General features: G+C 32.1%; 2 protein-coding genes and 1 non-coding gene across 3 annotated transcripts; 1 reads left to right on the forward strand and 2 right to left on the reverse strand.

The window, feature by feature from the left end:
* The first annotated feature begins 7,426 nt into the window (after positions 1–7,426).
* Positions 7,427–8,829, forward strand: LOC122609755 (NAC transcription factor 25-like). The gene is made up of 3 exons (XM_043782698.1): positions 7,427–7,625; positions 7,766–8,079; positions 8,254–8,829. The coding sequence occupies exons 1-3, from the start codon at positions 7,427–7,429 to the stop codon at positions 8,827–8,829; spliced, it is 1,089 nt and encodes a 362-aa protein (XP_043638633.1).
* Positions 8,830–15,040: 6,211 nt separating this feature from the next.
* LOC122609754 (PXMP2/4 family protein 1-like) lies at positions 15,041–18,113 on the reverse strand. The gene is made up of 7 exons (XM_043782697.1): positions 17,601–18,113; positions 16,624–16,764; positions 16,418–16,531; positions 16,106–16,279; positions 15,904–16,019; positions 15,733–15,814; positions 15,041–15,294 (listed from the first exon to the last, which is right to left on the reverse strand). The coding sequence occupies exons 1-7, from the start codon at positions 18,048–18,050 to the stop codon at positions 15,289–15,291; spliced, it is 1,083 nt and encodes a 360-aa protein (XP_043638632.1). The 5' UTR covers positions 18,051–18,113; the 3' UTR covers positions 15,041–15,288.
* Positions 18,114–21,820: 3,707 nt separating this feature from the next.
* On the reverse strand, positions 21,821–21,892 carry TRNAQ-CUG. The gene has a single exon. It is a non-coding gene; the product is annotated as a tRNA-Gln (tRNA).
* Between the last annotated feature and the right edge of the window lie 48,326 nt (positions 21,893–70,218).

A 70,218-nucleotide genomic window follows, 5' to 3' on the forward strand; every position in this document is an offset into this window, starting at 1 on the left:
GGTTTTACTGTTGAAGATGAGGATTATGGTTTGGCCAAAAATTTGATCAAATAGTTTACGTGAAACATAAGGTATAACTTATAAGTATGTGAAACAAATTAATTGACATGCATGTGTTTTAGCCACATGTGTTTAAGGAACATGCTTTCCTATATGTCACTTTGCCTGATTCTGTTTCATATATATGGTAGATAAGGGTGGTGGGTTACTCTAATTTTCTTGTGCCGCAAATCTTGTTTTTTTAGTATCTTGGAAATTAAAGGCATATTCGAGATTCATGCTGACCCTCTTTTCATTTACGTTTCCCCTCATTACAGTAACTAAATGTGTAAAATTTCCAAAGCCTTTCACATCAACAACTGGACCCGGCCTTATGTTTGTTTGTCGTTGATATACACTAGTACCAATTCGATACATGGGATCAAACGGTTCCTATTTATTGTGTCATATCGCTCAATTTTAGTAAGATGATGACGATCGATTAGTAGTTCTTTATATTGACTAACGTAACTAGTCTTAATGACCGTACAATGTACGGATTATATAACATATGATGATACAATTACACTTTTATAGATAATAGAAATATGTGGTTGTTAAATACATAAAATTTAGATACAGATCATTTCACATATTATATGAAACCCCATGAATTGTATAATATATTTGTTTAATTAGATGTTTAAAACTTAGCATATATATTAGTTGTTGTAACACCCCAAGATCTTGAGGTAAAAATAATTAACCCCTTTTCATAGTTTTGACATTAAATTAATTTTCTAGTATTTTATTTTTAGATATGGGGTTAATTTAGTTGAAACTTTAGCGGATAGCGGGTAAAATACCCACATTTGGAGAGATGGGTCGTGGCATCTTCAGGGAGTGCCAGCCACCCCTTTTGATTATGACTCATGCTTCCACCTTATTTCTTTCTTCCCCATCATTTCTTTCATGCAATTCTCTTCTTTCTTTTCAAAATCAAGCTAAAATCCTTCTAATTTAAGGACAAGAACATTCATAATAATCATCACCATCACATAATCTTCATTCAGGAAATTCAAAAGCTAGGGTTTGTAGGTTGGTGGTGGTAGCCGAAATTTGAAGGAAAAAGGGGAAGAATTTGTGGCTTAAAAACTCTAATCTAATATCTTCCTTTGTTGAGGTATTGATTTCCCCTAAATTTAGTTTCCTCTTTCCTTTGAAATTAGGGTTCATGGATGAACCAATTTGGGGGGTTTTTGCTAGAAAATGAATTATAGTTAATTTTTCTCAATTCCTTAGTTAACCTAGTTGGCATTGAGCAATGTGATGTGTTTGATTAAGAAATTGATAAGTTCATGTGAAAATCTTAGTTAATGAGAAAAAATGAATTTTTACTAGTTATTGAAACATGGATGAAAATGGTAGGTTGAACTACCCAATGTTGTTGTTAAAGATGAAAGTAGCTCAATGACAAATGGGTTGGGTTTTGGGTTTAGGAAGGCTAGTGATTGAAGTATGACTAGGTTGAGCTAGTCAAGTTGTGAATGTAAGCTTATGCACTTTTATGATATGATTATAGGTTGAAGATTGCTTGTGCTTATTTGTTTAGCATTATTGTCCCTTTTGCGGAGGAGGTGAGTATATTTGCATATCCTTATGTTTACGTTGGGTCAATTACCATGAGATGTGAATGTTCCAAGCATGGTAATTGATTTGGCATGAAGCCCATGTGGGGCATTGTTTTTGAGGCCTAAGAACCTCCGGGGCCTAAGAATCCCGATAGTTGATGTGATATGAGGCCTAAGAACCCCCGAGGCCTAAGAATCCCGATAGATATGATTGTTATGATTGTTTAACTTATATGGATCCATATATGTATTGTTTGTGTGCAAGGTGAATATGTAAATGTGACATGACGATGCCATAGGTTACATGTGAAAGTCCTTGTACTAAGCCCTCCTTCGTATTCGTAAATGTATGCAAGTATATTCACTAAGCCTTTGCTTATATTTTAGTTGTTCACACTTTTATAGGTAGTTCCGGAAGAAGGAACTAAGTGTGTGTTGATAAGCTTGAAGTTGTAGATATCTTTGAAGAACTTGAAGGTAATTAGGTCCTTCTCGAATGAATGACGATCTTTTGGTATAGAAGCTTAGACGTCCCACACCTCATGGCTCAGGGTACATCTTGGTTCGAGGTCATGTTTTGGTAATGTTTCTGTAAATGTCCAAGTTGTAAAGTCTTTGAAAAATGGTATTGTTGTTTATGGATGAAAATGTTGCCAAAACGGGTAAATGACCCGTTAGGGTTGTTCTCGGATTTGTGAAACATGTTATGTTGTAATTGTATTTGAAATGTGTCTACGTTGTTGTTGGAAACCTCTGAAATGTATTTTGAGAAGTTTGTTTTGAAATTTGAAAGTCGCAAGTTGTCATGGTCGAAATGAGTAATTAGGGTTGCTGTCAGGTGGCTCACTGCGGCGTAGTAGGGGTGACTTTGCCCACTGCGGCGCAGTGGTTTTCCACGGAAATAATGCTGGTTTCTCCCACTGCGGCGCAGTGGAAGGTATGTCGAACCCACTGCGGCGCAGTGGGGCATGTTTTTGCTCTGGCCGAGGATTTCCACTGCAGCGCAGTGGGGAGTTCTCGACCCACTACGGCGCAGTGGGGAGTTCTCGACCCACTGCGGCGCAGTGGGGGGTTTTTTTTTTTTTAAAAAAAAAAAAACTTGTATTTTCGGTTTATCGAGTCGTGTCCTTTCAGTTGTATTCTGTATTGATATATTAGTTGTTAACATTATTAATTTATCAAATGTAAATACTGAATGCTAAATCTATCAAGGCTAGATGATGTACGTAGTAGGCTTTTTTTTATACAATTTTTTTCAAAAAAAAATATATATTTAACTTTGATTATACAATTGATCGAATTCTGATGTTTACAAGGATTTTTTCAAAAAAACAATATCGTCAGTTATGGTTGTTAAGAACAATAAAATTAACACCTGGTTCATGAGGTTTACAATGATTTCGTGTGTTGTGATTTTATTTGTAAGGTTCAGTTTATTTAAGAATTAAATGTATCTTAAATATAGTTTGATTTCGATTATTAATAATAACAATGATTATTATAATTATATTCTGACTATAATAACTAATAACAACAATATTACAATTAGTTTGATTACAATAATAATATTATATAATATATTGACACAAAAATTAATTTGTATTAATTCTTTAACTTTTAGCTATATTTAATTTTGTTAGTAGATAGACATTATGCAATAAATAATTATTTATTTTTAAAGTCTAATTGATAATGGAAAACTAAAAGGTATAAATTAATTTAAACATGTGTTGATTTAATTAATTATAAAAAATGTAAGGTTGTGATTAGTCAATTAAGATTAGGTTAGTTGTTTTTTAGTATATATATGGGGATAATGATAAAGATATAAAAATATGTGTTAACAAAAAAAATACATTTTGATGTAGTAGTAACTAATGAAAAAAAACTATGCGGTAAGCTAGTGATATGCTTCTGCCTTCAGGAAAAGGATCTAATTAAAAGCCCGTCAAACATTCTCTAATTTATCGTTAAGAAAGAAAAATCTAAAGGCAACGGCGGTACTCGTCAGCATAGTCATAGTTCGAATGTTAAAATAGTGGTGCATCTCATCTAAAGGTGCTATGCTTCACTCTAATCACTTATTTATCTCTAGAATGTTGACTAACTTTTACATTTGACCTTATATGTCATCATGATGGAGGCCCACATGTCATGAACTTTGGAAAACATAGTGATAGCTAGAAATATTGGCATTACTATAGCTAGATATCAATTTGGTAACACTTTATATTTAGCTCAGTTAGCTGTAATATATTACGAGTAACAAATAGTTTGAATTTAGAATATAATTAACTGTTTGAATATATCTTTTTAAAGATCTTCTTAACAATATAAACATAACACATAATATAATACAGAAATAAAATTTCAAAATAAATTAATAAATTACATTTGATATAATGATATGTGTTATTACCATTTAAATTTATATGTTTGATATTTTTGAAAAAAAAATTATTCACGAATGACAAGAGATCTAGCATGTTTTTACAACAAGTGACTTACAAACGGAAACAAATCTCTTACCATTGCATGTGTTGAGTTTTTTTTTACTGTAATTGGTAACGGACGGTAAAATATTTGTCAAGAATAACAAATGTTCTCAAGTTCAAGCTCAGACATCCTAATTTGTTGTAGTGAAGATGAGTTATATATATATATATATATATATATATATATATATATATATATTCTAAATTGACAATCGGGTGTATATGTTTGGATCGCAAATTATCAAATTTTGCCACAAAAATATATTTGCACGTTTTAAAAAATGAAAAGAAACTATAGTGGTAGAGGAATCTTTTTTCGCTTGTAAATACGTACCTTAAAACTTCATGTATCGTCTCAAACGACATATCATATCCTTTCCAACGTCTTTAGTTTGATAGATATATAATAGCTAGCAAAAGTTGAATATAAAAATAATAATAATGAGTGGATTAAGATTAATGTAAAGATTAGAGATGATAAGACGGTGGCATGAAATAATGTCCCATAATATACTTACCAAATGTTTTAGTGAATAAGATGTTTTTAGATGTCATCAGCATAACAAAAGGCGACATATAATACGTGTTCAGACCGCCCATCTAACTGGACCCCACATAGCCTTGTCACCATCATACGTGTCAACTTCCCATTGCCTATTTTTCTGCTTCCCATACAAATGATAACTATACTCTATAATCTCCTTACTAATCTTCTTCCAAATTATCACCATGTTTTTTGACTTTTGTTACCGTTTTTCTTTTCTTCTAAGTATCTAACAAGTTAAGTATGCTATGGTAGATCAAATAACGAGAAATATTATGATTTTTCATTTTTTATTATTATTATCATTGGAAGATGCATAGTGAAAATCTAACTTGAAATCTAGGATAAATAAAGATCTCGAACTAGTAGTCTTCATGTACTTCATTTGTTGCTAGCTCCTTGTTAATTTTAATACATAAGTAATAGTTCATCTCGAACTACTAATTATCTAATGACACCTAAGCAAAATAAGTTTTAAGCCCATGGTTTTCAATTCATAGATTAATTATTAATTAATTTTCATTGTTGTTCAATGGTTGAACACCAGCTTTATATGTTGGAGGTCTCGAGTTCGAGACATAAGAAAAACATTTAGAAGGAATTTCATAAAAAGTCCTTCAGTGAAGCACGTTTGAGTCTTACAGAGGGGACAGAGTTTTATTCTAATTAAATGTCGTGCCTTCGGGCGGTTTAGTTGGGGTTTCCTCTTGACTAGGTATTGAGGGTGAGAATGCTCTCTAGCGCGGACACGATTAAGATAACGTAAGCTAGATCCCTTGTTGCGAGCAAATGATCCACACCTTTCAAAAAAAAATAACAAATTAGTCTGAATTCAAATGTCTTGTATATAAATTGGGAAAGAGATGTTTCATTCAAACGTTATCTCTTAATTAATCAGTTTGATAAAACTAAAGTTTGAATATACATGTTAAAGATAACTAGTGGACATAATACATGTTAAGTATAGTGCTTTTAGTTAAGAGTTTTTCTTCCTATTATGTATTTAGTTTTTCTTCTTATTAGGTATTTAGGTATTGAGACTATATAACACCATATATCATAACATTTAAGTTTTCCACAATATCACTAGTTAAGCCAAATACTACTCTTAATTTGGTTATTGACAATTTGACATGTAATTGGACTTGAATTGAATCAGCTAGCTACTTATTAAATTATGAAAGTTAATTAAAATTTTGCTCGGACTGATTGTAAACTTTAAACAAAGTTTTCTTTTTATATTAGACGGTAGGTGATTATAATACGGTTATACCCATGTTTGATATATACCATGGTCCGTATACGCATATAAAGATAAAGCTTATTGTACTTTCATGAACCCCTATATGTTTATTCTTCATTTCTAGTTTATTCTTCTTTCTCTTTCTCTACGGTCTATTAATCCCTTTGATTAATTGCATAGAGAATTTTAATTTTAATCTCTCTCTCTCACACACACATATATATATAAGGTGCAGGTGGCTAAGGTACAATAAGTGGTGCGAACAAGAAAGATATGTATGATGGCGCTGTTAAGTTGTGCAAACAAACGTCAGGAGAGAAGAAATGGTCATACGGTGACTGTTACACGATTCTGCAGAACCGAGTGTCGTTTTGGGAGGAGCACAAGCTAAAGGGACAGGAGGGGGAGTAGATTTGACTGCCGATGAGGATCCTCAGGGTAGTTCGGCTCCAGGAGGTGCAACTGTGGGTGGTTCGTCTGCGAGAGGTTCGAGGTCGGCTTTGAGTGCATTGTTTGGAGATGACCCTATTAGGAGACCACCAGGTCGCAATGTTAGCCGTCGGTTGTCAAGATCATCCGACACGATATTTGAACGATCATCAGGGTCGGAAGCGGCTCCTCGTATTGCTAACTTGGCTATACAACAATCTGAGGCGTTAGCACGAGCCGAGGTTCGAGATGCGATGAGGTTTTTAGCAAACCGATTCCAGTTGGTTTATCGAGGAAGGATCTAAAGGCTCATATGAAGTACCGAAAATATTTACAAGATGAGTTTGGGAGCCGATTTTATGCTGAAGCAGAAGCAGAGAGCAGCGATGAAGACGACGAGGAGTAGTTTTAGTTGCATGTTAAAATTTTTAATATTGTAGTAGTTTAATTTTAATTTTTATGAATTTAATGTAATTTAATTATTTATTAGGACCTAATGTACTATTTTTAATTATGTATTTTAGTTTGTTGTAATGTAATGTTGGTTGTTATTTTTATAAAATAAAAGTTTAATTAATATATGGAATAAAGTAAAATGGAATAAAAAAAGTTTAGGAAGAGATGAGGAAGAGGTCTTAATATTAAAGGTAGTTCTTAAATTGTAACATGCTGACGTGACATTTAGGAAGAGGTGAGTAAGAGACTCAGAAAGAGGCTTATTAAGAAGGGCCTTATTGACTTGTAACTGCTAGTAAATTATGAAATCATTTAAAATTTTGCTCGGACCGATCATTGTAAACTTTAAACAAAGTTTTCTTTTTATATTAAGGGTAAAAAAAACATTTAATTATATACGGTGATTATAAATACGGTTATACCCATGTTAGATACCATGGTCCGTATACGCATATAAAAGATGAAGCTTATTGTACTTTGATGAATGAACCCATATATGTTTATTCTTGTTTTCTAGTTTATTATTCTTCTTTCTCTTTCTCTACTGTACGTCTATTATTAATCCCTTTGATTAATTCTCTAGAGAATTTTAATCATATATACATATATTAAGCAGGCCGGTGGCTGAATCACTACTATTGATATATATATGGAGAGTAGTAGTCCGGATTCTTCATCTTTTTGTTGTTCAAAACAACAACCTCAGTTACCACCAGGCTTTCGGTTTCATCCTACAGATGAAGAATTAGTTGTTCACTATCTCAAGAAGAAAGCCGCCTCCGCTCCTTTACCCGTTTCCATCATCGCCGAAGTTGATTTATACAAGTTTGATCCTTGGGAGCTCCCTGGTACATACATATATACACTTGCATAGTTAATTTGTACAAAAAAAAAAAAAAGTTGGTAGTGTTTGTGTCACTATATATCATATATATGTAAAGTTTTTGAACATTTTGTTGTTGTTGTTTTGAACTATATATATATGTAGCTAAGGCGAGTTTTGGTGAGCAAGAATGGTACTTCTTTAGCCCGAGAGATAGGAAGTATCCGAATGGAGCTAGGCCGAACAGGGCGGCCACTTCTGGGTATTGGAAAGCCACTGGGACGGATAAGCCGGTGTTGACATCTGGCGGGACTCAAAAAGTTGGGGTGAAGAAAGCACTTGTGTTTTATGGAGGGAAGCCTCCAAAAGGATCCAAAACAAATTGGATTATGCATGAATATCGTCTTGTTGATAATAATAATAAGACTATCTCTAGACCCCCTGGTTGTGATCCTAACAATAAGAAAGGTTCTTTGAGGGTAAGTATATAGTAGCTAGTTAATTAATTAACTACTCAAATCTTATTATCATTAGTATTATATATGGAATTAATTAATTAAAGGCTATTGGTTAGTGTTTTTTGACTTTATGATGAATAGTTGTATGATTTTGATGTTTTTAATTTTTTTTTTTTTTTTTTTTTAATTGTGTAGTTGGATGATTGGGTGTTATGTCGAATCTACAAGAAGAATAATATGCAAAGGCCAGTGGATAGCGATGGAAATAATATTGATCATCATCACGCCATGACTGGAATGATGTTGGCATCTATACCGCAATCTATATCATCACTTGGTATGAATACTACTACTAGACCGATATCCGGAGTAGGGTTCAATGCAATGCTGGAGAATCATCATGATCATCACAACAACAACAACATCGTATTTGATACCATGATGACCTCATCAAACGACGACAACGTCAACAATATCACAACGACCTCAAATTTTCTTCCTACTAAAAGATCCCTCCCCGGTATGTTTTGGAATGAAGAAGCTGGTAATTCACCATACAATACCAAAAGGTTTCTCTCGGATAGCAATAGTAGTGATGTGCATAATTTAATGGTCACACGAACCACCGAAGAAAATGGTAGTTCGATTGCCAGTCTGTTGAGCCAGTTACCACAAAGTTCACAAATACATCAACAAGCAATGTTAGGATCGATGGGAGATGGCGTTTATCGACAAAGTTTTCAGTCACCTAGCATGAACTGGTATTCGTAAATCAGTTTTAATTTGTTGCACGCAGCCGGTATGAAAGAAGAAAAAACACCTAATCAAATTATAGCGATTGGTCTTATATGATAGTCATATATATAGTTGTATATGGTACATATATACTCAAATATATATATATATATATATGAAAGGTTTCAATAGAGAAACATGAAGTTAGATGCAACTTACATATCAATAGTGAAAGGGTCATCAATTAGCTAGTGATCACAGAAATATATATTTTCTGCTAGTTTTAGGTGATTATATATGTGATGTTCTATTTGTAGAGAGATATATGCAAATAATTATTTGTTTGGAAATCATACCTTTAATTTTAATTATACATGATTTACATATACTGAATTTGCGAAGTTATTGTTCATTTTTGTGTTTTGTGTTTATAATCGATCTGTTTAGATCGTGCTTTCATGCATTCGAAAGAGAAAAGAGAAAATCATGTTTATAACACAAAAATAAAATAAAAGGCCATCTATCTTTATTATGATCGCTTTCTTAATTTCCATTACTATAGAAACCCTAACGGGAAAAATAGGATCATAACTTTTTATTTTATGGCCTCCTAATCTTGTATATTATGCAAAAACTGATGTAACGTCCCTATATGAATAATTGTATGTATATCTCTAAATGTTAATGGTCACATATACCTTTTTTCTTTGAAAATTCATCATTACCATATGTGAATTTAAGTTGGTTTGTTATTTTCTTCAATCTAGCTTATTGCCATTTATTTATCTAACTAATTGGTTTTAATTATCAAGCTTAATTAAAGTCATATGTATGTCCTAAATTCAAAGATAACCATCATTTCATGTTGAACTTTGTTAATCAAAAAATTCCATTGTATATATGTCCACTCCAGCTCAATTAAATTAATTAACATAATATTCTGTTAAAATGCCGTTTAAAAATATATAAATAAATTAAATAAAAAATTCTGTTAGAAAGCTATTGTTTTTCCTTAAATTGCGTCAACAAAATAATATGGAGTTTTCAGTTTAGATCCTATGTATCGATGTTCATTAATGTTACATGTTAATACTATCATAGTTAATTCTAACTAGCACGTTACCCGCGCAATGCGGCGGTGGTCGTGACAATGCCGTTGTAGTGGGAGGCCGAGTGTTGGTGGTGGAGACGGCGTCGAGTGGTGTGGATAATTGATGTAATGGTTAATGAAAATATATTTGGTAGTGTAAATTAATCATTAATGTTATGGGGTAGTGTATGTTGAAATATTTTAAGGGGTGCTAAATGAAAATATTACATATATACAATACTTCCATAAATAAAAGGGACCAATTATTATATAATATAGTATAGATATTTTGCGTGTCGATTGTCGACTGATCTCGTTGCCATCAATAAAAAGCTAATACACTGCTAATTAATTAAGTTCCTTCTTACCTCTTTTGTCAAAACAATGCAAAAACACACACACATAATATCCTTATATATAAGCTAGCTAGGTAACTAGGTTAAGAATCAATCTTTTTATCGAAGGTATTAATTCGATAAAATTAAAGCCAGAAAGTCAACAATGGCTTAATTTATAATCTCTTGTTACAAGTTAATATATATAATTTATCCTAAATGAGCTTTAAATTTAAAGTTGAAGTTGATATATTTCTGAAAAAGGAAATGAAAAGTTGAAAGTGTGTGAACAATGCATATAAATATGTTTGTGTATGCATATGTTCTACTCGATCACTTTCAATCCTCAAACTAAAATTGTTAAAAGTGATCGGGGTTAAGGAATTAAGGCTATCTTCAATGAGGTGTCTTTGGGTGCCCTTAGCTTTTGGATATCCTTTAACGTTGAAGCTTGTTGAAAACTAAGGATTTTTTGAATCATGCCCTTACTTGTCCTTACCTCATATATTTTTGTTTTTAGTGGAGGTAAAATGATATGTAAAGATGTTTGTATGGTTAGAGATAAAATTATAAGATTTGAAGGATGTATAAGGATTTGTAAGGATATGATATGACAGTTTAAGGACACCTAAGGACGTCCTTAGCATTGTACATACTCAAATTTGTCATGTTATATTTTACACCAACCTTTGAAATATATAATAGTTAATTAATTCTTATATTATCTCTAACTTAATCTCTAGGGACCTAGCTAGCTAATCCTTCACAATCACATTATTAGTGAACCAAATTAAAGGATACTATTAAATATGAATTACAAATTTTAAATTTGAAAAGTATAGTGTTTAGATATTTTTAACAAAATTAATATTTAATTAGGCTGATGGACGAGTGTCACTTCACAATTTCAGCTGAAGGATCGACTTTCATCATGTTGTTTGTTTTTGATTGATTCATCTTCTAGCTGGTTTTACATTTACTTTTATAAGTGCACAAATGTGCATTTACAAAGGAAATCTAGAATATATCAATAATGCTATATGATAATCAATTTTCTTAATGTGAAGATATGAGTAATTTGACTAACATATCAAAATCAATTCAATTGTTGTGACATTTTTTAACATGAAGTTTAGAAATTTAGCACATAATCAATAACTGATCGATGCATAGTTGTTGATTTGATTAATTAGGAGTATATGGAAATTGGAGGAGCAATTTTTGTAATCCACTCGTTAGTATTTTGTTTTGTGTTTTCATTTGATAGTGAGTGGGACCATCATAATAAGGAACCATTATCTTAAAACCACATAAATTAAATCACACTTAATTGCATGTCTTTCCTTTATTAGTAAACATGACAAATCAACTTTGATACAATTCATATCATAAGTACCTTCTTTTAGTATAATGTGAATATGGACTTTAATATTTATCTTTAATGGAGGATTTGAAGCTCCTTTAACAACAATACCACAACAAATCGTCAACTACATCCAAGTAGATTTAAAAAAAAAAAAAAAATCATATTAGTTTTTGTATAATACGTACACGTATATGTTATACACATACGTGTATGTATAGAATATTCTAGGATTAGACGAATATGTACAATTATGAACTAATATCAAAATCTTATATATATTAGTGGCAATTAAGGAATGCATAAGCCTGCTTACTTCTTGTCATTTGAGGAAATTTTTTTAAACTTATGTTAATATCGATTAGCAATTACGTACTCAATTGCATGATTGAGACTTGTATAATAGTAACAATTTATCTCTTTAATTTTAAATCACAATGATATACATCAATGGCCAGTATATAGCTCATCAATCATAATTCATAAGCTAGCTACATAGAAAAGACGAGTAAACTATACATGAAGATTAGCTAGCTTAGCTAGAGTACGTGTCTTGAACCCGCCTAATGTTAACTGTAAATGTTGTTAATTAGCATGCACCATTTCAAAAAATTTAACCAGCTGGTTAATTGTTTTTTAGTATCGTCTTCAATTCAAGAACATATAAAGCATCTTTATACATGTTCTAATAACCCATTTCCATTGGAATAATAATATAGTACTCCGAAGATATTAGGCAATTAGGCTATGGCTTTGGGTTTGTCACAAATACATTCGTATCAAAGTTGTGGCGAGGGAAGAATAAAAGTTTGAAAAGTTTTTCTATTATGTACGTTTCATAATTACTTGTATTTTGTTAGTTAAAGTGAATTTTATTTGATTAAAAGTGAGGTTTATTTTATTTATTTTTTTTGTCATTCAACAGGTTTTAATTAGCAAAGAAAGCTAAGGAAGAAGTATTCACTGACCTATATATCAAAATGTTCGGATAAAACAATCAAATACGAGTATTTGTGTGTTTTCTATACTGCCTTTGTCAAAATTATAAACCGGTTTTTAAAACCAAACCGGTCAGGTCTTAATAATCGAGTGAATTGGTTGAATTAGTTCGGCTAGTCAACTTAATTATACTCTCATAAAAGTACTAAAAATTACTCGTATTACAATTCAGCAAAAGTACGATTATAATCCAATAAAAAATTATTTATTGAATTTTTATAATAACAAAATGAGTTAATTTCAAAAATCGCCCTTTTGGTTTTACCAAAAAATCACGTTTCATCCTTTAAACTTTAAAATGATACTGGTAGTCCTTTATACGCGGATAATGGTCACGTTTCGTCCTTTAGTCGATCGTATAAAGGACGAAATGTGACCATCATCTGTTAGATTAAAGGATGAAACGTGACCATCATCCGTTAGATTAAAGGACGAAACGTGACCATTATCCGCATATAAAGAGCTACCAGTGTCATTTTGAAAATTAAAGGATGAAACGTGATTTTTTGTTAAAACCACAAGGACGATTTGTGAAATTAACTCTAACAAAATATATAAATTTCAAAATCCATCAACAATCCAAAATAATTTTAAAAAAAAAGTAAAGTAAAGTAACTCCCAATGCCGGCCACCCAATCTGATGGAGGTTACACCGCCAATCTCAACCGGTTCTATTGAATATTAAAAACAAAGAGCTCATATCCTTTGTTTGTTTAGTGTGTTTTTTAGGCATCAGCTAGTATATCTTTCAAAGATGAACTTCATACATTAATGTTTATATATCATTAAATATCATATTTATTTCTTTGTAGTGTTTGTTTATTCCTTACAATTGAACTTATACAACATGAAAAGTATCTATCAAGATCATTTTAGGCTCCAACTCAAATGCGTATTCGTTTTATACATAAAGTAGAAGTCGCAAATTCATCATACAGCCGATGAAATCTTTGTGGACCAAAATACCATGGAGCATATTTGATGTGCAGTAACGATCATGTGAAATCTAGTATAACAATCAACTTTACATTCATCATCTTCTTGGAGATGATTTTTCATTTATTACTACTGTAGACTGTAGTTGGTATTCACATTTAACAATTTAAACCAATAGATAGTATAATAATCATATAACAATTTTTTTCCGAAACATAATAACTAAGTGTAATATAAAATTACAATATTATCTAAGAATCGCACTATTGTTTACAACCATTTTATAAATAGGTAAACGGATGACATTTGCTTATTCATGTTACTTGATCGAACTCACATATACGTGACCGAACCACGATATATCCATGATAACTTCCACACAATTCTCTAACTACCTCCAAAATGTCAGACCATTTGACCATCTTGACGGGGGTTCAACTAATTGAATTTATAGTTTATCAAATAGGGATTAGTATTTTTAGAATGTAAACAACTTTACACAAATAGTTATAGTATGTATCAAACTTCAATCACGTGTATTGTATGTAATAAACTTTCAAATCTTGTACGTTGTATGTATCCGAGTATATGTGGCAACCATATAAGTTGTCACTTGTTAAGTTTTGATTGGTTGAATACATACAATGCACAAGATTTGAAAGTTCATTACATACAATACACAAGATTGAAGTTCAATACACACTATAACAATTGGTGTAAAGTTGTTTACATTATGGGGTACTAATTCCTATCAAATACGCTACTATTTATTGAAGGCTTGAAGCATTAACGTGTGTCCAAAGATGAAGTCTTGTGTTTGAAAGTCAACATACAATGGCAAAGTCAAAGTCAACATTAGAATTTTGAAGAAACCAACCAACCAACCAAGAAAATGTCTTAGGCCAACCAAGAAGATACCATTCACCCACCTCTCCACATTAAAAAGTTGAACCTTTTTCATTTCGCCAAACCCATAAAACATCCTAGTTTTATTCATCATCACATATACCTTTCTTTTCTTTCTGAAAGAAATGATCATCAAAAAAGAAACCACCAGGCTACACCACCCTTCACCTGCAAAAGGGTCATCTTTTTCATCCAAAAAGTATCAAGATTTGCTAAACAATTCCGCCCATTCATTGTCACCAAGGATGATCAGTCGTTCGAACTCCATGAAGACGTCAATGGTTAGAAGAAATGGTACCCGTGAGATGGTGATAGCCAAGCGGCGGCGTGCTAGCAAAGAGATGGTTAGGAGGGCGTTGACTCCACCTGCTCGTAAACTTACCTGGAGATGGTTTGACTTTCGGCCAACACCAAGTCGGCTTTCTGTTATGTCCATGGCTATTTAGATATATGTATGTAGCCACTTCATACATTCAATCAAATTCAATTGTTTAAGATCACTTTTAAGTTTGTGATTACGCACCTCCCGTGGAATAACTATACTAGTGTTAAATTGTAAGGTTTACAGTATTCACAATATATATAAATATATGTAATACCTATATATAGCGAGTTAAATTTTCTATCAAAATTGAAAATAACTAGAAGAGATAGTAGGATGTACATATATATGCAGAGAAAGTTCTGCTCAAAAATGATATACAAGAAGATCACACATACGATCTACATGGCAGACTTTCAACTAGCACGCATTACCTTGTTTGCAGAACTTTTTGACTACTCTTGTGTCAAATGAAGATTTTAGTGACGAATAATGAAGAAACACTGTTCTGTTTCTTTTGTTCATTTCTGCGGTTTTCGGGTATCTACTCCTGATCACAAGAAAACCAAGAAAACCAAGAAAAATGTTAATGATCATTTGTGATGACAAAGCAATCACTATAGAATGTCGCCAAGTTTTTGTATTTCCCAAATTTTTCAATATATTTTTGTTTTTATTTTGTTTTGCATTTTTATATAAACCACATGAATTAGGGACTTCAATCAAAGTATGAAACACTAGGTAACAGTTTGTGCGTTGCCAGGGAAATGGTTAGGAAACAGCATGGGATACTCCAGTTAGGCCACATACATTCAAGTCAAAAGACTCACCCTCCCTGAGTAACCTGAACAAGGACACCTCACCTGAACTGTTTACGTTTTAGAAACGGTATTTTTAGTTAAAGTTGAACAAAGACTTCTGTAAGTTTCTATATAATATTATGAAATATAATAGTTCCACATACATTATATGTTTCACTTTTACATACCTCAGAAGACTCAAGATATGAAACTGGATTCGGGTCAGTTGGTATATCTGAAATCCTTGCTTCTGATTTCTCGTTCGATAAACTGTAAAAATGCTCAAGTGAATTTTGTGTGAACAAAAATATATAATAAAAAAATCAACCAGTGTGGTATAATATCAACAAGATACTTACGTTGAAAGTATTGTGACCCAAATGAGTTCAACACAATCAACCCACAAGAGTCTTTGTTCAATAGGTACGACACCATACGTTATAATGTGAGCAAATGGCCATAGCTTCCAACCAGCCTGTAGCAGGTTAAAAATATATACAAATAAGAACCACTTTATATGTCGATCATACTTTAATAACAAATAAGAGAACTTAAACGTACTGTCAACATGGGCCAAAACGTCGCTTTTAGTTCACTAAAAATGCTGAATGGTGATTCAAAACGTAAGAGTCCCACTGCTACAAAGTAAATGCTGTTCCATACTGCTGCCCACGCTGTTTGATCAAAGGCTACTTTAACGGGTACCACCCACCAATCTTGAAACGGGAAAAGTGCCTGAATAGAAGCAAGAATGTTATCGCTACTTTCATGAAGCCAACTCCAGAAGCAAAACAATAGAGGTAGTGGTTGTAACCGATCTACTTAAAGGAATGGGTTAAAAAGTTTAGAATCCATAAATATGAAAATTTTCACCTCACAAAAGTAGTAGTAATAATGAGAAAGTGATCCGTGTAGACTGAAGCCAACGAGGCCAGACCTAAACATGCGAGTTCGGTCAAACTCCAAGAGTGGTTTTCCTTCACAACACTGCATATTCAATGAATAAATCTGTTAGTATTTTGAGCTGGTCATCCAACTGTTAATGGAATCAACAGGTTAAAAAAAAAAAAACAACAAACCTGCGCAATCCAATCACCTATTGAATACACAACTCCACTTATCATCATCTTTGCCAAAAGTGGATTTTCTCTAAGAGCTTCTTCGTACGCACTCCAGTTGTGTTGAGGTGCATATCTAAGTATTTCATATATGGTCCATCCCTGTGAAATATATCACAAGTGTTATCTTATAGTTAAAGTATTCTTAAAAACCATATAACACAAATAACCAGGAACATTTCTAATACAATAAGGTATGTGAAACAGGACTAATACATGAATGAGATTCTTTTGAGTTGGACACAAGATGCACACAGATCAGTTATCAAGAATCGGTTCTAACTGTTTCAACCTAAGTTAGTTGACAATGTCTGTTCAACAATAAGTTGACGCACATATGGGTGTTTGGATGTGGTTTGAAACTGATCATTGCGACTTCAAATCTTCAAAGATCCGGTTTTAATTACTATATACTTGTATAAGTAGTTCCGTATGCCGGTATAAGTAAGGTAATTCTACATTCATCCCAAATATTCATTTTTCTATAAGCAACAACTCCTTCAACTCTCTCGATTATCTTGACTCTAAATAATCATAAAACAATTAACTTAAATACTCGATCATAATCAGTTTCTGCCAAATACCAAGTCTACGTTATGGCCACTCTAAATCAAATCTTTCTTATTCAAGATAATGTTTAAACTTTTATACAATCCTATTCTAAACCTCACCACTTTAGCACTACAAACATTAAAATCACCACAAACATTAAAATCACCATATATGATCGTATATCCAAAAGACTACCAAGTCAACAACAACAAAATTAACACATATACAATCCTGCTAGGGGCGGGTATGGATTGATTTGACAAATAGCAAGACTGCAGAATCACCTCAGAAAAGAGGATATATCCAAATAACTATCAAAATTAAATATATTTATAAATTGAATAAAAAAATAAATAAAGCTACTGTAAAATGACTGATAAACTTACATGCCAAGAATCATAATCAATAGTAAGCAGCTTGGTAATCCCAAAAGTACCAACAGCAAGAACAATAGTAGCATTAATAGTTCTATCCATTAACTTATCAAAATCTTCATTTTCAACTACCACAACTTGATTTCCATCCCCACTACTAAAACCACCTTCAAAACTTAGCCCACCAATCAATTGCAAATCTTGCTCACTACCATCAACACCACCCCTTTCAATTTCACTCACCAAGTTTCCAACTTGATGATCTGAAACGTCATCAATATTTATGGGCATCAATTTTTCATCATTGACCACCGCCTTGACGGCGCCGGCGCCGGCGCCGGTGACGGAGCTTTGTTTAATCAAAATTTTGGGTGTTTGTGAACTGAGTATTGTAAAAGATTTGAAATTTTTGATGGGTTTGGTTGTAGAAAGTAAATTGGTGCTCAGGGAAGCAGCAGCCATTTTTGATTTCTCAAGCTTTTTGGCCGGAATGTTAATGGGTCTGCTTTCTCCGGTTTGATTTATGTGTGGTTGGTGTGTTATATACTACTACTGTAGTTACTTGCTGACGTGTTTTTATTATCGTCTGGAATATGCACCTCATGAATCTTCTTATCTTTCGAGTATTGATTGGTCCACGTAGGCACTATGAATAACAGAGCGTTTTTTCTTTCAAATGCTAATTTCGTCATTATTATATCATAGGAATACTAATAATAACTGGTGTGGTATGGATTTTTCTATTGACTGGTTTTATCATCGACATAGAGAAATGTAAATATATATAATATAATAAAAATAAATGTTAGATATACATAAAACAAGACTACTAACCTTCATTTCTATATTACGTGGTTATCGTTATTACGCTAAATGTTATTTAATAATATCAGATTGTAATTTGATATTCGTATAAATAAAAACTCTAACAAGATATTCAACTTACAAAATAGAATAATATAATTATATGTATAGATAACACATAAAAAAATATTATTTTTTCATACTATAGATATGGTTAATTCGTACACATAGGTGGCTCAATGGTATTACGGGATTAGGTGATCGTTTTAGGCCCCCAAAATTTAAAGCCTCAATATTTTGTATATTAGACTTAATGTTTGGATTTTGGACTAAGTACCATTATATAATTTGCATTGCAGTAACATCGTTTTGATTTTTGCATATTTTTTTATTACTAGTAGTTCAATAACAAAAGTCGAACTATTTTATTTTTTAATTTAATTTATATGGTAATAAACTAGACCCTCAAATTGATCTCGTTTGAAGCCTCCAAAAACTTTAAGCCGCCACTGTTCGTACTTTGTATGGACAATATTGCATTAGTACTAATATTCATATAAATAAAGCCTTTTGTGTCTTCAGTTTTTTATTACGTGTGTCTTGTTATTATGTATTTGTGTGTCAGCAATCGGATCAAAACTTCAACTTTGTTAATCAATTACACGATGTGTAAGTTTTCTTCTATTAAAGTTAGTTATGTAGACAATAGTCTGAAAATATAATATATAACAATAAGGAAAATGTTAAAAGAAGTCCTTAGTGATTCACTTAAGGTGTATAAAAAGGTTGTAAATTTTCATATTAAATGTCAGCCCCTGAATTTTATGGTAATTGTACAACTAATTAATATATCATAACAAAAGCCTTAAGGGCTTTGTTTAGCAAAACCCTAATTTTAATATAAAATAGTTTGATAGATAAAAAGTTTATAAAAAATGAGGAAATTATATCTTCGAAATTTATGACTATGACACTGGGCCTTTATCATGGGCAAGTTGTAAGGCAGGCTGAATGACTAAACCATTAATCCTAGTGTTATTGGACCCACAGTATGTGCTTGAGATAATGCAACCAGACAAATATCTACATTTAAGTTTGTGGTATGAAAATTATTCACCACACTTTTATATTAATTATTATGATTATGACATGGTTGTGAAAATTCCATCCATTGATAAAGGTCTTTTATGTAAAAATACTTATATCAAATTGTCGTATAAGCGTTGGTATTAACAGACTACTTTCTTTTTGTATCCTTGCTACAAATTGTCTCCACCACAGTAAATTACTAATATAGTCAAGTCTAAGTGATTACTTATTGATGTGCGATACAAACAATTTTTGTTACAAGTCTTTGTTTACTTGACTCATTCATTCGTCTAAAGCTAAGCCGAATATTATTTAAGTTTGAATGTTGATAGTGTTGGCATGGAGCTAAGCTAGATCACCAATAGTGCACCGAAATGATGCCAGCGAGCCACTGACCTCGTTCACCTACGATTGAAATCATATGTGATTGAGAGTTGAGACTCCATACTCGGTAAACGGATCATAAAGCCTTAGTCATTTCAAGGATGTGCCTAATCTTACTATTACAGTTATAGCCTTATAGGATCAGCGATTCAGCTATTATGCTTCTTTAAAGATATGGGCTTTTTTGTTTGTTTTCTTTTCTTCCATTAAGCCTAAACAATTGTTCACAAACAAATGATATGTTATTACAATTATAGGATCAGCTCTTATGCCATGTAGGTCTCAAATTTATGAAACCCAAGATAAAACAGATTCAAACGGGTTATATATATTTGATATACATCAAACAAACGATTGATTCTGGTCTAAGTGGGGTGTTTGGGATTTGTTTTGACAATAATTGATTTTTTTTTCCCCGAACAAATTAATATAATCAAATAGAGGGTCACAGACGTAGAGGAAGGAGCAAATTTTTAAAATAAATGTAAAGAAAGAAGTAGTGTTTGCAAATAGCAGGTGGCCTCCTGCGGAGAGTGTTACTCGGTCGATATACCCCGATACAGCCATGTCGGATCGTGTATCGGCCAACTCATGATACGAGCTTGCCATACTCGATCTGAAAATCGTCAAGGTTCTAGACTCGGGTCAACTTAGTCAAGATTTGGTTGTATCGGTCAAGAATCGGTTGTATCGGTCAAGACTCGGCTGTGTCGGATCGGGCAACCAAAGTCAAACTTTTTATTTTTTTTAAAGCTTTTATTAATTATGTTATTGCTTCTAGGCAATTATGTTTAAGTTGAAAAATCATGTTATGATTAAGTTTGAAGTTTTTTATATATTTTTAATTTTTTCTTGCATATAATTTTAGAAACTGTTATTTTATACATTAAAAAACCCACTATTTACCGATCCGATTCTGATATAATTTTTAAAAATCCTGTCTTTCCCCCTCACCGATCCGCTCCCGATTCCCGAGTTTCACAACCTTGCGGATTTTGAAAAACGACCTTTTGAAATCATAAAAAAATATAAATCGCCTTTTAATTTAGGTTTCCGAAACACCTATCTTTATCTTTACTTTCTTTATCTTTATCTTAATCTTAATCTTTACTTCTATATAATGGAGGAAGCTCTTTTTTAAATCTCAAATTATAAATTTGAAGTACTTAAATTACTCTTATTCTTTATTCACTAATTTAAACATATCTACCTAATATACGTATAATACCCTTAAATTTCAACCACTTATTTTTTTCTCTCCTCAAATCTCAACCACTCAATTTTTTCAATCTCCTCCATAAATCATTTTATTCCTCTAATTCATTCAAAATCTTTTTTTCTCAAAAACTATATATCTATAAATTATTAAAATTATATGGGTGTTCTCAAAACTTCATGTTTTTTATTAAAGATGTCATTCGATATACTTTGGACGGATTTTTAAATTTACAGGAGGAGCTCGTACGGCTAAGACATTTGGTTATCACACTCTATGACTTATCGCTTCCTATGACCTATCACCTCCACCATCTCACTGCCATATTGTGCGGGTATTATGCTCGTAATTGATTATACATTTGCGACTTATAAACGTGATGATCGATATGTAAAAAGAGATCAGTATCAATTATCAAAAATCTTAAATAGCTTCTAAATACGAGGAGCTAGATTGTTGTTGTCTTCTTTTTGACAGTGGGATAGGTAAACTGTGAGTACTGAACTTTCACTTTTTTAGCTCTTTCTCTTTTAACACCATTATAATGATGTACTAATTAACTTTTAGTAAGAATGGGCTATTATAAGCTAAGCCCAAACTATATATTATTTAGAAACCCATAAGGCCTTAACAAAAGTAGTATATTTACCTATTTAGACATTTAGTTATTCTGTTTTTCAATAATTACTTCAGCATATAAGAAATAAGCAATAAAGAATGAAAAAAGGAAGATAGAAAGAGGTCCTACCGAGATTTGAACTCGGGTTACTGGATTCAGAGTCCAATGTCCTAACCACTAGACCATAGGACCACTCGTTCCAACTATTCTTTACAAATACTTTTAAGAGGATTAAACAATCTTAAGAAAGTAGCCACCATTTATCTGATTATAACATCTAATGAATGGATATTGATATGTTTAACTTTAACAATAATAACATCCCCTACATTCTGCAATTGTTACATTACACTAAATCAAAAGTACGTAAGTTTTTTGAAAAACCACAACCACTTATTTTATATACCTTAATTATAGCTTTTAAGGTGTATTTAACAAACTTTAAAATATTATCCATGAAGAAGAGGTATTACAAGTTTATATTTGATCAAACTAGATTATTATCCCGCGTAATACGAGGGTTATCATATATATGCATATAAGGGACCTTTGTTTCAAGAACTTTTAGTATAGATAGCACGATAACCGCACAATGCGGTAGTAGTGGTTGCGAAGAGAATAGTTGATCTCGGTTATATTAGCTATTGACGCCAACAATTTTTATAAGACTAAGGGTTTTGTGGTGTTGCGACGGGTGGTGATGGCGGCAAGTATTGGTAGTGATACTTTTATTATTCGTTTAATTAAATTTTTTATTTTACAATTACTTTATTATTTAATTACTTTATTATATAATTTATAATTTTTAATTATTAAATATTATTAAAAAGTTTCAAACATCATCTAATATATATTGTGTAAGTAGTGTGTTATCGATTCTTACACAAGAAACTTCATATTATGAAAATATCTATCTAAATAACATCTACAGGTTAGCAATATTTAGAGACATTAATAATTTGATAATCAACAAGAAAATTCGTTAAAAATCTATACTTCTTTAACATTGACTTAATGAATCTAAAAAGTTCATTCATTTATTTGTAAACTACATTATTGAATATTTAATAATCTTAATGTAAAAACTCAATTCAACAAAGTACGACATAAGATTTAATAATCGTATTTAAAATCAATAGCATGCAAATATTCATAAGTTTACAGGCATCTAAATGTCATTAAAGTATATTTTAGTCCATTTCAACATTTATATAATATATAATTTAGGTTAATCACTCATGAACCAATATATTTTTTCAATTATAATGATTGCATCATAAACTCTTTTTTTATTGAAATCGTTACCTAATGAACTTTCAAAATTTATACACAGGTGCAACATAAACTTTTTTATTGCACTGGTTTTTCATCAAACTTTCACAATTTGTTTAAAATTGATTGTGACTTTTTAAAATGTGTCACATATGGTCATTAGAAAATCATCAAATTCCGAATTGTCTAATGACCATATATGTACAAATATTGAGAGTTTAATACCCACATCTGAACAATTTTGATTGTTATATGGAAACCATTTCAATAAAAAGTTTGATGGTGCAATTGTGTACAAATGAAAAATTACATTGGTGCACCAGAAAATTTAAAAAGAATATATCAGGAGTGTTATTCTGTCTGGTTAATTGGGTTTCGAGTCATTTGGACTGAATAAGAATCCGAGCTATTTGGGTTAGGTTTTTTTCAGTTGGGTGAAGTTTCGAGTAACCAAATTTAACCCAAATTCAATTAAACTTCATTGTCAGGTTTAGATCACCCATGCCAATATATGTTTTCATGAAGTCACAAATTTTATTTTTATCAATATATAACTGGTAATCATGTCTTTGATATTATTGTCACGGTGCATTTCAAATGATTTTACAGTATCTACAGTTTGAAACGATTTTATAAATTCTAACTTGTTATTAATGTCCTGATAAACTTATAATGTGAATGCATAAAAAGACAATTAATGATGGATTACATGTTTAATAAGAGACTTCCGGTCTTCATACATGTCTTTTCGACCTTTAAATATTACCTTTTTTGTAGTGGTATATTTACATGAAAATTTTTGCTACTCGTTTAAATTGGGTTTAACTCGTACACAAATGTGTTATTCAGATCGCTCAAATCTTTATATGCTTAACCCATATACTAAACCAATATTTGGGTATGCGTTAACCCAAATAACCCATAAATTCCCAAATGAGGTGACCCGTATGACTAAAACCCATTTGGGTCAGGTCAATTATTAGATTATACGTATTTTGACACCCCTAATATATATATATATATATATATATATATATATATATATATATATATATATATTGATTAATCATCTAAAGTGTGAGAGTTAATAATGTTTTAGACCAAATAAAATATTCAAAATAACATCATCAATTTAGTCTAATGACACCCTCAAAGAACTATCTTTCTCTTAATATATTAAAATACAGTTGTTATAATAATTTATCGACCAATCATATATCTCGATTTCTTCAAGTCGATTTTTAATTTCAGTTTTGACTTTAATTTATATATATTTTTTTATTTTCCATCACCGATTTAAACTTTTTAACCAATAATTTTAATATAATAAATCAAAAATAATAGCTAGCATATATCCAATAAAATAATAAATAATATATATATTAATAGTACGTTCTATATTATATATACGAATTAATCAATTAATAAAATTGCAAATGGGTTGGTGACCCATTGACAAGGTCTTTGGCAAGGTTTTATTTTCATTTTAAGTGTCATATTTTGACATTTTTTAAGTCTTTCTCTTTTAACTTTGACCGTATGTATTTTTGTTTGTGTTGTATAACACTTAATATAAACTATAAAGTATATGAATTGATTGAGTTTTTAAACGTATGTCACACCCCACCTTAGGCGGAATCGTAGGATATGACGAAAATATATAGCAATAGCACATGGACTTTATAATAGAGTCATACTAAATGAAATTCAAATAAATGTAATTCCACAAACGGAAAGTCTAGGCAACACGCCTCAAATAGCAAAGAAGTAACAATATCAAATAGCGTTCAATGTTTCACATGCAATCTAGGAGTCCATGAAGGATCTTTTTATTGGTCTTCCTAAAGTCCATAAGCTCAATCTTCTTAAGCATTGTTATTACCTGAAAATGAATGCTCGAAAATGTCAACATAACGTTGGTGAGTTCGTAGGTTTAAAGGAATACAAATGAGTTTGCTGTGCATGATATATCAAGTTTTGGACAATAGTGTAAATATAAACATGTAGTAGCATACTAAATATTGATCAATGTCATCATAGTTATCCAACAACACAATCCCCATTACACCTGCCAACAACTCAATCATGCTTTAAATACCAACAACTACCAGCTGGAGTATAAAGTTGGTCGATAGTTTTCCAATAGTCTTCAATAGATATCAAAAGACATCTATTGCATCAAAGAAATCAATACAAGCAAGCTAACATACACATTTCATAATTACACGTATTTGTCCATGAAAACAAGTTTTGGCACAACTAGTAAAGAAATGAAAAGTGTTTTGAGCATCATTTTCCCCCAAAGAAATAATATAAAAAGGGGCCACGAAACTCACCTCAACAAACAAGTAGTTATGCAAATCCAACAAGGTCGCTAGAATCTACACAACATATAAATATGAACAAGTTACAATTATGGACATGGTCAAGAACCGTCCATTGTAACCCGTATTTGATGAAATACACATATGGCTACTTTCAAAATATTCACAACTGATTTGTCATATATTATTAAGTTACAAGTCACATAACTTAATATATAATATTTGTTTTAATGATTTAAGATTAAATTCTACAAGTTCATATTAACTGAAATTTTTGGTAACTTTATCTATTTTTTATTAGGATGAAACGAACGATTCAAGATTCCAAATCTTAACTACTGTTACCTTAGAGTGTTATATACTTACATGAATTTTTACATAATTTATTTGGCACGTTAACTATTTTTAAAATTTCAATGATTACAGACTAGTCAGAAAAATCACTGTTTGCGCACAGAAAAGTTTTATAAAAGTTAAGGGCCTTCGAATCTTCAAAAAATCCAATTTTTTTACTGTACAATCTTAACATCTCAAAAACGTTTCTGGAGAAAAATAATTTTCCAGTTCATAAAATCGACCAAGATATGACTATTTGAAGTCGACCAAAATCTGTTCGGAAAACTCAGCTTTACGCAGTTTTGTTATAAAATTCGTTTGACAACTTTAAACTTCATATTTTGACACGAAACTACTTCCACCAGAAAGTAGACTTCCTGAAATTAATTTTAGACACCAAAAACGTGACTTAACCATCTTCTATGACCAAGATACGACCTCTTAAAGTTAACAAACTGAATCTGTCCAGATTCTGAAATAACTCAAACTTACTGTTTTAAAGACTACTACAATAAAATACTTATATAAAAACTTTCAAATCCTTCCAACACCTATTTACATCTGTTATTATGATTTCCATGCCCTCATAATTGTATTTCTTTAATTACATTAATTATTATGCTACAATAAATACGTAAACTTTTAACATTAATATGATTTATACTTCAAGTTTTTGATTTAACCCTAAAAAAAACTCTTTCATTCATTATTATAAATTTGCCATAATATATATTCGTCAAATAGGTTACTTATAAATAAAGATTAATAAATAAAAAGATATGCTTATATATATATATATATATATATATATATATTCATAAATAAAAAGACTAATATATATGAAAAGAGAAGACAAGTGATTTTACCCCAAGATTGATGATCTTCTTCTTAGATACCTTGAAAAAAAAGAATAGAATATAATCTTTAAGAATTTATTATTAATTGTAATTTAAATCAAGATTCAATAGAATTATAATTAAACTTACCAAAGTTTGCTTTGACAATGAGATGATTAATAATAATAAAAAAAAATATTTGATGTTGTGATGTTTTGTTGGTTGGTCGACAAAAGAGAAAAAAGAATCAAAAAGGGTTTTGGTTTTTTATTTTATTTTATTTTTTTATTTAGGGTATAGTTATTATATATATATATAGAGAGAGATAAGTGTTTTAGTTAGTTTATGATTAGACTTAATGCATCATAAGAATTCTAATGGAATTAAAATTCCTTGCTCACCGTCAATTGTTGTAATATATATATGACCAAAATTTTTTTACTAAACATATGATATTTTACTATTACTATTACCATCTTACTACTTAGACTGATTATATATTATTTTTATAATTATTGATTTTGTTCACCACTAAATAGCGTATACTAATTTATCAATGTCTAGAAATAAATATGACTAACAACTACAAGTCTAGAAATTACGGGGATAGTTATAGTCATTTACGTTTAGGAAGATCAAATATCTCAATCCTAAACTATTGAAATTCAAGTAATAAAAATCCCATATTAGAAATGATCACCACATTTCTATGCTTGTTATACTATATAGGCATATTGACTAGTCAAGAAATTTGGAATGTAAGTTAGAGACTATAATAAATTACCAGTTTTGGTGACGGATGTCACACGTATTTTTCATTAATATAATTTTCATCGAATACTATATTATGATACAAACAAAAATATTAATGTTAAAGTTGAAAGAAAAAGACTTGAAAAATCGAAATAGGACACTTAATATGGGACAAATGAAATTCATACGTCTGATAATAAAAATAACTAAAAAATATATAATCAACATATACATGTTCATTAGATGACAATATTACCATTACTTTTTGTAGAGACGTTTTAAATGTATCTTTATAAAAGACTCCCTATTGTCGAACCTATGGTTTGTGGAAAAAACCTAGGTGCATCTCATAGTTAGTTAACTTCCAACGACTTTTAATAATATATGTGTGGATAAAGATTATTATGGATATTATACTTTTAAAAAATAAAAATGCAATAATATAAATTATTATTATTATTATTATATATAACTAGATTATTTTCCCGCGTAATACGCGAGATAAATATATTAATTTTTCATAATAACGTATTAATAGTGATTAATAAGACGCTAAAATATGATAATATTGTTATTCATAAAATTTTCAAGAGTATCTATATCTTTATATAATAATGATGTAAATTAATTAGAAATAATTCTTGCTGAAAAATGATAATAAATTTATAGTAAATCATATTTATATCAAATTAAATCATTACTAACTTTAAAATATTTATTTATCTATTAAAACAACCTTACATTAAAATGATGAAGGTAATTAAATATTTTACATGTCACATATAAGTGTTCATAATGAACATAGCACACAATTATAAAAGACTAAAATTATTTTATACGTCTAATGACAATTTTATCATCAGTTTTTTATAGATTTTTAACTTGTCTTTATCTTTAAAATTTCGGTATAAGTATTACGATAATAGTAATGGTAGGTTAGACCTGATATGACACATTCTAATGTTGTATTTAGCCTTTTTTTTTCTTATCAATACATTTAATTATTAAAAATTTAATATATTCAGTCAAATTTAATTTTTTTTTTCTTGTCACACCCCACATTAGGCGGAATCGTAGGATATGACGAAAAGATATAGTATAACACATGGAGTTTATAATAGAGTAATACTAAATGAAATCCAAATAAATGTGATTCCCATAAGCGGGATAAGGCTAGGCAACACGCCTCAAATAGTAAAAGAAAAATGTAACAAATAGCAGATAGAGTTTAATGATTTAAATGCAAACTAGGAGTCCATGAAGGATCCTTTTATTAGTCTTCCTAAAGTCCTTATGCTCAGTCTCCTTAAACATTGTTATTAACTGAAAATAAATGCTCGAAAATGTCAACATAATGTTGGTGAGTTCGTAAGTTTAAAGGAATACAAATGAGTTTGCCGTGCATGATATATTTGAGGTTTGGACAATAGTGTAAATATAAACATGTAGTAGCATACTAAATACTGATCAATGCCATCATAGTTATCCAACAACACAATCCCCATCACTCCTGCCAACAACTCAATCACACATTAAATACCAACAACTACCAGCTGGAGTATAAAGTTGGTCGATTTTATGAACTGGAAAATTATTTTTTTCCAGAAACATTTTTAAGATGTTAAGAGTGTACAGTAAAAATTTAGATTTTTTTGAAGCTTCGAAGGCCCTTAACTTTTATAAAACTTTTCTGCGCGCAAACAGTGAATTTTCTGACTAGTCTGTGATTATGGAATTTTTAAAAATAGTTAACGTGCCAAATAAATTAAGCAAAAATTCATGTAAGTATATAACACTCTAAGGTTACAGTGGTTAAGATTTGAAAGCTTGAATTGTTCGTTTCATCCTAATAAAAAAATAGATAAAGTTACCAAAAATTCCAGTGAATATGAACTTGTAGAAAACAATGATATTATCATTAAAACAAATACATTATATTAAGTTATGTGACTTGTAACTTAATAATACATGACAAATCAGTTGTGAATATTTTGAAAGTAGCCATATATGTATATCATCAAATGCGGGTTACAATAGACGGTTATTGACCATGTGCATAATTGTAACTTGTATATATATATGTTGTGTAGATTCTAGTGATCTTTTGGACTTTGCACAACTGCTTGCTGATTGAGGTGAGTTTCGTGACCTCTTTTTATATTATTTCTTTGGGGGAAAATGATGCTCAAAATATTTTTATTTCTTTACTAGCTGTGCCAAAACTAGTTTGTTTATTGGACATATACGTGTACTTATGAAATGTGTATGTTAGCTTGCTTGTGTTGATTTCTATGATGCAATAGATGTCTACTGATATCTATTGAAGACTATTGGATAACTATCGACCAACTTTATACTCCAGCTGGTAGTTGTTGGTATTTAATGTGTGATTGAATTGTTGGCAGGAGTGATGGGGATTGTGTTGTTGGATAACTATGATGACATTGATCAGTATTTAGTATGCTACTACATGTTTATATTTACATTATTGTCCAAACCTCATTTATCATGCACAACAAATTCATTTGTATTCCTATAAACCTACGAACTCACCAACATTATGTTGACATTTTCGAGCATTCATTTTCAAGTAATAACAATGCTTAAGGAGATTGAGCATAAGGACTTTAGGTGTAACACCCCGCTAAAGCGGAATATACGGGATGCACAGATAAGCACAAGCACGCACAGTACAAGTTCAAACACAGCCAATAACATAAGAAGATACTAAGTATCATAAGTTATTACAGAACCTGGGATATACCCCGAATAGTCAATAACAAGAAAAACAGAACAATTGTCTTCACGGACCCCAAGTCTTGAACTGAAATGAGCAAGAGGAAGTCTTCACAGCTACTGATCTTGAACGTATGAACAATCACCAAAGGAATGAGCTGAGAGAAGGAAGACTCCTATGCTAAAGGATCTAATAGCCTAGCCTGAAAAGCATGTAAGTTCAAAGGGTCAACTACGAAAGTAGTTGGTGAGATTCACATAAAGTACTGAATAGATATACATAATAACCACATGTATATTAAGAACAAGTTATGAGACCTGTACATAAGTCAGAAGTACTTTTATAATAGTAAGAATAGTTTAGGAACAGATAGTGCACTTTGTACGTATGTATAGAATTACTGCTAACCCGATTGGCCAATGATGAACAATAAGATACCAGTAAGCTCACACAGTCAGTAAGCTAAATATGATCTAGATCAGAACAAGTATAGATAATATGCATCCTCCAGAACTGTAGAGAATGAGGGTGGGCCTACCCTAACAACGCTGTCCATAATTACCTACGGTTCATTCCTTGAACTGTGGGATATGAATTGATAGCAGTAAAAGTAGAACTCGTACATAAATCAGTAAGTACATAATAGAGAACCTTTGTAGTAATATAAATGTATTCAAAATCCTGCCCATTCAAGATCTAAATACACTTTAGAGGATATTTCAGAATCATTTCATAAGCATTTCATAAGATCATAAAATAGTACGTAGAACAGTTCAAGAACATATATGTATTTATATACATATATAAGTACAAAATAGTTTTCATGCTTTTCAGTCCCCGATAAAGAACTTTGAACAAAATGTACGAAAAGGGGATAAGTGAACTCACAGTGATCTGGTACAGTACGGTTATTGAGCACAAAGAGCACGCACAGAGATAGATAGATTATATCTATCAAAATCCAAGCACACCTTGACAGAAACCTAAGTACACGTTGTTGGTCACATAATATGCACATATATTAGTCTTGGTGATTACTTAATCACAAAATGTCCTTGATGATCTGATGATTTGGGTCCTTTGAAGATCTTTGAACGTTTTGACTCAAAAGGGTTTAAATGAACTTTAAGCACATGTACTGGACTCGAACGGAACGTTTTAGAACTCACACATAAATACTTATTGTGTTAATGAGTTGAACTAGTCTTAAATAATGAACTTTTAGTCTTAAGAACTCAATTATTTGTTCATAGCACTCGTACTTTAATAATCAAGATTGAACATGTCTTTAGTGGACATAATTAAGGTGTGCACAATGAACGTTGATCTAGGTCGATTCAGGACCTAGCTTAGATGTTATCATATAGCCTTGAATGTACTTAATCGGAGATTAATTGAAGCAACGATTGGTTGGGTTGATTAATGATCAAGTACAAGATCAGGCCATTTTAGATTTAAGCATAAGAAATTATAGAACAATAAGGTCTAGGGTTTTGGTGTAAGATTTTTTCTAGCTTCAAGTTTAGAACCATGTTAATATTCTCCGAGCTCAAGACCGTTTCACATTTGTCATTTAGATCGTCCCTCTGTTGCACAACTTTAGATCGTCTCTCTGTTGTTCACCTTTGGATCGTTTTAGTGTGGCTCAATTAGATCGTTTTAGTGTGGCTCAATTAGATCGTTTTAGTGTGGCTCAATTAGATCATCCATCTGCTTAACCATTTAGGTCGTTTCACTTGCATAGCCTATTTAGATCGTTTTGGTTCAGGTCAATAAGATCGTTTCATGCTCACAAGTTTAGATCGTTTCACTTCTCATCAGTTTAGATCGTTCCTTAACTCAGCCATTTAGATTGTTCTAACTCATCCATTTATATCGTTTTACTGTCAAAGCTTTTAGATCGTTTTACCCAATTCGTAAACAAAACAAGATCGTTTTCAAAATAATAGTTGAGCAAAACCGATTCCAAGATCAGTTACCCAATAAACGAACCAACACATCACTACACCACACAAGACTGAACGAATCAAGAACCATGAACCAAAGAGGATGTCTAGGATAATTTTGAGGGATTTAGATCGTTTCTCAAGTCCTTCATTTAGATCGTTTCATGCTAGAAACGGGCTGAACACAGACCAATGTACAACCGATTGTCTAAATCGATTTTAGAACTAGTTGGAACCAAATACAAGCACATATAAACATATTAACATTATTTCATAACACCTTTTCAGATTTCAGGATCAAATTATCACATGAACACTTTGAACTTCAAGAACTAGTTATGTTCATATTTGAAAATGAGTTTTGTAAATTAAATCATGTTATGACCCAAATTTGTTCACCAAAATGATGTTAAACACATTTAGACACAAACCCATTGCTTATAAACATGATTTCTTAACAAAAATCGGACTAAATCATCAAGAACAAGAACATAAAAAGTACACTTTTGTTTTGATCAAATTCTCAAAAGATGTTGTTATTACCTGTGATTTGATTCTAGAAACATGTTTTGATCGTCACAAGGAACCCAAAAGTACAAGTGATTTTACTCAACCAACCCAAAATCAAGATGGTGATTTTTAGTGTGTGAAAATGGTGGTGGAGAGCCTGACTATGTGTTTTTAGTGAGAGAAAGGTGTTTGGAGGTGATGAATGAATAATGTGGTTTCTCCCACTACAATTTCCTATTTATACCTTTTCCAATTGGATGCACTAGGTATTTTCCAAGGGGCTATTTGTGAACATTTTGCACTAGAACAATTATGGACATGAACATTTATGAACCGAACTTTCATATTTTATCGAATTAATTCATATTCCGTCACATAATCAAGATTTAAGATCAACTTGACCTTCAAATAAGCACATATTTTAAGTCTAAGGTACGTCAAGAACTTAAATAGATTGGACTGTCTAGCCGTTCAGATGGCGAAAGTACGACTTAAGAAACTTAATTAGAATATTTATAAGGCGGTTGTTACATTAGGAAGACTAATAAAGAGATCCTTCATGGACTCCTAGTTGCATGTAATCATTAAACTCTATTTGCTATTTGTTACATCTTTTGTTATTTGAGGCGTGTTGCCTAGACTTATCCCGCTTGTGGGAATTACATTTATTTGGATTTCATTTAGTATAACTCTATTACAAATTTCATGTGCTATTGCTATATCTTTTCGTCATATCCTAAGATTCCGCCTAAGGTGGGGTGTGACATTTCTTAACTTAATAAATAAAGTCATCATCAATTAACTATTTTTACTTAGAACATATTGACTTTTTTTTTTATACATTTGGTCATTTAATACACTTAATATATAATGACTAAAAATGGAAACAGCATATGTTTATTTTCCAATTAGTAACTGCAATAATTATCAATTATCTATTTTTACTTAATATATATTAACGTTATCTATACATTTGACTATTTAATAGACTCAACATTCAACACTCAAATACTCAATGGCTAAAAATAAAAGCGGGCTCTCAAACTCAAATACGAAGAATATGGTTTTCCGCTTGATATAAGGAAAAAGTCATATATTTATTTTTTCAAATATGGAGGAGAAAACTAACTCAAGCCCATCTTAGGTTGAAGTTGAATATCATTTGACACATTTAAGATTTTGCTAAATATGACCCTAATGATTGTAGTTAAGGTATATTAATTTGTTTCCATTTAACATAGATTTCAAGGGTGAGTTTTTGATATAAAATATACAAATTTTTATATGCCACTTTTTTAAAAATTTAATCACATATAATATATGATAGCAAATAATTTAAAAAAGTTTAATTTATGTAAACATTATTTTATATTAGTGCTATCATTTTCTTATAAAATAAATTTCATTATTATAATTAAAAGTATTGATATAAAATTTCATCTATATTAAAAAATCCTTAAGGTTTTTCAACAATGACTTAATGATTTTAATAATATATTATTATTAGTAGTATATTTTTAATAATCTATACTATATTATAAAGCAAATCCATTTTTCAACTGTCAACAATGTACACATGATAGTACATGATGTACCATACGTCAATGTCTACAACTTTCTTTCTCCTTCATAAATTTTTTATTCATCTAATTATTTCAAAATCGTTTATCTCAAAAACTGTACACCGATAAATTATAAAAATTATATGGGTGTTCTTAAAATTTCATGCTTTTTCACTAGAGATGTCATTCGATATACTTTTGACGGATTTTTAAATCCGAGGGAGGAGCTCGTACTTTTAAGGCATTTGGCTATGACACTCTATAATATATAACCTTCTATGACCTATCACACTCTACGACCTATCATCCTCATCATCTCACCGTCGCAACGCGTGGGTACTTGCTTTCGTATATTATTATATTTTGGATATAATAAGGTTATGAATTAAGATATAGGTAAAGTATGTATAGGTAGCAAGATATTAGTTAACTATTTATATTATTATAATTATAATTATAATAATGATATGAGTTAACGTATTAATGATGATAGGTTTAAAAAAATGAAAAAAAAAACACTTGAGTTTCAATTTGCACTTACATTGGATATAATTTAAGAACAATCGATTCATTGAGGAATATAGATTTCAAAATGGAGTATGTTGGGCTGTATATTTTAGCTTTTAGGTAAGAATTCTATTTAAATTGGATACGGAATAAAAAGTTACTAAAACATATCAATTCACAATTGTAAAACTATAGGTAAGAATTATACTTAAATTGGATACGAACCAAAAAGCTATTAAAACATATCAATCCATAATTGTAAAACTAAATACATAAGGTTAATTATATAAAGTAGAAGGACTAATATCGTTTTTACTTAATAATAAATTTGGTAACAATACTATTATTTTCATCTAAGGGTTGTTATTAAAAATTGAAACTCATCTAACGGTTCCTATTTTTTCATAAAAGAATTTAGGACCTTGTTATATATATATACTAGATTAGATTATTGACCCGCCGAGTAGATATATATAATTAATAACATATTATTATTTCATGACAAAATATTATTTGATATATATAAAAAAATTAATAAATATTTGATTATATATACAAATATTTGGTTTTTATATAAGATGAGCTATTTGATGTTAAATCAGAAAAATCATATAAATATATATGTTTTTAACATATTATTTATTTTCAATATTATTTATTTTCAATTTCATATAGATAGAAAATATTGGTTTCATGTAATCAAATTTAAAGGTTAAGTTTCAAACTTAAAATTAAAATACAAAGTCAAACATTTATAATTTCATGGTATATATTTTTTTCATGTACACAAAAATATTAGAGCTATTTGAGTTGGTAAAAATTGAAATTAACTTGCTTAAACTTTTATTAGCCTTAAATTATATGTTTCAGTTGATATATGCATAACATAAAGTCAAAATTTACAAATTAATTTTATAGATAAATTTTACTCTTTTGAAACCTTTTCTAAAATTATATATATGTATTTTTATTTTGACTATCATACATTAATATATTTAAATAAGCAAAGTTATATCCTGTTTAAAATCCAAAGTAAAAAAACTGATGCTGTGTTTGATCAATTTTAAAGTCAATATGAATAATCATTTTGATCTAAACGTTGTAACTGTTATTCTAATAAATAATTTAATACTCTCTTATATATAAATGATGTCATCTTTCACTTAAGTTTAAATGATGACATCTTTCACTTAAGTTTGAGTTAAGTCGATTTTAAGCCTTTCATATCTATGAATTATATGAATTATTTTATTCAAATCCTCTCTTATTAACTATCATTCAAAATTTTATGATCTTTTAGTACTTTTTCATTATTATTATTTTAGTATAGTTTGCGACACATAGTTTATTTGAATTTATATTAAAAGAAGCATTTTATTGATTATTATTTTGAAAAACTTTACCGTTTGAATAATATGTGTATAAACATAAAATGTAAAAAAACTAAATACAAATGATAATAATAAATTGAAAAGAAATAATATATGATAATGATAATAATATGTTAATAAAATTAGTTTTTTTCTCTTAGTGAATATACATTAAAAATAGTTATTATCATTAGTTTATATATACTTTAAATTTTGAATAGTATATTCTAAATTGAATTTCAAGTAGGATTTTTGTTTTATTTTTTTATTTTCTATTTTTACTCATAAATTACACGTATGTCTGGAAATCAGGACTATCAAAAAATTCTTATTAATTCACCCTCATAAATGTGAGAATTTGTTTATATGTCCATTGTTAGTTAAACAACTCTTATTTAAATTTAAATTAATTGTTATTTTTATGTATACTTACATTATAGTTTTTAATGGTCTATAAGTATTAAAAATAGCATATATTATCTACTAGTTATAATATCTTCATTTTATATTACTCCTTCCATCCTAATTTAAATGTCCAAATTTGACTTTAAATTGGGACGAAGGAGTAAAAAATTACAGTCCAACGAACAAATTTAAAATTCTTAAGTACGAAAGGAGCGAATGAATCTCCCTCCCCATTATAATATTTTAATGACACAATATTAATATCTTATCTTATTTTTGTATATTTAATTATTAATTTTGTAAAACTTAAATAAGAAACCAACGTATTTGCTTTCCTTTTAGATTCTAATTTTTTTTTATATTTTTAACCTAAAAATAACGTAGATATATATATAGATTTCTTAATATAGTTATTATACATTAATATATTTAATTACATAAGGTTTTATTCTGTTTAAATAATAAAATAGAAGGACTAATATCGTGTAAACTTAAAGTAAATTTGGTAATGATACAATTATTTTGATCTAAGGGTTGTAATTTGAAATTTGGACTCATCTAATGGTCTTTGTTTCTCCATAAAAGAATTTAGTACCTTGTTATATATATATTGGTAGATTGGTAGATAATGTGAAATATGAATTTATGTGTTATTATTTCTAAAATTAAAATAAAATAGTAAATTACATGCATATATTTGTGAATCACGTTGGCATTAACATATGGTTACTAAAGATTATATCATATATTTATTTATTTATAAAAGTATATATGAATCACATAAAAAATAAACATGCTGCGCATGCATTAAGAATGAATCTTAATTTTGGAGATTTACTTAAAGAAAAATTAAATAAATAAAAGGGATAAATTTTGACTAATCATGTAAAATATAAGTATTAATATCGTCATTCTATAAAGATGAAAAAATTAAATTTGATTTAATGATTCTAAATTAAAGTTGGAACTCATCTAAGGGTTCTTATTTGTTTAGAAATAAATTTAGGACCTTGTTATATATATATTGATAGATAGATTTGATAGATATAGAAAATGCCTATAAAACAAGAATTTATGAGTTAGTACGTACCAGATCTCTACGTCTAAGTTATTGCTTATCAAGTCAAAGTTATATTACCACCGTCTCATTTTAAATATCTTAACTTTGATTATTTGAGTTTTTTTTTTTTCTAATTTTGACCTTAAAAAAATTTGTTTTTGGTACATAATAAGTGATGAAGTTATATCAATAAAAACATACATTTATAACCTAACTCATTTATATATTAATATCAAGCGTAGCGTAACACACACCAAATAAAATTTACAGTCAAAGTTTAAAGAAAAATACACAAAATGTTAAACTATGATATTTAAAATGGGATGGAGGGGTATAATTTTTCAAAAAATTAAACTAAAACAAAATTAGCAATTAACCTAAAACAAAACTAATTTCGTGGGAAATTTTATGTTTTGATGAACGTAAAACTATACTATTTAACTAGATTATAGACCCGTGTCCAACACTGGACACGAGACTTACGACATTATTAATATTAAATATTACTATATATTACTCATAAAAGCTTATAAGTTCAAAGTTGAAGATATAAGTAGATACTAAGTATTCAATTCAAATGTCAAGTATGTTAAGCTAATAGAAATAAAACTAATTTAATAAAAGAACATTGGAAACATATATCCTTCTTCATTATTTGAAAGTTTTCTATCATAGACGAAATTTGTTGTATTATTTTTTGTCTTCTCATCTTTGTCACATATTAACACCTTAAAGCCCGTTCTCGACAGGGGCGGTACCACATGGGGGGCAAAGGGGGCAAATGCCCCCCTCAAAATTTAGATTTTGTCATGCATTTTTAAATTTTTCATCGATTTAAAAAAATTTCTTATAGGTTTTTAACATTTTAACCACTTTTATATTTATATTTTACGGATTTTTAATTTTGCCCCATCTGTGATTTTTTTCTGATATCGCCTTTGGTTCTCGACTTAACTCGAGATACTGAAATGTACAATTGTTTGTTTGTGAAACCGGGCTTTGTAGATAGAAACCAATTTTAATAACATTGTAAAAATAATTATTTTAGTTATTTGTTTTATTTTAATTACATAAATTTATGTAAAAAACTAAATGATGACATCAGCGAGAGTCAATTTGATGAAATCAAACGATATGATTGGTCAATGAGTCATTAGTTCAACTGTATTTTAGTATATATTAAAATTAAAATTAAAATAGTACAATTACTATTAAAATCTTAATATATTTACATTAAATTTAATTTATTCTTAATTAATTAATTATATATATAAGATAGAACATATTATTGGATTTATATTAGTTATTATTTTATTAGATAAATATTAGCTATTATTCTATTGGATATATATTAGCTATTATTATTTATTTATTATATTAAATTTATCAGGTAAAAAGTGTAAATTTGTGATGGAAAATAAAAAAGTGTAAATTAAAGTCAAAATTGAAAACAATAGTCAACATTAAGAAATCGAGAGCTATGATTGGTCGATAAGTTATTAGAACAACTGTGTTTTAATATAATATCACATTTTCATATGTTATCATCTAATAAGAAATGATCATACGCGAAGATCAAAAGGTTTATTTTTTTAAACCATTTTTCTTATCGAATAAAATATAGTATTGTATTTTTAAATTTTAATTTATTTTTATTTTTATCTTTATATGTATTAAAAAACAACTGGGCTAATAATTTATTAACCAATCAGAAATCTCAATTTGATAAAATTAAGATTTGATGGTGTCATTCCTAATTAAAATATAAATTATGGACCTACATACAAATTATTATATACTAAAACAACTAATTTTTAAATAATGTTTTTTAATAAAACTAAAATAAAAAATACGTATTTTTGAATGCATATCATATGTTTCAAATTACATGATTGTTTTAGATATACACAAATAGAAACTTTGCTGCATCATTCAGCCTTGATATGATTTAGTATTTAGATATTTACATTTGAATATCTCAATTTCTTTTTAAGTATATTTTTATGTTTAACATATAACTATTTTTTTGTTCCATATATTAATTTTTATATTGATAATGTTGTAAACCCGTGTATTTGACATGAGTCTAAAATCTAGTTTTATACTGACAATGTGAGGTATAAATCACATATATAAAAGAAAAAAGAGAATGATACGGTTGGAAATGAAAGAAGAACAGATCATGTGTTTGGGAAATTGGAACCGAGCCAAATCTCAATCACTCTCCTCGGCCGATCCCAGCCAATCCTAGCCGAGTTCCCCAACCGATCCCAGCTGTGTTCTTCAACCGATCTCAGCCGAATTCCAACCGATCCTAGGACATTTCCTAGCAAGTGGCATCCTTTCCTTTCCAAAGCATCCAAGACCCTATCCTTTCCAAATCATCCAAGACACACACATGTATATATATATATACATAAATAATAATGAATAAAGAAAGGTCCCACAACCTTTGGCAAAAAAGAGAAAGGGACGTGGGTATGGGGTATTATGTTTTCCAGTCCACTTTCTTTGCTCACGTGAAAGCTTAGGAAGGCTTAGAAAGGAGTAAGCATTAGAAGATATTTGTCCTACCTTCCTAGTTAAACAAAGGTATGGATATGAAATATAATAGAACTCTTTGAATGTTCTATTCTTCGTACTAACAATTTGGATCTAGAGGCCAGCCCCATATCTGACAAGGCCCAAAATACAATATGCCCCAATTGTCAACCTATAAATACCCCATGATTGGATGTGATATGTCCATTTATATATACATTCTCATATCGTTTCTAAGTCGTTTTAAGTTTAATTATGTGTAAGTTACATGTATATTCGATGTTGTGATGGTATTGTTAGTTATTTCAGGTTTAGAACAAGGAAATTGGTTAGAAACGGCTTTTGGATGACTTAAAGATGCATTAGGATGGTTCGTTTACGAGTACGAGAAGGAATAAGTTGAAAATCACATGTTTTGCTAAAAAAATAGAGGGAGTGCGTCGCACCTGAACTTTGGTGCGTCGCATAGATTGATCAGGAGGATGGATAAAATTGAGCTTGAGCAAGGTGCGACACACCACACCTTGGCGCGTCGCATATCGGGCAGTTGAAGATTTTGGAAACAAGGTAGGTGCGCCGCACTTGAAGCTTGGTGTGTCGCACCTATAGGTCGGTTCAGCAAGGGTTTTTCGTAAACACTATAAAACAAGACCAAAACCCTCTCATTCGACATACTTTCGCTTCAGGTCGATTTTAGGGTTTCTTGAGGCACTTTTCAGCAGCTTTTACGTTCTCCAAGTTCTAAGGGTTGCTCGAGGGATTCAAGGCATTCAAACATTGATTTTCTTAGCTTTACATTGTCTTTCACACTTTGGTACAAGATGTTTACTCTTTCTTTTACTATTTGTGACTTATTTATGATTATGTCTAACGAAATAACTTCATCATCCACTGAGATGAAGTGACACAATGAATAATGGTTGCATAATTTTTTGAATTCAAGTTGACTGTTAAACGTTTTGTCATAATCTTAATGTTTTGAGTTCTTGTGCTCTTATTTATTGATTTGTTGATAATGTATGAATAATTTAGAGGTATCTAAGTTTAGGAGTACATTGTTCTAGTTAATTGGGTACAATTAATAGGTGTTGACTTGTGGTAACGAGTTAATAAACAACAATATATAATAGAATTCGAAGTGTTAACGGTTTGGTAAAATCGATAGAAAAGATTGTTTACAATAACAATACCAATTCGTCAATTTAGTAGGTCTTGATAGCGAAGGTGGTCACCGAAAGATTGGTTAATGGGTCGGATAGGGTAATAAGCTAAGATCGCTACTAGTGAGTTGTTTGTCCAACCTCGTTATAAATCAACATATTGAATTGGTTTTAATTTAAATGCAACCTAAATAAGTTGTGTCATGGAGTCGAAGTGGATGTTTTTTTAATCTTTATTGATATAAAACAATTCTCTTTTCGATAAATTCTTCGGTATTTCTAACCCTTTTTCAATAAACTAATTTTTCAAAAATTCAAGTGACGGGAGTCCAAAAATCCAACTTTTTCCTAACTACTAAAAACTCGCTTGCTCTTATTAGTCTCTGTAGAACGATCCTGGACTTACTTTGAACTATATTGTATACGGACGGGTCCACTGCCCAATTGTGTGTAGTAATCGGTACTAAATATTTCTAGATTTTAATTTAACTAGATTTTTACACATCAAGATGTCACGAGATTTCAATAGTCATTCATTAAAAAATTACTGATGAGCGTCCACTTTATGATAAAAACCTCTATCGAAAGGCTTCATTTCAATGTCTAAATGAGTTAATATTCTGAAACTATTGGTACTTAATGGAATCGTATGTTTATGCAGGTTCACAGAAGACGCGAGAGATGGTGAATGACATCAAGTAACTCAATAAGGAAGCCTATGAAGTTACAAGATACAAAGAAGTGATTCGGGAGCTAAACGAAGGAGTACGAGATCAAACAGAGGCAACCAGTGCCGTTGGCAAGTCACTGGCGCCGCTGGCAAGTCACGAGCGCCGCTCCTCACCAACCAGCGCCGCTGGACCTAGGAAGCCCAAACCCAGCGCCGCTGGGAGGCCCAGTTCAGCAACCGACTTAAATCACTATTTAAGCCGAACTAACCCTCAAAACCCTTAGAGAGAGCCGATTCAGCAGTCCTAGCCGCCCACTATCAACCTTAGTTCATAGTTGCAGATTTCTAGAAGGTTTTGGAGCTTCTAACGCCTTCCGATCTTCATTCGCGGTTTAGATTTACTTTTCTATTTTACTTTTAGATGGTAAACAATAACTTTCATCTTTTCAGACTTTGTTATTCCTTTAATAATGTTAGGCTAGTAGGCTGAATACTTGTTTGGATCAATGTGATAATGTAGACGATTATTGTTTTACTTTGTTTGTTAGAATCTGTTGGAATGTGTTTTACTAGTTCTTTATATTATTATCGGTTCTATATCTGCATGTATTTATTTAATTCTGATGATCGATCTATAATCATACACTAGGATTAATATATAAGGATGAAAAACACTAGTCGGTCTATAACTAGATGTAAAAGGTGATTCACTTGTAACCGAGGAATCAAGAACCATAGTAATTAGGATGAATAGAACATGATGTTTAGCAATGTCAGATGCGATCCTTTGACTTGGAAACGAGCATTGTGGTCACCGGAGATAATTACTATTTGGTCATGGCTTAAGAGCCGGGTAATTTAAAGATTAATTAGTAACACAAACTTTAGGTCATTAATGCCTAAACAATGAATCTAACGAAAATTTTTTTATAGGTTAGCGCGAGTCTAACGACAGCACTAGTAATTAGGCAAAGTGAATCTAACGAGAATCTAAGCCGTGATTAAGTTTCCAACAGTCTAGCAAACGGGTAGGATAGTATTTGGTCGTACCATGAGATCGGAGATGCCAAACAAGTATTTTAATTTAATTACTGTTATTTTCTTTTTCAAACTATTTTCAGACTGAGCCTCTCACTGAATAAACGGTTGCGGCTTTTATTTACTTTTAATTGCATTAGTATAATAGGAAATCGTGACAACCCCACAACCGCTAGAATTAGACATATTACTAGATTAGGTAAAGCAACACGTCCCTGCGAACGACTCTGTTCTTATCACTAATTTATACTCGTACTACATCTGATCAGGTCCCTATCTGTTAAGGTCTGTATTATTTTGGTATTAACTTGTACAACTTTCATAAATTTAAACACTAAACAAAAACGACCATCAATTACACACCCATTCAATTCTCTCAATCAATCATCATCAATATCATTCAACATTCAATATTCCCCAAAGATCTATACATCTCTCTGGGAAAACCATTATTCATTTTAGATTCGCGAATAATTTAGTAGGTTTGCACTACTTAGTAGGAGATTCAGATTATAATGGTTTTCATGGTTAATTCCCTTTTGTAATTGAGCCCAACAATCCATGCTCAAACATATACTATTACATATAACTATAATTATAATTATAATGAATTTAGTACTTTAAGTCAAAGTGTTTTTGTAACATCCCAAAACTTTTTGAAGGAGGAAATGACACCATTGTCACCAGAAAGATTGCTCTTAACAAGAAGTATGAATCCTTCTTTGCTCTTCCCAATGAAAGTTTAACTAGTACTTACACCAGATTTACTGGCCTAATTAATCAACTTAGAGGCTTGGGAGTGGAGAAGGTAAGACCTTGCACAGCCATACTCTTGCTTCCCTTTATGGAGCCTTCAGATTCACTGAAGATAATGATGCTGCAAGAATATTGGCTGAGCAAGATGCTTTAAACCATGCTCAGAGTTCCAAGGTTGCCAACCTTACTGGGCAACCTTGTACTGCTTTTATGTCTGCTGAGAATGTCTAGTTACATTCTATGAAGGAGATGTTAACCAATTTACTGAACTCTGGCCTAACCACTAATCTAAGTAATGGTTGTGAGGAAACTGACGATGATGATCTGGCAGCCATGATTGCTAAAACCTTTAACAGGTTCAAGCATAAATCTAATCGATTTAATGGGTCCAATAATGCTTCCAGTTCAAAATATCTGGATAAGGCCAATCTTATCAGCTACAAATGTGGTAAGAAAGGTCATTTCATGAAGGAGTGCAGATCTAGTCAGATGAACAACCAAACTGGTCCTGTTGTCCTAAATTTTGTTAAAACTGATGATTATAAGGCCAAATACAAGAAACTTAAGGCCCAAATTGCTCTCATGTCTCTTGAACAAGAAAAAGAGAAAGAAAAGAACAAGTGCATGATGGCTTAAACTGAAGGGAAATGGGAACTCTCTGATGATTCATTTGATGATGAAGAAGAGATTAGAGATGTGTGTTTCATGGCATTAGAAAATCAACAACCAGTGGTGAAAGATGATGTTGTTTCTGGAAGATGGGTAGACATCATTTTAAAGAAGGTAAGAGATTATGATGTTGAATTGGATATAGAATTAAAACTGGATATTGTTGAATCATTAAATGACGACCTGTTATTTGTTGAAACTATGAGAACTGACTGTGAAAAATACTTGGAAACTGTTTTAATTGAGTTTAACAACATGAAAGGTCAAATTAATGATTTGCAAAGTGTCTAGTTGGCTCTCAAGGAGTCAGATTTGAAAAATGAGGCATTGGAAAGAGATAACCAAAAACTAAAATTTGATCTTGAAAAAGAACACATGGTTATTAATTCTTGGGTACAAGCATCTGGTAAAAATTATGACGCTTTTTTCAAAAACCATTGATGCTCAAAAAACTGCCTGGAAATCTGGTGATCTTCAGATGGCAGCTGTTTTGCCCACAATTCACCAGATGCCAGAATAAGTTAGAGTTGAGACTCCTTATGACTCCTCTAACATTGCCAAATCTGAATCCATTGAGACCACCCCTGTTGAGGTCAAAATTGGAGCCAAGAAGGCTAAAGCTCCAGTTAAAAGGGAAACTGGTGATAATCCTTTACCTCAAAAGTCCAAAGAGCCCAAAACTCCAAAGACTCAAAATTTTGCTAAACCCAAGTCCAAGGTCCATCAGCCTGAAGAAAACAACTTTTTGTTAAAACTGGAGAGTCAAATCCAAAATTTGCCAGGCAAGTACAAAGTTGTACTGCCAGAATAAAAAATTTGGAAGGAGCTTCGTCTTCCTCAGTTGAAAAACAAGTTGTTAAAACTCCTCCATTGAAGCAAAAGCAAAAACAAAATCAATCTGCTCAAAAAGGAGCAAAATCTGGAATAAAAAAGGAGGATGTTATTGTTTCCATCAAACCAATTGTTTTTACTCCTGAAGCTGGAAATAATCCTCCAGTTCCAACCCAAGTAAATCTGCTGAGACTTCTCTCTCAAGAGAAGTCTGGTGGACCCATCAAGAAAAGATGGGTTCACAAAAATAACTAATTATCTACTTGGGTGTGCAGGGCGATCGAAAGAAGAATATCTGGTATCTGGACAGCGCTGCTGGCCGGACTATGACCGGATGTAAGTCCCTGCTGGAAGAGTTCACTGTCCAAGATGGACCGGCAGTGACATTTGGTAATGATGAAAGTGGAAAAACTGAAGGATATGGTGTAGTTGACAATGGGCAGGTCCAGTTCACAAAAGTTGCATTTTTTAATGGTTTGAAATATAACCTGATAAGTGTCAGTCAGCTTTGTGATGATGGATATAAGGTTCTGTTCGATATTGCTCAAGGCACCATATTTAACAAGGATTGGAAAGTGGTAATGATTGCACCAAGGAAAGGGAATGTGTACATAATGGACATGGAATCAGCTCCAAAAGAGCATTGTTTCTATGCTAAGGCAGATGAGGACACCAACTGGCTGTGGCATAAAAGGTTATCCCACCTCAATTTCAAAAATATCAATAAGTTGTCAAGAAAACAACTGGTGGATGGGATACCTTTAATTTCCTTTAAAAAGGAGAAGCCATGTCCAGGGTGTGAGATGGGCAAAAAGAAAAGAGCCAGTTTCAAGACCAGGCAAAACTTCAGTATCACTAAACCTCTTCACATGCTTCATATGGATCTTTTTGGTCCAGTGAATGTTCAAACTAAAGCTGGTAAAAGGTACACTTTAGTTGTTGTTGATGAATACACCAGGTATTGTTGGGTGGTATTTATCAGATCAAAAAGTGATGCACCTGGTGAAATTATCTCTCTTATCAAGAGAATTGAGCTCAAGTATACTAAGAAAGTTTGTCAGTTGCAAAGTGATAATGGAACTGAATTCATCAACAAAGAATTGGAATCATTTTGCACTGACACTGGCATTTCTTAGAACTTCTCATCAGCTCGTTCTCCAGAGCAAAATGGTGTGGTTGAAAGAAAGAATTGCACATTAATTGAAGCTGCCAGAAGTATGTTATCTGAATCTGGTCTTCCCACCTGTTTTTGGGCTAAAGCTGTGGCAACTGCTCGCCATACCCAAAATCGGTCAGTTTATGTCAAGAGACATAGGAAGACTGCCTATGAAGTCCTCAGGAATCGCAAACCAAATATTGGATATTTCCATGTATTTGGTTGTCCAGTGTTTATCTTAAACGATTCCAGTTAGTTGGGAAAATTCGATGCAAAGGCTGATGAGGGTGTTTTCGTGGGGTATTCAGATATTAGAAAAGCCTATAGAGTTTATAATTATAGACTCCAAAAGGTACATGAGACAATTCATGTCACATTCGATGAATCTAATGAAGCAATCAATAAAAGACCTAGCCTTGATTTATCTTCAGTTGTCCCAGTTGATTTTGGTGTATCTGATCAAGTTCATCAATCAGTCAATACCCCAAGAGATGTTTCCAGTCACCAGGACTTGGAACCAGTTATACTAAGAAAAAGCTCCTGTGACACTTCATTCTATCCCTCCATCAGTTTCAATATACCACAGAAATTGGTGATTGAATCAGATGTTCGTGCCACAACAACGTCAGAACCAGATCAGACTTCTCCAATTCCTCAAAATATGCCTTTATTTGAAGATAATCATGTCAACACACTAGTTGACACTGATGAAGAAGTTGAAGTAGTTTAGGCTGATCCTTCTTCAGTTGCCACAACTGTTGAAGATCGTCAGGTGTCTTGCACTGATGTTGTACAAAATCAACCTAGTCAATACACTAAATGGACAGTTGCTCATCCCATTGAGCAAATTATTGGAAATCCAGATAGTGGGGTTCAGACTAGAAGAGCCACAAGTGAACAATGCTTGAACGTCACCTTCTTATCACTGATTGAACCGAAGAAGATTGACGAGGCTTTGGCAGATCCAAGCTGGGTTGAGGCTATGCAAGAAAAACTCAACCAGTTCGAAAGGAACAATGTTTGGGAACTTGTTCCTTGTCCTCCAGGGTTAAAGAACGAACCCATTGGAACGAGGTGGGTCTACCGAAATAAGATGGATGAAGATGGCAATGTTGTCAGGAACAAAGCAAGATTAGTTGCCAAGGGCTATTGTCAAGCAGAAGGTGTTGATTTTGATGAAACTTTTGCTCCAGTTGCAAGACTTGAAGCCATTAGAATTTTCTTGGCTTATGCTGCTCATTTGCAATTTAAAGTCTTCCATATAGATGTCAAAAGTGCGTTCCTAAATGGAACTTTGGAAGAAGAAATGTATGTTCAGCAAACACCAGGGTTCTTGAATGAAAAGCATCCTCACTGGGTATACAGACTTAACAAAGCATTGTATGGTCTTCGTCAAGCCCCAAGAGCCTGGTATGACACACTGACCAAACATCTTACCAAAAATGGTTTTGAAAGAGGTGCAATTGATAGTACCTTGTTCATCTTAAAAGAAAAAGGTAATATCTTGCTGGTACAAATTTATGTTGATGACATTATTTTTGGCTCGACTGATGATGCAATGTGTGAGAAATTTTCAAAAATCATGCCAAAAGAATACGAAATGAGTTTAATGGGAGAATTAACATTTTTCTTAGGCTTACAAATTAAACAAACCATGGAAGGTATTTTTATTAACCAAGAAAAATATGTCAGAGATTTGTTAAGAAAATACAAATATGATTCAATCCCATCTAAAAACACACCCATTGCAGCACCCTTAAATTTGGATTCTGACCCAACTGGAAAACCAATGGATCAAAAAGAGTATCGAGGAATGGTTGGTTCACTGATGTATTTAACTGCCAGTCGGCCAGATATAATGTTTGCAACATGTTTATGTGCCAGATTTCAAGCTAACCCAAAAGAATCACATTTGCATGCTGTTAAGCGCATCTTTAGGTACCTGAAAGGGTGTCCTAGCCTTGGTCTTTGGTATCCCAAAGGCTCAGGGTTAGATCTGATGGGTTATTCAGATTCAGATTATGCAGGTTGTAAGATTGATAGAAAGCCTACAACTGGAGGTTGTCACTTCCTAGGGGGAAAACTGGTGAGTTGGACCAGCAAGAAGCAGACTTCGGTCTCAATGTCAACTGCTGAGGCAGAATACATTTCTGCGGCCAGTTGCTGTGCCCAGATTCTTTGGATCAAAAACCAGTTGCTCGACTATGGTATGAAATATACCAAAACCCCAATCTTTTGTGACAACACCAGTGCAATTGCAATATCTCACAACCCGGTGATGCACTCCAAGACAATTCATATTGACATCAGGTATCATTTTATTCGAGATCATGTTATGAAAGGGGATATTGAAATTCATTTCATTCCCACTGACAAACAATTGGCTGATGTGTTTACAACACCTCTTGATGAAAAGACTTTTAAACATCTCATCAACGAATTGGGAATGTTAAATCCTTGAATTGGATTCTTCATTCTAGGGGGAATAGACTCAAAATGTTTTTATGATCAAAACTTATTTTTGTTCAAAATGCATCTGGAGAATTCTCCAGGTGAAACTGACTAAAATTTGTTTCTTTTATTGTTTAAAATTTTGCAACTGGAAAATCTTTCCAGTTGAAACTGGCACCGGACACTCTCCAGTGTACATGTTTGGTCTTATCTCAAACTGGTGGTCAACCAAATCATCATAAAGGTAAGTATACTTGGTCAATACTTGTGACACGTGATGGTACTCGAGTGTCTAAACCCACTCCCAACCATCACTTGACGTGTCAAAACCATTTTGATAAAAGGAATGCATGTGGGGATTGTTGCAGGTGGTGGGCGCGTGGGAATACCAGCCGTCGTAGCATTTAATGCTTGATGAGATGGTATTAATTATTTTTGAATTTCAAATTTTCTAAAAATCTTTTAAAACACGATTTTGAAAATTTGGGGATTAAAAATCTTTTCGTAGGGTATTATTATATTACATATATATACCCCCACCCAAACATTTCTCTCATTTACTTCGCACATTCATTCCCTTCATTTACTCTTCCAATCATACAAAATTCGAGATCCCTTTCTCTCTTTCTTCTTTAAGTCCAAAACCCTAAATCCTAAATCAATTTCACTTTCACAATCTGATCAAATGGCACCTAAATCTTCTTCATCTTCTTCCTCTCGTACTCGTGATGTGAACTTACTCACTGTTGAGTATTTTCCATCTGATAACGTTCACCATGCTGTCGGGGCCCCCATGAACTCCAAAATAATTAAATTAAATCCAAACAACCCCATAGCATCTCTTCAAGGGCAACAGGCGGCTGATACTCTAATTGGGAAAATCTAATCCTTCTTCAAGGATTCTCCACTCAGCGATGCCTTTTCCTTGAACCCACACAAGATGTACCATGATTACTTGTGTGAGTTCTGGTACACGGCTTCTAACTCGCCTGACTGCTCATCCATCTCTTTCACCTTAAAGGATGGGTCAGTCCCGTGTACCATCACCACTGAAACTTTGAGGGATACCCTTAACCTCAATTACTGGAGAACTGATGAACGTCCAGTGGTGATCCCCAGTAATATAAACTTCCGCCAGGTCTTTCTTGACATGGGCAATAATGAGGTCTTGGAAGGTGGAGTATTGAGAACTAAGGGGTCAATAACGATGAGAGGGCTTTCACCCTCTTGGAAATATTTCATGGTTCATCTGGTGGAGAGTTTAGGAAGGAGTTCTGGTGGTTTGGACCAGATAAACTCCTTCCAGGCAGAAATAGCATATTGCCTTTGGTATGGACTGAGAGTAGACTTCGCGAGCATCCTCTTCAGAAGCCTTGTCTTCAAGTTGAAAGGTAATAGGGGTCCATGTATCCCCTTCTCTCGATTTTTATCTCTTTGTTTCAAATTAATTCTGGGCAGAGACGAATATAAAAACACACAGTCTCTTTACTCTGTGCCAGAATTACTGAGAAATCTGGACAACCTTGTATCCACTGCTAACGAGGTCCAGATTCCTCCGAGAATGATACTGGTATTCTCTAAAACTGATGCACCAATACCAGGTGAGTCAGAAAGACAACCGGGCGGGCCTCAAAATAATGAGGGACCCACCAATTCGTCTGCTGGTAATGTGACAATTGCCGAACCTGGGCAACAGTCTAACCCCACCAGCTCCAGTGTGTCAGTCCAACCTCTCACCCACCCTGGAGACCTCCCAATAGGTCTTCAGGCTGCTCCAAAGGCACAAAGGTCAAAAACCCGTCGTAAGAAAAGGTCAGAACGTGCCACTGACATTAGTGCCCCAACTAGCCCTTCAGATGCTTCCCAACAAGTACCTGGAGAAAGTCAAAGGGAACAACCGCAAGCAACCACTCTCGAAACTTCTTTAGGAGAGAGTGGTGAAGTTATTACTGGGTCAGCCCAACCCAGAGTAGAGTCCGTGTCAGCACTAGAGTCCGTGTCAGCACTTAACTTGCAGAGCCAAACTTTTGACACATTTGCACGAACTGACGAAGTCTCTGTCCAGTCACAGCTGGAGACCGAGGTTCTAGATTCTACGACCAATGATACCACGACTGAGGAAAGAGCAGTTGTGGTTGAGGCACAAGTGACCTCTTTTCAGGAAGTAATTCCGACAACTGGTGAAACCTTTGAGGAAACTCAAACTGGTCATTAGGAGCCTGAACAATCTGTTCAGCCACCCCTATCATTTATGAATCTAGGCATATTTGAGGGTGAAATTCAGCTTGAGTCCTCGGACTCTTCTGAAACTGAATCTGATCAGGAAATGGCTGATGCATCTGTACATGATCAGCTCCCTTCCTTTTCTGATCAACCCCTAGATCGCCAAGTTTCAATTTCACCTCCTTTACCAGAAAGCTTACAAGAACCTCCTATATTCGCCTCTCGCCATCTACTATCTTCCATGGGTATGCCTAGAAATAGACACATGCTAACACCACCGTCGCCGTCGTTCACACCTGAGCATTCTCAGCATGAACGACAACTTGAATTTCTTCCTATCATTTCTCCAACAACTCCTCTTCATTCAACTGCTGCTACTACAACTGGTGAACCATCATTTATCTTACCTTCTCCAGTTGTACCTGTAGCCCTTCAAGCAGGTCTACTGACATCTTCCCCTCCGTCACTGGATAGTCAATTTGCTGCCTTTCAATCCGATCTCTCAAACCTTCTTACGAGGGTGGATGAGATTCAAAAGGCACTTGATAAAAATGCTAAGTCCCTCTCCAGGTACCAGAAGGAGCATATCACAAATGTTAGAGTGGTTGACCTGGGGATCAATAAATTTTCTGCTAATGAGGACTTAGTGTTTGGCAAGCTCAATGAGTTAGTGCAGTCCTCCAATCAACTGGCAACATCGTTAAGGGAGGCATTTGCATTAACCCAAACTGGTGTCACATCTTCCATCACCAACTTACTAACTAATACTGTCAGATCTTCAGAGGTGAATGTGAAGGAACTTGAAAGACAGGTTAAGTTGCTCTTTGAAAAACCTGGTCTTAATGTGACTGAGCTTGGTAACCAGTTGGTCAGAAGATTGAAGACACCTTGGCTGCCAGAGAACAAGTATTTTTGGAAAAGGTGATATCTGAGATCACCAAGACTGCAGCGCCCCAGGTTGATCTCACTCCCATAACATCTGAGATTGATCGGTTGAGGTGCAGTCTTCATACTCTGGCCAGCAAGGTATCTGAACACTCTACTGCTCTAACCAATCTGACAACTGAAGCTGGTAGAAACAAGAATGAAGAGTTAAAGACTTTGTGGAAGGAAGTTCTTCATGAGATGGTTCCCTCTAGTCTCTCGCCAGATGATACGAAGCTTTTAACTGACATACAAAAGAGTCAAGTGCACACCTTTGAAAATGTTATGACTCAATCTAAGGAAATCAATCATCTGTGGAGGACTATGAGGTTGGTTTGTGGGACTTTCAAGCAGTGTAAAGATATGCAGTCGTGGCAGCCTCTAGCCAATTTGCCTTCAAGCCCTTTAGATTTTGATAGTATTCGTAAGGGGCTAGATGCTGCCAAGGGGGAAAGATCTGTGCATACTTCTTCTAATGCCCTTGTAGTTCCCAAAACTACTGGGAAAGAGCTGGTAGCTGCCACCAGTACTGAAGGTGGGCATATTGATGATATTGTGCTAAAGGGGAAGGTTGATAAAGGAAAGGCTATGGCCACTGATGAATCTGACAAGCTGGCCACTGATGCACCATTATTAGAAACTGGCAACATTGACCAGTTGCCTCCAGTCACTGAAAGTGAAAGTCAGAAGCTAGCAAGGATTAGGTATCTGGTTAAGGAAAGAAAGAAACAAATGAAGATTAATCAAGAAGAATCTAGGAAATCTTTCCCACTCACCCTTGTTGATGCAACTGACACACAACTCCTTGGCATACAACTGGTGGAATACAAGAAAATAAAAGAAGATGCAAGGATTGTGAAATGTGTGAATGAAATGCTGGAGGTTGAACTGGACAAACACTATCAAGATGATGAGGCCAAACTTGATGCTGGTTGTCTAAATGTATCAGTGGAGAAGGCTAAGGAAATAAGGTCAGAAGGGATTTTGAAAAGGACTGAACAAGTAAAGAAGATTGTAAGCCAAGTATTGAATCCACCCAAGGTCAAAGGAAAGAAACATAAGACTAAGGCATTGCCCAAAGATGCCAATCTAAGGACTTGGGTGGAACCTTCTGAACCAACCAATGATGACATTCGAGCAGCCACTCAGAAGCTAAGCATGAGCCAGATCAAGCTGACAAATGAATCTGAGGCTCGAACATATTTGCAAGATGTGCTGCGTCGAAGGCATAACAAGGGCAAAATTCAAGATGTGCAAGTTTCAATCAAGCCAGGTGCCAGATATTATGTGGTTAAGGTACAATACTTTGGTGGACCAACTCGAACGACTGAAAATCCTGATATTCATCAGTATGGTCATTCTGAACATATGGAGATGTTGGATATTTTGGCCAAGAGGCAACACAAGAACAAGTTTGAGAAAGGCTGGGAGTATATATTGCAGAACCTGATCAAGTTCAAAGAAAATGTTGAAGAAAGATTGGGATTTGATCAGGAAGACAAGCAGCCGATCTCATCAGTTGCCAAGAAAAGGAAAATTGGCGAAGGGCCACATTTTTAAATTTTCCTTTGTCTATCTACTTGTAATTTTATTTTACTTTCTTGTAACTGATGTAAAATTGTTGTATATACGAGTTGTCAGATTGTAACCCACAAGTAGATAGTGATAAAATCTAAAAACATCTAAAATTGAACCCAAGGCATTTGATGATCTATAAAAATGCATTGGAAAATTAATAGGTTTTATCAAACTCAAGTATTTCAAACTTACACTTTTATAGAAACAAGTTTGAAAATACTTGACAATATTTCAGGACAATTAGGGGGAATTTGTTAGGTCCAGTTTTGGCTATAAACTGGAGCTCTCCAGCTGCATCTGGAGAGCATGATGAATTGTCCGAAATATTAGAAGTCCAGTTGCATTGTACAGTTTAAGCAACTGATGACTTCCTCCAGTTAAGATCTGAAGACTTAAATCTGAAGACCTTCCAGTTGAAGTCAAAGACAACAAATGGAAGAAAGGAAATGGCAATGGTAGCGAAGCCCAGTTGACATTTCACCAGATCAATCAACTGGAGATCCTTCAGTGTAAATGCCTTTACAAAGCTTTACACTGATTACGAGGAGGACCTTTTACACTACATCCTTTTAACCGGACAATAATCTTGTCTATGGATAAAAGTGCAAAGATGTAGAGTGGTTGAATAAAGTAACCTTTTGTCTTACTTTATTTAGCACACACAAAAGATTATATACTAATACTTTTGTGTGCTGTCAACCATATTTGTACTTCGAAGTTGAGATCCCAATGCTCATACCTCGACTATAAATAGAGGTCCTTGCCCAAGCATTTCAACAACTTTGCAAACACATAAATTCTGCAATATTGGTGAACTTGTGCAATATTCTCTCAATCGCAAAAAGGAACATTTCACAACTTTAAGTGTTTCGATTGTTAGGAGAATTTCCAAGTATAGATCAATTGTATTTCATAGGTTGTTAGGATATTTACATCTTTGTATTATCTTGGTTCCGCAACAACCTTGTATTTTATTTAACAATCAATAAATAAAATACACTTGAAAAATACATATTGTCTCATCGATATAAATACTTGTCAATTATATCTATTGCATTGTATTTACTTATTTACATTGTCACCTTAATAAGTAAACCTCCAGATTACCTGGTACACAATTACTCTAAACTGGTCACGTCCAGATTAAGTGATTGTGTTGCAAAGTACACTCACCATTGACATAGAGGTGTCTTCAACACCCATCTAGAAATAGTTGGGACTTACACACAAGAAAAGTAGTTTTCTATAATTAACCTCTTAATCGGATTATCTTATATGTGTTGGGTTTTCCGGGTTATGCAGGAGGTTATGTGGGAATGTATGCATGTTGAAATGATTTATGTTGATATGATGATGTTTAAAGTAGAAGTAAGTATTTGCATATGAAGTATGATGCTTATAATAACGTTGCCATAATATGTTTAAGATATGTGTTGTTGATAATGTCGTTGATATGCCTTAATCTTGGTATGTAATGTCTTGTATGTGGGACTTAAGTATGATATGTCTAGTTCACTAGATACACGTGGGAATTGCTATGAGTTGTGCATGTTAGTGGGATTAAATCCAAAGTAGACGTGAGACTAATTAGGTAACGATTGTACCTAATGTTAAAGTGAAATGTGAGAGGTGGGAAACCGTTATAACCTTAGTGTTAGTGCGTAAAAAGTAAGAAAGATATAAATACGTGGGAAATGCTATAGCTTAATATGTGAGATTGACGTGGGAAGTGTTAAGCTTAACTTGTGCTAGTTGTAAAATGTAACACCCCGAGCTAGGGCTCGAAATATTACGGAAATCACATAGCACAAGGAGGGATTATCGTAGGCAACTAAATGAAAATAATGAATTCGGTGAATCCATAACAAGTCAAATATTCATATAATGCACAAGGAGCAAATGACCATCAAAGTTTACAAAAGAGAATTCTAGAGATGGCTATCGATCCTAAGCGTTAATCAAAAGTGGGCGAATGAATCCTTGATCCATGAAGTCCATGCCCGAGTCCAAAAGCTACACAAGATCATGCATCACGTCCTTGGTTCACCTGATTACCTGAAAAGTGTACTAACAAGTCAACACGGGGTTGGTGAGCTCGTAGTGGTGGTCCAAGAGGAACCACCGACAATAACCACATATCATAAAGCAAGAACAATTCATCGCATACAAGTAATCTTACACGTCATCCAACAAATGCATCACAACATAATATGCGTAAAAGAATGACAAATGCAATGCCAATGCCATGACGCGAATGATAAGCATGCCAAACCAAAATACGTATGATATGTATGGCCATCATGCCATCTATGCAACGATACTCACATGTCATCACCATGACCAATGTGGCATCTCAAAAACATCGGTGTATATACGTCTATATACCCGGGGTCATGAACGTCTCATCATCAACCAAATCATTTCAAAGGCGAGACCATCACAAATGCGATTCCAACAACCATCAATCCAAATCAAATCCATTTAACCAAACTATACGCACATTCACTTAAGAGGGCTTGTTTTCAAGGAGTCCTTGATGTTTGTATACAGGGTGTACCAGCGGCCAACCCTCCACATCTCAAACCCCTTGAAAACGAAGGCGACTTCCATGAATGTACATCTATCCTAATATAAAATTCTCAATACCAACACACACATAACAATTCAATTCATCCATCAATCGACATTAAATCAACAAACAACTAAACTTAACAAGTAAACACGCAATGTACACTTTTCAGCCCGAATCTCAATAGAGTATGGGGGATACGAACTCACCATGATTGGAAAAAGGAGTTAAGATCATGCTAAGATGAGATTATAAGTGATTAATGTGCTCCACGCGTCCACAACCTAATAATGTATACAAAACGTGCATCATTCATCAAGACAACTTTCTAACTAGGTTTTAGCTTTGGTTTATGGCTTTGAAAGACTCTCGAGAATCAGCATGGTCATTAAATAGGTCATAAAATAGTTTGAAATCCATATGAAGTCGTCCCAAGGTCACCTCATTCTCAACCATAAGTTATACCCTTATATAGTTTATGTTAATGTCTAGTTTTAGGTTCAAAATGACTCGTGACTTTGAACAGCTCGTCTGCAGCATACAGAGCACCAATAAAGTCATAAAAGGACATTATGGAAAGGTCGGGACGAGCCTAGGACATTAGAAAAGAAGCTAGGAAAGTATTTTGGCTGGAGGGATCCTAATGCGTCGCATCAAGGAAACTGCGTCGCAGTTTCAGATTCCGTGGTTTTAACTGCTTCGCAGTACGTTTCTGATGCGTCACAGCCCAACCAGTTCAGCCCACTGCGTCGTAGCCTGGCCACTGCGTCGCACTCCAGCCCAGATCAGTTCAGCAACAGATTTTTGAGCTCATACACCCAAAACACAACTAAAACCCATACTATGACCTTCAATTCGACTAGAAAAAGCTTGAAACTTGTTTTAAAGCATACTTAAACTTTATTACACCTACTTACACTTAACCCATACCAAAATTTCGACCCACAGCATCAAAATCACTTCCAAATCATTTCAACCCAAACCAAAACCCTAGTATAACCCTAAATCGTTTTAATGCATTTTCGGACTCAAATTCGACCAAGGCTCACGGGTTTAGCTTAAGAATACATTTATAAATCTACAATGATGAATTTAAGATGAATTTGACTTACCAAATAACCTTCCAAAAGTCAAATCCAAGTTTGACCCAAAAGAGTGAGTTTCCTTGCACTATAAACTCCAAATTCAAGATATGAAGAAGATTTCACAAGGGAGGGGATGTTTCTATGATTAATCTAACCCACTAACCTTATTTGATGCAAGAATTTCATGAGAGGGAGAAGGATAAGTGTTTGTGTGTGTTTTTCTTGCAAGAGAGTTAGAGAGTGAGTGGATAGAATGAATGGGGGGTGGGTATTCTTATGGGTCATGGGTCATGGTTTAAGTCCATGGGTTGACCCAATTGAATCACTAACTAAATGTTTACCGACTCGTATCGTCTAGTTTCACATTAACAAACACGTGGTCACACGACCCGATAAGCATAACTAGTCTTAAATTTCACAACTTCACTTAATCTCGTTATTTCATTAATATCGTTAATCACATTACATAAATAGTCAAACGGGTCAAAAGTCACGGATGTTACATAAAACTAGTGCGTACGTGGTCGCTTGAGTGGCTCCTTACGGCATAGTTACGTGAGACTAGTATTTCCGGGTGGAGTGACTAACCAACAATGTTAAAAGCATAACGGGATACTATGGAAATGACATTGCCTTTCCGAAAAGTTAAGATGTGGGAAATCGTGCTAGTTGTAAAGCTAGTGCGTAATGTGTAAGTCGTGAGAATAAGTTGATTAAGATAAGATGTAAAGACGTGATTTGTGGGAATAAGTTGATCAAGATGATAATAAGATATGTTGATAAGTATGATATATCTTTGGATATGCACAGTTAGGAGTAAATATTCTACATGTGCTATGCGTATATGTGTGATATGTTTATGTGAGATATGTAAGACGTGTCATGATTAAGTTGTATGTATATGTTGATATGACATGAAATGTGTTGGGATGTGGGAAAAAGTAAAGATGGGATTATCTTACGATGTTTGTAGATAATATGTAATGTGATCATATTTTGATATATAAAATACGAAAAAGTTTTATGAAAGTAAAATGAAGAACGTTTTGTTAAAATGTGTGTATCTTACTTAACTAATTTATTAGCTAACACTTGCTTGTATGAAAATGTTGTGTCCTTCAGGATAAACAGCTATAAGCAAGTGAAGTGCATGGATTGTGAGATAGGTAGAAGAATAAAGGAATATTAGCATTAGTTTCTCGATACTTAGACTTCCCCGTTAGCCATTGACTTATTAATGACTTATGTTTTATGTATTGATGTACTGCATTTATTTTGGTGCCATAACTTGGATTTATCATTTATTGTTGTGACGATACGATTTAGTAGCACCAAATTTTATGAAAGGTACAATCTGTTACGGATGGGGCAGTTTTATATGTACGTTTTCTGCAAAGTTTGAACGCCGTTAGGCAAAGCTTTTGTAAATACAGGTTTTTAAAATGACGGGTGTTACAGCTTTACATAAATTGGTAATCACTGGACATATATCATTAAAAATTAGCATTGTACTCGCGCGTTACAACAGATATAGTTAAGATCGCAAAATCATCTAATGTATACCTATTTTTTCCCTGAATGGAGCATGTTTAAATCGTAATGTTATACATATACTAATAAGGGGTGAGTTATGTGTGTTCAAGTGATGGGTTGTGTGTTCTAGGGATAGGGAATAAGGAGTCTATAAGTGTAATTTCACCATGTGTAACTTTCAATATTTAGGAGAGAGCGTGTGTTATCTACCAATATATATATATAACAAAGTCCAAATTCATTATTAAACAAATAGGAACACTTATATGAGTTTCATTTTTGATTTAGAACCATTAGATCAAATTTAATTATTTCATCTTTATAAAATGACGATATTAATACTCATACTTTATATAATTAATCAAAATAACCCCTAACGTGTTATGTACACATAGATTTGTACATGATCATCAATAAAGACTTAATATTGATTGTTATAGACTATGTCTGCGCAACGTGGTGGAAGTGGGGTAGTGATGGCAGAGGTGGTGGTGGTAATGGTGGTGGGGGCGGCAGTGGGAACGACAGTGGGACGACGGCGGCGCGGCGATGGTGGTAAAAGTAAATATAATCGATGTTCAAGGTGGTAGTGTAGTCATTTTAAGTGTTGAAGTATCTATATTGTAAATTATTTCATTAAGGGTATTATAGGTATATTAGATGGAGATGTTTAAATTAGTGAATAAAAAAAAGAGATATTTTTTGTTTTTCAAAGACAGAAAGTTAAAGGGAAAAGAGTGATTTGTTTTATTAGATAGTATAGAATTATAAATGAGGTTGATTATTATAAAACAACTATTGAAGTAAAACAGATAAGATATGATCTTAACCATTAGATCATGATAAACCAATGCACAAATATTCAGATTGTATCATTATATATATATTGATGCATAGAGATTTTTATTATACACGACGATTTTCAATGAAAAAACAAAGATTATTCTATTTGTTTAACTATAATACTTGTTTCATTCTTACAGTTCTAAAATTACAATAGGCATACCTACAATAAAAATATAAGAAAATCTTAAATTATTTTATGATTAAACAAGGACCATTAAATGATCTTTATATTTTATTTCTAAATAGTAAATAATATCAATATTTTTCAATATATATATATATATATATATATATATATATAAATATTATAGTAAAACAATACATTTTATTTCACTGAAAATCACCGTGCATCATGAAAATCATTGTAAATCAATTGCTTCGTGAATCTTCGTTCATCATTTTAACCATGGTGTAAGGATCAAGATGTTGTGCTATTTGTTTTATTTTAATACTTGTTTTATAATACCTAACTCATATATATATATATATATATATATATATATATATATATATATATATAACTTTACACAATTATTATTATTATTATTATTATTATTATTATTATTATTATATAAATATAACATATCTTACTAACTATATACGGTACAAAAAATTTTTGAATAATAATATTATCATGTTTCAAAATGTCTTATTTATATATTAATTACTCCTTCCGTCCCATTTTAATTGTCCAATTTTGATTGGTTAAGTCTTTTTCTTTCGAGTTTGACCTTTAATATTTTTGTTTGTGTTATATATAAGTTGATAAAAGTTATATCAATGAAAAGTTCATGTAAAACTCAATCAAAGTTAGTTTGGCCCTTATGGCAGATATCTCCTAATTATTTGACGTGATATATTGATGTAATTGTTGTAATATTTTGGTGTCTTTCGATCTTTCACTGAAAGTCACCTTGTAATAAAGTTAATTTGTTGTTCAAAAAAAAAACTCAATCAATTCATATATGTTATATCAAGTGTTATATATCAAAAACAAAAATATTTACGGTCAAAGTCGAAAGAAAAAGACTCAAAAAGTTAAAATGAGACACTTAATATGGGACGGAGAGAGTACTAATTATAAATCGTTAATATGTATATCTCGCGTATTACGCGGGAAAATAATCTAGTTGTTTTTATAAAGCAATATAGATATAGATAGATAAAGTTATACGTACACCTCATGACGGTTCGATAAAGTGCATTATATTTTGAATTTTTGATGCAATTAGCGCCGTTAGAGATGATATATATCTTGGTGTATTTAAGGACTACACTAAATTAAATTGCTTAAATAATAGGAGTATAGAATAAATATACGAGTATTAACTTAGATACGAATTCATAAACTTGACGTTGACGTGATCTAGAATTAAATGAAGAATGTTGCTTTTAAATTATTTTTTATCTATAATTATAAATGAGAAATTTATTAGCTTGAAGCTTAATTGACGGATCATATTCTACAGAATTTGTCGGTCACCTTTGTGCATATAGTAACGACTCATTTTCGCTTTCAAAACATTAAAATCGATCTCTTCATTCCTTTTTCTTTTCCCCTATGTAACTTTCTAATAAGCCATTCCAGAATTCCAAAAATTTTTAAAAAATAAAAAATCTAGTTTCTAATATGTGGGCATGTATCTTTCATATTACTGACTTTTAGACTCGTGTCAATTACGTGAGATTTACGACATTATCAATATAAAAATTACGCGAGATTTACGACATTATCAATATAAAAATTAGTACATGAAAAAAAAAATACTCATACGTTAACATGTAAATATATACTTAAAAAATAATTGAGATATTTAAATGTAAACATTAAATGCTAAATCATATCAAGGCTGTATGGTGTAACATGGTTTCTTTTATACAATATTTCTGGAGAAACAATGTCTTAAACTTGATTATCTAATTGAGAGGTTTCTAATTGATATCTTGCAAAAAAATAATTTTGTTTTTGTTAGTTATGGTTTTTAAGAATAATAAAAGTAGCAGTTGGTTCGTGGGTTTTCAATAATTTCGTGTGTTGTGATTTTATTTGTAGATTTCCGTTTATATAAGAAGAATTTGTATATCCTATATAGTTTGATGTCAATTACTAATAACAACAATAATTATCTTAATTATTGTACAATTACAATTACTAACAACACAAACATTACAATTACTTTGACTACAATTAGATAAGATATTGAAAATTTGTACCTTCTTGTGTTTATGTAGACAATCGTTACTGCGTATATGAAACGAGATTAGTCTTAATGATTATTTGGTTGGAGTGTTTATGTATGATTTTTTTAGAGTGTTTGTGTGTTTCTGCATATATCTTCGTCCACTATTTTGTTATACTTTTATATTACCAATAAAACTGAAAAAATATAAATTAACTATTTTTAAATTTGGTGAAAGTGTAAAAATAACCAAAAAATGTAAATTAAATATTTTTAAGTGTATATTGGTGATGGAAAAACAAAAAAGTGTAAATTAATTATTTTTAAATTGGGTTAAATTATAAATTGGTGATAAAAAACCAAAGATTGTAAATTAATTATTTTTAAATTAGATGAAAGTGTAAATTGGTGATGTAAAAACCAAAAAAAGTAAATTAATTATTTTAAATTGGGGTTAAAGTGTAAATTGGTGATAAAAACCAAAAAGTGTAAATTAAATTAGACATGTGCTGATTTAATTAACATTGAGAAATTGAAGATTATGATTGATCAATTGGGTCAGTTATTTTTTAATATATATTAAGATTAAGATTAAGATTACGATTAAGATGTATGTTAAGTTGTTAACAAAAAAAACATTTAGAGATTTTTACGTAAAAGGAAGTTGACGATAGATGGGTTGTATAAATCATTGTTTACTAGCTTGATTGTGTATATAATCTTAATTGATATAATACGTTAGTATAAATACTAGCTTTTGGACCCGTGTCCCACACTGGACACGAGACTTGCGACATTATCAATATTAGATTTTTACACATTCAACTCATAAAAGTTTGTAGTTTCAAAATAGAAAATATACGTAAAAACTAACTCTGCAATTCAAATGTCAAGAATATTAGCAAATAAAAAGCAAAATAATGTATTAAATGGACATTAGAAGCATATATCTTTCTTAATCTTTTGCGAAGTACATGGATATTGTTTCGGTCAAAAATTACCTAATATAATTTTAGAAAGGATTTTAGACAACTAATGAACCGAAGATTTGTAAGTGGGGGTTTGGTGTTCAAGGATCTTCAAATAAAAAGGAAAGTTTTCTTATCAAAAATAAATAAACTAAGAGTTTGTTCTAAAAACGACTTTGTAAAGATCTTTGAGATCGAAATACTTTGAGTAAATAAGAAAACGGTTGAAGATAATGTAAAATAATGCAAAATAAAGTATAAATTTTAACTAAATACGAATAAAAGTAAAGATCTTAATGAAATGCAAATAAAAGTAAAGACACCAGAATTTTGTTGACGAGGAAAAACCCTTGATCCAGTTAAGTGATCTTAGGTAAGAAAAACCCGGGAGGATGCAATCGACCCTCCAGTTATTCTTTTATTATGATAGCAATTCGATGAATAAGTGTTTACAATGATATAAATGAATGAATAAATAAAGATGCTAGTAAACTAAAGTGTTGTTGTTCTTGATGATTGCTGAATAAATGTTGTTGAAGTGAGAGTGTTGATGTGTGTGTTCGTCCTCAGTCAGATCGATCTTTCCTTCTATTTATAGAGCTAGACGTTGAACTATATTTCCGAAATATCCGGGATCTTCCTTGAATCACTCTTCTTCGCTGAATTGACTTTACATGACCGTTGTGAATCATTCCTCTTCAAGTAATTCCGTTATCAATCCCGATTCTTGTGGATGAAGTGGTAGACTAGCCGTTGTAACACGTTTTTAACATAAAACACGTCTTTGAGTTGATTCCTGCAAATAAGACTTAATACACTAGACGTATATTCGTTAGTTCGATCTTAAATCTTGAAGATATCAAGATCCTTATACAACAAGACAATATGAGTTTAACAGCTACATTTATCAATATAGGATCAAGGATCCTTTAATTTCATACAGGACCACGGAGTAACCATAAAAGGACTTAATCTAAAAATTGTATTCAAGATCCTAGTAGTCAAAATTCTACCCCAAACAGATATATATTACTGTTTGTAGATAAGTTTTACAATAAAATTAATATAAAATAATATATTGATTAAAAGTTGTACGTCTCTAATTTTTAGGTATATTTTGTTATTAGATTGACATTATGCAACAAAGTATAAACTATTTTGATATTGGAATAACGTGTAAATTGGCGATGAAAAAAAGGAAAATGTAAATTAACTTAAACATGTGCTTATTTAATTAATTTAAAGATGAACATTATGCAACAAAGTATTAATTATTTTGATATTCGAATTCGAATAAAGTATAAATTGATGATAAAAAATAAAAAAAAAATGTAAATTAACTGAGACATGTGTTGATTTAACTAACTTAATTAAATTGAGACTTGTAATTGGTTAATATTTCTTAGGTTAGTTGTTTTGAGTATATATTAAGATTAAGATTAAAATAAAATAAATATTATATTATAGTTATATATATATAGTTATATGGTTACAGTAGGATATATATCATTGATAAGTTTTAGTTAAAAATGGATAAGGACTATTTACAAATCATAACACAAAGATGACGTTATTTTATTTATTCAATAAATTTAACTATTTATTATTATATTTATCTTTAGATAGTAGGTGGTCGACAATTAATGTGTAAATATATTTATTTATAATATTAAAGTCAACAAAAGTTAAGATTAAAAATTTAATGAAATCAAGAGTTATGATTGATTAATAAGTTATTAGAGCAACTGTGTTTTAATATAATAGAAGATATATATTATATATTGAAAAAATACTTTTGAAAAAGATTGAAGTAATCAATGTAAGATTGGTGATTTGTCCATTTTAGCAATGAGATCTCTTTTCGAGTTTAATAGCAACTAGATTAAACACACACGTTATGAGGGGCTGACTGAGAACGTAAACTAAAATTAATTGAAATTTATATTATTATTAATAGTTTATGATAATATAAAAAAATAATCAATTTATAAATGATGCAAATAATACAATTATAATTTATAAATATATGATATATATCAAAAATGTTAAAGCATGACTAATAAAACGTAAATATTTATAAATCATAAAATTCTTTTTTACGATATCATGAAAAACTCACCGTATAATTGTGAATCCTTGACCGTAACCTAGACAATGGGATGTTGACTATGAGCCGTTACAAGTACTCGGGGAAAAAACCCAAGACTTTTTTTTGAACGACGTTCTATCCTAATTCTACTTCTAATTTACACGTATGCTTGAAAATCAGGACTCTTAAAAAACCTTTATTAATCCAGAATGTGGTAAGTGAGATTCGAACCTAGGTGGATCGTTCCAAGGTCAAACAACTTAACAATAGGCCACCAACCTCATTAATTAGAAAAAAACCCCAAAGAATTATCATCCCTAATTGTCCAGTAAGGATCAAACTCAATATATATTAGGTAACACCTATTTGGACTAGTCATCACCTCTTATATAAATAAAGTAAGATTGTGATGACATAATATTTTTTGGGAATGGCTATCCACACCAATTATTTTCAATATAGACACCAATATTTTAATCAAAATCTTAATAATAATGTAATCATGATTTTTTTTTTCTTTTTATTCTCTTTTCCTTTTTACTTTTACTATAAAAAAATGTAATAATCATGATATACTAATCATGATGTCTTGTTACTTTTTTATTTTTAGTTTACTTTGATAATCATGTTGTCTTATTACTTTTTTCTTTATATATATATACTATCATACATTTTACTTTTTATTGCAATTGAAACACTAAAAATATAATAAATCATTAACATGCACCTTATATAATTATAGATAATAGTAGAAGATACATAATAGTAGAAGATATAAATAATACTCATAGATAATAAAATATTTTAATCATTTTCTTAATCAATATTAATACAAGTTCTCACCCCTACTGAATTACGTCTAGGGAATTTAATCTGGTTATACATATTTTGTCTATCCAAAAAAGGATTTTCCCATGCCCGATCAAATGCGTGACTAGACCATTGTGGATGCGTAGGAGGTACCGGAAAATCTCCTTGTAACACCAGACTCACGAAATGATTACGATTGACTCGTCCAATTACACAAATATCATGTGGTTGTGAACTTGGTGGGCTAGTAAAAAGCGGAAAGCACGTTGTCTCCCAATCTTTGCTCAAAAAAACAACCACCACATTATACCTTGAAGCAATGAGTAACCCAGTCTCTGGCATAGTCATCCAATATGGTGGATCTGCAAATCCTTCTTCAAAGTGATTCAGCATGTACTGAAGTGATTGTACGCCTTCTTTGTTAAAAATTGCAGTGTATCTTGCATTATGCACAGATAACTCATCCAATAAATCCATACGAATTTGACGCCAATCATCTTGATGACGACCAATGCAAACAGCCGTCGCTCTAAATCCACAGTTTCCATCTCCTAGTACATTCTGAACCTGTGTGATATATGGAAGAAAATCTTCGAATCCTTGATCAGTTAAATAATCTTTATCGTTCATACTTGGATCTGGATTTTGGGTTTCGGGTGTATACATATACGGATCTGGATTGTGGTGCATATATGGATTTGGATTGTGGGTTTCGGTTGTATACACATATGGATCCGGATAGTATGCATTCTGGTGTTGACTTTGGCTCATAAAAGGATCTTAAAAGAATGGTTGGCTTGAATGAAAGACTACCGGAATATCATCCATTAAATTTGAACCACTCATGGGTAGGCCTTCGTCAAATTCGAAACAGCTGTCAACTGGGACCTCATTTAGGTCAAATTCGAAACATCTATCACTTGGGACCTCATTTAGGTCAAATTCGAAACAGCTATGTCTGGCCTGCTCATTACCCGAATTGACATAATCGGGAATGGTTGAACAACTATATCTTGTTGAGGAAAACTCGACACATTTTTTTTGTTGCGATTTCTTTGGTCGTCCACGGGTATTTTTTTGAACTCGCGGTTCCCGAATGTCGGTTGTACTTGGGCTGAATATATTCTTCAACTTTCTTAACCAGCTCTTTCTTCCATCTTTGGATTGCTTGTTGTAGTTTTCTTTAAAATGTTCCAGTACACTCCCACAACTAACATCATCATCTTCCACAAATGTTGCCGGTGAAAAATCTAACTTTCTCCAAAAGATGTCAATCGAATCCAATGAAATACATTGACCTACATTAAAAAATAAGTAAGTATTGTATATACAACTTTAAAAGAAATGTTATAAAAATAAATCTATCGTATTATACTTACCTAAATTTATATACTTTGAAAGTTCACAAGAACATGGTAACCCACAACTGTTGCGAAGTCGGCAATCACAATCTGAAGGGTCTACTTGATGATAATTTGTAAGAATTATATTGAGAGCTTCATTGGAAACAAAACCATGTAACATTTTGAAACATCGTAGATTGTGCTTCTGTTAACGGATAATTCTGCTTTTTTCGAAGCTTGCTTTGATCGCCGTATGTTGAGACTGAACCAGACGATTAATACAGCCCACAAGTTCATGCAAAGTGCATCTTTTAGATTTCAAATATTTCTTTAGGACCGCATGTTGACTTTCTACTCTATTGGTGTTGTTGTTTCCAAAATTGAAATGTCGATCAATCCACACAGACACAAACATTTCTTTGTATTTTTCCAACCAAGTTTCATTCAAATACTTAAGAACACCTAAATGGTAACGTAAAGTTGTATGAGAAATATAAAAAGAAAAAAAAATACGTTGGGAGATTAAAAAAAAAATGTTAAAGGCGAATATAGAAAACATACGTGGATATTTTGTCAAAAATGACTGAAGTTGATTGTAATTTTCCGTGTAAGAATCCATGGTTGTAGACTTCTCTAGTTTACTCCATAATTCATTAAAGTTGCTCCAATCACGTGTTGACTTGATAGTTTGCCTACAGTGGTCGAAAATATTCCGACTGATGTCAATTCTACAAAGTAATTGAGTTGCATCTGGGAAAATCTCTTTGCATGCATTTACTAGAGCCAACTCTCTGTCAGTAACTATAACACGTGGGTGCATGCAACAGTCTAAAGTCAACTTAAGACAATTTAAGACCCATGTATAGTTAGCTGTCCTTTCATTTTGTATAAATGCAAAAGCTATCGAAAATGTCTTGTTGGTCGACGTTACACCAACAATCTCCACAAAAGGCAAATTGTAATAGTTGGTCTTGTACGTGGCATCGATAATCAACACATGTGGAAATGCACGCCAAATACTGAATGATGTTTGATGCACAAAGAATAGATTTTCTAGCTCGTTCGAAGCAGTTGTAGAAAATTCGTAAACATAATTATTAGAATGCAAAAGAGCCATGAGAATCTGCATTGTACGTTTGAATGTTTATAATAAAATGACAAGATTTCTAAAAATAAATATAAAAAAATAGCCATGAGAACCTGCATTGGAGAATTGCCTACTTGCTCGGCCATGCGAAGTTTAGTGCGTGCGTTGTAGATCGTACTAATTGTAGACACATTACTTAGATTCCTCTCCCTAACGATTGATAAAATTTCACGTGGGGGCATATTCATCGCTGTCAATTCTTCAACCAAACTAAACTCATCTTGAGTTAACCGCTGTGCATATGGATGACCCTCCATACTTTGTAAAGGGCGATGGTTATGTTCATCACATATGACTGCTAACGTCCAATAATTATATTCATCTAAATATTTCGCTTCTAATTCGAATGGACAGTCAGTTTTTCTTGTGCGGGGAGCTCTAATTGAACCCTTCGTTTTATATTTGCCGCCATGATCACACATGAGTACAACTTTATACACGAAACCACTAAGATAACTGTTCGATATTTTGGTGACAATGACAACACCAACAGAATATGCCACGTCCTTTACCCAATTCGTCAATTCTTCCTGGGACTTGAACGCCTAAAATAAATTATATCGTGTTAGTTTTCATCGAAAAAATATAAAATTTAAGACATATAAATATAATTATTACAAGTTTACTTAATAATCAAAACAAAATAGAAAACATATAAGTATAAAGATAATAAACGTACTTAATAAAAAATACTCAATTATTATAGAAATATATATATAATATATACCTTATTAGTGAAAAATTTTGGTGTAGTTAGAACAAATTTATTTTCTTCCATTGAATAATTGCTGGACACCTATTTATATACAAATAAAAAAAATACAAAATACACTTCTATACTTATCTTATTTATAAGAAAAATAAAAAATGTTAGATTGATTAAAAAAAATTAATAAAAAGAGTTTTATAAAAATATCCCTAAAAAAAGCCCTTCCATATTAATTCCAAGATTGACCGCCGTCTTAATCTATATGATAAAACTAAAAAAAAAAGCCCTTCCATATGAAATACTTTCAAATGTATATAAATACTTTCAAATAAATAAAAATATCCCTAGAAAAAACCCTTCCATATTAATTCCTTTAAACCCTTAAAATAAAACACCCCCTCCCACAAAGAAAATAGATTATCAGTTTTTCAAAAAAATCTCTCTCTTTCCAAACAAAACCCTCCCATTCTCTCCCCAAAAAAATCCTCCACCCGTCCCTCTTCCAACCGCCGGCCGCCTTCTGTCCAGCCTCCACCCCTCCCTCTTTTTCAATTCATTCACAGATCCGGCTTAAATGGTGATAGTTGGTGGTGGTCGTGGCCGGAAGTGGTTACAAGACGGCGGTTAATGGCTTAGTTTTTAGATCTAAAAGTGTTTTTGGTGTTGGAGTGTTCGAGATCGTGGCCGGACGTGGGTGAAAGTAGCGGTTGTTGATGGCTCCGTTTATATGGTGGTGGTCGGTGGTGGTCATGGCCGGAAGTGAATAAAAGACGGTGGTTTACGGCTTATTTTTTAGATCTGAAACTGTTATTGGTGCTGGAGTGGTCGGTGGTCGTGGCCGTAGGTAAGTGAAAGTGGCGGCTGTTGATTGCTTCGTTTAGATGGTGGTGGTTGGTGGTGGTGGTGGCTGGAAGTGGATGAAAGATGATGTTTTTTTGTTTTTTTTTTTAGATCTGAAGTGTGTTAGGTGGTTGTGGCCGGAGGTGGGTGAAAGTGGTGGCGGCCGGAGGTTGTCACAAGGGTGGCCGGAGGTATTCACATGGGGTGGACGGAGGTGGTCGAGACTAGGCGCCGTTTTCAGTAAGTATAGATACACATATGGAAATATGTATACATATATGTATTTAAAGATCAAGTTTTGTTGCCGGAAAATGGCTGTCTGCCGGAATTTTCGCCGGAAAGATTATGTTTGTATATGTGTTGTTGTATAAGTGTAAGTACATAATGTAATGTTTATAAAGTAAATCTTGAAAGAAATTAACCTTCTTAATGCTAATTTGTAGTTAATTTCATTATGATAGTTTTAATTCACTATTTATAGTGTATTATATCTGTTAGTTTTGATTCATTTATTTAATTTTTATTTGCTAACTGTATTTTAGTGTTCCAAAATTACAATTAAATTAACTCTCTTTTTGAATAAAATTATGTTTTCAAAAATTTGACTGGTATGAAGTTACATATAAACAGTTACAGATTATAAAAAACAGATTTTGTTTTCAAAAAGTATTATGTTTTCAAAAATTAACTCTTATCTTATTTTTTCAAAATTTTTCTTTTATTTAAATAAAAAGTTACAGATTATAAAAAAAATTAATAAGGTAATAAAAAATGATAAAAATTA

Source organism: Erigeron canadensis, chromosome 8 (assembly GCF_010389155.1).
Source record: "Erigeron canadensis isolate Cc75 chromosome 8, C_canadensis_v1, whole genome shotgun sequence".
NCBI classification, from domain to species: domain Eukaryota; kingdom Viridiplantae; phylum Streptophyta; class Magnoliopsida; order Asterales; family Asteraceae; genus Erigeron; species Erigeron canadensis.

Bases quoted from the DNA above. Each gene is read 5' to 3' on its own strand.
- LOC122609755 (XM_043782698.1), top strand. From the start codon at position 7,427: ATGGAGAGTAGTAGTCCGGATTCTTCATCTTTTTGTTGTTCAAAACAA. The intron at 7,626-7,765 runs GTACATACATAT...ATATATATGTAG, and splicing joins TGATCCTTGGGAGCTCCCTG to CTAAGGCGAGTTTTGGTGAG. The intron at 8,080-8,253 runs GTAAGTATATAG...TTAATTGTGTAG, and splicing joins ATAAGAAAGGTTCTTTGAGG to TTGGATGATTGGGTGTTATG.
- LOC122609754 (XM_043782697.1), bottom strand. From the start codon at position 18,050: ATGGCTGCTGCTTCCCTGAGCACCAATTTACTTTCTACAACCAAACCC. The intron at 16,532-16,623 runs GTTTGTTGTTTT...TTGAATATGCAG, and splicing joins TAGGTGATTGGATTGCGCAG to TGTTGTGAAGGAAAACCACT. The intron at 16,280-16,417 runs GTGAAAATTTTC...GCTTCTATTCAG, and splicing joins ATTACTACTACTTTTGTGAG to GCACTTTTCCCGTTTCAAGA.